Consider the following 59,093-nt stretch of genomic DNA (forward strand, 5'->3'; position numbering starts at 1 on the left):
GGAGAGCTTTTAGAAAACTACATATTTGCACCTGTGCCCCAGGAAAAATTGGAATGAACTTTTCTATGATTCCAAATCATGGATTGGGAAGAAAAGGAGTTAGGGGGACAGGCCCTGATGGTTGGTCTAGGGCACTTCATATTGACACAGAACCCAACTCAGTTCAATATTTTATCCTGTTACATTAACATTTTTCAAAATCTATTAATTACCAAGAAATACACATATGTTCTTCTTCTGTCCACACGCCTCTTCAGCCCCCACCAAAAACGAAAACAGAAACACATCAAAAAATGCACTTCTCAGGTTGCTGAAAATCTGCCATAGGAGCCAAGCCTGTTTCTGAAAGTTTCAACTCATCCAATCAGACAAAAGGCTGAGGAAAGGGGAGGCATTTATCAAGTTACAGGGAGGACTCCATCTGTTATCTTAGACCTTTGTTACCAAGTGACACAAGAGGAGATTGTCGAAGGCAGCATGAAAGAGTTTTATTTTACAGACTCTTAGTCCAAAGCTTCCAAATTAGAGAGAAGCAGCAGCAGAAAAGAAGTCAAGTAAGTATGATGAAGAAGTCTCCATATCCTGCCATTCTACTGACGAGAACCACCGTTGAGGGTGAAGGTGCCTCTGTGGCCGGGATCTGTCCGTTCAGCTTCTACAATAAATGCAGCCAAAGGGGCAGTCACTTCTCATCAGTCACTAAAGTCTCCTCTTTAGACCTCACTCTCACAAAAGCCATTTCTCGTCATGCCAAACCAACAAAAGAAAGTCATTTTTTGTATGGCTGGGGTGTTAAGCTTCGTGTGCGCCCTTGGAGTTGTGACAGCCCTGGGGACACCGTTGTGGATCAAAGCCACCTTCCTCTGCAAAACAGGGGCTCTGCTCGTCAATGCCTCTGGGCAGGAGCTGGACAAGTTCATGGGAGAAATGCAGTACGGGCTTTTCCACGGAGAGGGTGTGAGGCAGTGCGGGCTGGGAGCGAGGCCCTTTCGGTTCTCACGTAAGTAACAATTGCATTTGAATTATCTAATACTTTAGGTGCGCTCTCCCAATTGTTACAAGGAATTACTTTTAAGAAGGAATTATTTTTAAGAGCCTTGCCCTGTCTATTACAACGCCTCTTAAAACAGACGTGAACCATTTGAAATACCTAGGACTCTTGTGAGCAATTTCTTCTTCCTACTTTTTACTATTTTGTTCTTATTATTTCATTCTGTTTTTATTATGACAATATATAGTTAATGAGTTGGTATGGAATTAAGCTTTTTGAGAAGGTAAGCAATTAAATTCTCTTAAACATTAATATTTATGCTAGAAATTTTGTTATCTTTTTAAAGGGGGGGCAACTTGGACAAATAGAAAGCTGTAAGAGACGATCTTCTTTTTGTTCTTAAAACACAACAAAAAGATCAGTGTCATGGGCTCCTTAAGCAACTCTAACTTCTTTTCCACCTTGCTCATGACTTTGTACCCCATCTATCCCTCTTTTATCCCTGCTAGCACCTTTCCTGCTGCTAATATTTTTTTTTCTTTTTTCACCAATGTGAATCACTTGGCTTTTGGAATTTAAAGCGGATCTGCTATGCTAACTGGGAAAGAAACAGATGCCTATTTAGGATAGAAAATTTGCAACTGATTGACCTTCAAATCATGTAGAGAATATGAGATGGGTTTTCTGTTCGATTTTTGTGAGATGGAAGTGTTACCCACAGTATTTATAACCTGTTTATCTTAAGAAGAGAATTTTTAAAAAATTACCATGTGAATAGGCAACTCATTAAATGAAAATTAATAAGAAGGCATTTGTTATATCTCTCACAACACACATTCAGAAATTATTATTATTTCAAAAGGGCTGGTTTGGAACAATCTTATGAAGAAACAGCCAGTAAATTACTGCATAAATCACTCTTCAGGAAAGGAGGTTACCAAGTGAGGCATTTAAAATGAATTATTATTTTGCCTCGGTATTTTTTTTTCTCTAGCATAGGTAGAAAGCTAAATTAATTGAATTTATTATTAACATATGCAGTGTCTAATTAAATTTCAGTGCTGGCCTATTTATATTTCTGCAACATTCCTTCTATCTTCTTCGCAGTCACTGGACACCAGCTTTCACTCAACATAGGTTATTAGGTGATACGAATTGTCACAGGGCTCCAAAAAATCCTCAAGAATTAGTCTTTAGCTTTTCGGAAAATTATCATCCACTAGATTTGATGAAGTGAATACCAACTCTTTTCGCTGAATGGCTTCAGTTCATTAAGGTAATGGGGCTGTTAAAGTTGCTTAGCTGTCCTTGGGGGGAAAAAAGAACAAAGTAGATCACATGATTTGCAACTGTATTAAAAAATAAAAGAGGAAAAAAGATGAGTGGAATTAGGTAACTCTCATTCATTGACAGCTAAAAAGCGAGAGGAAAGCTTCTCACACATGAATTTAGACAAAAGCAGGGACCATACAGTGAGTTTTCTGGAGCCTTTGCATTTTGTACAGTGAAACAGAGATCAGCTTTACTCAAACCATAGGACAGGTTTCAAACGGTAGGTTTTGTGAACACTTACAAGACATGAAGCACGAAGCGTGTTTTGTCTTATTTAATCCTCACAAAGCCACATGCCTCAGCGGTTTGATGAATAGTTTTCATGGCCGTGTCCTCTGTTAGCTCTGTCTGTGCCGCCGCCGTTGTGCTAGTCAGGTGGCCTACCCTTTGCTTTTGTGCGGACTCATAGAGTCGTGGGGTTTAGACAATACCTTCACCTATGACAGAATTTCATTTGTCCTTGTGATACTTTGAACATTTCCCCCCACCCTCGTTAAGAAGATCTTACATTTGTTAGTCTGTTCTGTGGTGACAGCCTCTCTGTGTAACCTGTCTCTACCCCAGATGTGTTAAAACCTCATTAATTTCTTTTTTTTTTTAATGTATTTACTTTGAGAGAGAGAGAGAAAGAGAGAGAGAGAGAGAGGGTGAGCTGGGGAAGAAGGGAGGGAGGGAGGGGGAGAGAGAGAGAGAAAGGGGGAGAGAGAGAGGGAGAGAGAGAGAGAGAGAGAGAATGAATCCCAAGCAGGCTCCACACTGCCAGCATGGAGCCCGAGGTGGGGCTTGAACTCACAAACCATGAGACCATGACCTGAGCCAAAATCTAGAGTTGGATGCTTAACCGACTGAGCATCCAGGCACCCCAAAACCTCATTAACTTCAATGAGACCCTGCAAAGCATACCTACAGTATCACTTTTTCTGCCTAAGCTTAGAAGTATCTCTTTCAATGGAACACAAGAGAAAGTTAGGAAAAGTGAATACTGGATTCCCTAAAAAGCATAATGCTCATTAATTTTCTTAAATGTTTATTTATTTTGAGAGAGAGAGAAAGAGGGCAACAGCGGGGGTGGGCAGAGAGAGGGAGGGAGGGAGAGGGAGAGAGGGAGAGAGGGAGGGAGGGAGAGGGAGAGAGGGAGAGAGGGAGGGAGGGAGAGAGGGAGAGAGGGAGAGAGGGAGGGAGGGAGGGAGAGAGAGAGAGAGAGAGAGAGAGAGAGAATCCCAAACAGGCTCTGCACTGTCAGCACCGAGCCCGATAGGGCTCCATCTCATGAACCAGGAGATTATGACCTGAGCCTAAATCAAGAGTCCGTCGCTTAACCGACTGAGCCACCCAGGTGCCCTGCATAGTGCTTATTGAAACAAGCAGCCCTCTCAGTGATAAAAACTTCCTCACCAAATGCCTTTTGAACATCCTGCACTGAATTGACACTCCTGCTACAGGAAGGCTTCACGGTCCATATCTTCACGTTCAAAATGCTATCACCCTGTCAGTGATGTTCTAACAATGCATTCTTTTTTTTTTTTTTTTAATTTTTTTTTCAACGTTTATTTATTTTTGGGACAGAGAGAGACAGAGCATGAATGGGGGAGGGGCAGAGAGAGAGGGAGACACAGAATCGGAAGCAGGCTCCAGGCTCTGAGCCATCAGCCCAGAGCCTGATGCGGGGCTGGAACTCACGGACCGCGAGATCGTGACCTGGCTGAAGTCGGACGCTTAACCGACTGCGCCACCCAGGCGCCCCTAACAATGCATTCTTGAAGGAAGAGAGCCCTCAGATCATTCGCCTGAGAGAAAAGTGTAGTCCTGTTACTGTAAGAGAATGGGAGGCCTAACCCTGTTTTCTCAATAATGGCATCCTTCGAGCAAAACGTAGAGCCCCCAGAGAGTTCAGGGTAGATGATTCTTTCCTGTTTCTTCCAGAACCCAAGTTATGATTAGGGCACAACTCACTTCCCAGAACTTTTCCCTTTCTCATATTCCCCTTAGAAAAGTTATTAAGCAAACATTTGGATTGAAGAAACTTTCCAATGTAGGAGGAATGGAAAAGGCAGCTCGTCCAACTATCAATCGCTTCGTGACCCGGTTCTTCGCGCTGTGGAGGCAGCATCAGTTAATACAGATTTACATTTCGGTTCTGTGGGATTGCTAAATGCTACCTCGCTGACCAAACTTTTCATTTAGATCAGCACTGGTCAACAGAAATACAATGTAAGCCATAAACGCAGGCCACATATGTAATTTTAAATGTTCTAGTAGCCACACTAGAAAAAGGGAGTAAAGGAAACAAGTGAAGTGAATTGTGATGACATTTTTCTTTAACCCAAGAAACCCAGAATACTGTCATTTTAACATGCAGTCAACGTAAGAGATATTTTACTTTTTTGTGCTAAGTCCTTAAAATCTAGTGTATATTTTAACTTACAGCACGCCTCCATCCAAACTAGCCACATTTCAAGTGCTCACCAGCCATTTCAATGTGGCTAACAGCTATCACAACTGGACAGTGCAAACTCAGCTAGAGATTTACTCTGAGTAAATTGGGCGTTGACAGTGTCCATATTCTAAATGAATTTTTGCTTGGTTCTGCTGCACAAGTGTACGTGTTATTTTTATGGGCAGTGCCATGTGTCACTTTTAAAACCCAGATATATAGTGCAACATGAGGATAAGGAATGGAGCAGAAAAACCGTCAGGCAATGTTGTCATGTTTGTTCCTATTAAACGTTCCCTACTGACCACTCTATCTCTTTTAATTATAACAAGAATCTTCCCTGCCAGCATGCACAGTTATGCCGGGAAAACTTCTGCCTCGTTTACTCTGGCTGATTCTCATCCACTTATGGGTCAGCGCTTCATTTTCTAGAGGTCACTAGCATTCATACCTAGCACACAATTTCATTCATTATGATGAAGGGCTGTTTTCCTTTCAAGGAAACACAACCGGTGGGCTTAATTTTTCCTGATATGTCACCTGTAAAATTTTAATGATGATGTTTCAACTCGTACTGTAGCCATCAAGACAAAAACTGCCAGTTTTGAGCTTAGTATGTGCGGGTGGGTTTCTGTTTTGGTGCTTGGAAACAGTGTAGAGCATCATCAAAATAGGATACCCAAGAATCATATGGTATCAATCATTCCTAGATATGCTGATCTATTTATTTCCAAGATAGTTCAATGAGCTGGTAAAAACATATGGAATTTTTTTTTTTTTTTTGGAATGTGAAAAATAAGATCTCACCAATCATGGATCACAGATTGCAACTTTAGTCATACTTTTAAAAGCATTTTAATTGAGACCTTATGATTGAAAATGTGTTAAAAAGCTTAACAGATTTAACTTACTTCATATTTTTTTAAGTTTATTTATTTTGAGAGAGAGAAAGGCCACACAAGTGGGGGAGGGGCAGAGAGAAGGAGAGACAGAATCCCAAGCAGGCTCCGCACCATCAGCCCAGAGTTCGATGTGGGGCTTGACCTCATGAACTGTGAGATCATGACCTGAGCCGAGATCAAGAGTCAGATGCTTAACCAACTGTGCCACCCAGGCACCCCAAAAATCTCATGCTTTTTTTTTTTAAGTGGGCGTCATGCCCAGTACGGAGCCCAATGCAGGGCTTGAACTCAGGACCCTGAGACCATAACCTGAGCTGAGATCAAGAGCCAGACTCTTAACTGAGCCACCCAGGCACCACCCCCCACCCCTTCATATTTTTAGAAAGCAGAGTTTCTTTACCAAATGAGGCACATCACCCAGGTTACAGAGGGGATGCTGAAACTGCTTGTGTCGGCAAGCAGGTGGCTTCTCAAACCTACTATCTTGGGGTAGAAGAGTCGGGACTCAGTTTCTGCCACTGTTACGGAGCGTTGGCACTGTACCTTCATGGTTTCCTGCAAGTGTGGCTCCCCCACCTGGAAGGACCCAGGGGCCCCCCTCTTCACCATCCTGCACATCCCACATCTCTCCTATCACCCTGCCTGCCCACGGCAGAGCTGCCAAGGTCTTTGATGGTACCTCCTTCTAGTAACAGTGCCTACCCCCCCCCTTCCTTAACGGATGGTCTGGTGGGAGGGAAAGCTATGGAGTTCAGCGGGGAAGCCTACCTGGTAGGAGGGCAGAGGGAAGACAGCCATTTGTACCGTTTCGCCTAGCTTGCATGGGCCCTCCCGCCTTTTAGCTCAGGACCCTGTTGTCTAGTCTCATTCGCTCATTAAAACAGTCCAGCAAATAGACTTTTTGTTTTCCTCCCATTCAACAAAAGTGATTGTTAAGCAGCACTGGTACGAAGGGGGAAATCTTCAACTTCCCTCAGCTTAATAATGGTTTCCCGATTTGTCCTTCCCAGACCTTGATAGTCGCTCTATTCAAATCACCTTGGATTCTAAGTATTTGAGAAAGTGTATTTCTCTGCAAGGAGACCCTCAGCCCCCAGAAGGCAGGAGTTCTGTATCATTCATCCCGGAACTCCCTCAAGCAGGACCCACATGGTGCACGTCACAGAAAGGTGCTTAATAAATGCGCGGTAAACAGACATTATCGGGATTAACCTGGGTTTGTGGCAGGTCTGTGTCACTCACCAAGGATGGGATTTGGAGCACATCACATTTCATTGGTTTTCAGTTCTTGCATCTGTAAAATGGGAGGTGAAACCAGGTGATTTCTAACATCTCTTCTAGTTCAAACGCTTTATGATCTATATAATGAGGGGCTGGCTGTTCTCGACAAGGTCCTTCCGGCTTTAAAATTGCTTGACCCTTCTATTCTGTCGCTTGAAGCCTCCACTGACACATTGCAGTCACCATTGTCGGAAGCTGTGAGTTTTGTGTGCCTTTACTCTTTGGTCCTCAAATCTCATGATTTTTAAAGTATTCTGAAATACCTACCATTTATCAGGACCCAAATGAATTTTATTATCAAAGTGAATGCCCCTCTTCTTCCCGGTCAAAAGCTTTTACTTTTTGTGTAGAAAACTACGGGTTAATGAAGGAGAAAAAAAAAATGGAATGTTTTGGAATTCTAAAGAGGTGCGTTGCTGGGGTTGCAGCGAGCAGGGGCAGCCACAAACACCCAAACAGACTAGATGGGGTTATTGAGAAAGCAAAAGGGAAGTCAAAATACAGTGAGAGGCTGAACTCCTATTTCCTCCACTTTTCCCTTTCTCTATTTTTCCTAGAAACTTCTCTGCCATCCTCCCTGAAAAACTCGTCTTTCTTGCATTTGGTTTCATCAACTGATAATGGCAAGAAATTAGGAACGACCAGCGTGTTTCATACTCTCAGGGGATTCTTTACCCAAAGGAGGAACTGAAGCAGAAATCATCCTCCCAACTGGTGAGAAATATGGGAAGATGCTGTTGAGGAAAGGAACTTCTCTCCTTGCCTAGGCCAGGAAATGACCTTTTTCCAGGCAAAGACATAGAAAAGACTATTTACCAGGAAAAATCCCTCACAGAATTAGCCTCGTTTGAGGACCATAGTTTTGCACACATGCATGCATACAAGCGCATACACACACACACACACACACACACACACACACCCCTTCCTTTACTTTAAATTACTCTCTACTCTAATAGCCAGTAAAGTCATCACCTGGGCTCTCCTGAGCCATGAAGCAAAGGCTGACGGGGCTGCATCTGAAGCTCCGTGCAATAGGTCCCAGGTGGGGCTTCTGGAACTTAACCCTGGTGTGTGTGAACTTCACCTGTCGGAGCAGGACTCCAAATCATTTTTACAATTTGCTCCTGTGCTTTGTCTTTGACTAGCTGTGGGTATCTTCCCCAAGGAGGTTTGGACAACACAGAATTAAAAACACTTATTTCCGCTGCCCATTTACTGGGTGCCTGATAGGTGTCAGGCATTTTGCATATATCACCTTCACCCCTTTGGGACATGTTCTGATGCCATTCCCCCTTGAACAAAAATGGAAACTGTAAACTCAGAGAGGTCACAGGACTTCTCAAAGTCACAGATCTAGTAGGTAGCCAGCCTGAGACTGAAATTCAGATGCATGATAGATCGCGATCATTCTTCTGCCACGTCTGTCTCCTTACAACGTGCAAAAAGAACACAAAGCAAGGAAGAAAATCTAAGAGCAAACTTCAGTTTCACCATCCATTTCAACAATGACGTCGGGACATCACAAGAGCTAAATCTTGTATATCAATATGATGATGGTCCTTGGCCTAGCGACTTGGGCTCATTCACTGCCTCTTTATTTCACATTCCAGTGGCCCTAATGTCTCAGCCTCGATCTCTGACCTTTGGAAGGTAAAACAGTCAAGCCAAGTCTGTTTAATAATCTAGGTTGAGCGGGTCACATGCTTATGGCTAATCTTTGGGTTATGAAATTATATTACATTAATGTTGATAATTTATGTTGAAAGCAGAGTGAGCTGATTGCTCCTGTGGCTGGCTGACTTAAGATCATCGCCAACGAAACCCTTCATGGTATGATCTTCAGAATTACTTACTTGACCACAACAATTATTTCACCAAAATGGCAGGCTCTTTTCTTTTTTTAAATTTTTTTTTTCAACATTTATTTATTTTTGGGACAGAGAGAGACAGAGCATGAATGGGGGAGGGGCAGAGAGAGAGGGAGACACAGAATCGGAAACAGGCTCCAGGCTCTGAGCCATCAGCCCAGAGCCCGACGCGGGGCTCGAGCTCACGGACCGCGAGATCGTGACCTGGCTGAAGTCGGACGCTTAACCGACTGCGCCACCCAGGCGCCCCTGGCAGGCTCTTTTCTGAGGTGTCTTGAGTATTGAAAACAGAGGCAGAGATAAAAAAGAAAAGCAGGTGCATAGCATTTGGTTAACTTCAAAAACTGGTATTTTATTAGGAGCCAGTGGATTAGAATTAGAGCATAAATTAAAATCTCATTTTTAAAAAGTGAAAAATAAAAGCTCGTTTTTATCTCTGAAGTCGATCGGGGATTTCATAAAATTAAAGACTTTCTTTTTTTTTTTTTTTTTTTAACAAAACTTATTTAAATTAAACAATGACAAGTAAGTCTTTCACCCGGTCACGCCTGTAAACACCCAGACTGGTTGGGAGATGATACACTTTTATTACAGGTAGGATAGAGCTGACTAATAGCAAACTGTACCTGGCAGACTAATTTATGCAGGATTCGTATTTCGCTCCCTCTCAGCGTGTTATAATTGTAGCAAAGCCATTCTCAGGAGTTATTACCCCAACATAATCATACCCTGTGGATTAGGAGCAGTCAAATGGGTTCTGTTATCAGAGACACATATGCGCCAAAGCAGCTGTCGTCCCTCAGCCACCGTGGGTGATTAAGACTCACTGACGGGGCTGCCTCTGAATTGGGTTGAGTCAGGTAGATACACTTCAGCTGAGAGGAATTCAGGCGCGGTACTGAAAAGATGGCATATTAGACGGTTCTATCTTACCGTGAGGTCTCCTCCTCTTAAGTGCTGGGGTCACGGATTTCATTCTCCCTGACCACGGCAGCTGTCAGAAAGCAGCCTGGCTCAATACCTAGGCGTGAGCTTATGGGGGATATTAAAGGAGGCGAATGCACGGAGCGTATGTCAAGGAATGCCTTTTACTGGATTTTCATAATGACCGGCCGCAGATGGGCTGAGGCGAAAGTCAGATCAAGAGCATTTCCGGAAGAAGAAAGAAACCTTCTCTCTTACTCTCTTTCAAGAAAATGAATAGCTGAGCACCAAGGGGCCAAATACAATGGTTTTTACGCACCTTTTATGTGGAGGAGGACAAGTTGAGAAGGAAGACAGGACCTCTGAAGCTACCACATGGCTTTAATCTAGGAAGAGGTTGCTGCACCATGGCTGACATCATTATCAGAGCCTGCCTTCGTTCCCAGAGCTCCACAGATGGTGTTACCTTCATTCTGCACCCAGCCAGATAAAGGCGAAAAGGGTTGATGAAACCTAAGCCATCGGGTCAGTGATCCATAACCCTGGTTGCACCTTAGAATCACCTGCACCATAGAATCACCTAGGCTCCATCCTAGGCCAGTCGAAGCAGGATCTCGGGAGGGGGCGCCTGAGAAGTGGGATGGCTGAGAAGCTCCCTGGGAGATGCTGATGTGTAGCCAAGGCTGAGAACTACAGAGGTGGCCAGTGGCCAAGACAGGTGGAAGCAGGTGAGGCATCAGAAGTCCCCCAAATAAGGGAAGGACAAGACCTCCAGAAGGAGGGCAGGGAAGAGGAACAGCAGTGTTTAGCATTGCTTCCACACAGGTGGGAGGCTTTAGGATCCTTAGTTTCCACTCCTTCAGCTGTTTATTTCCATGAAGGGTCTCACAGTTGCCCTACACCTGCCTGGCCTCAGCGAGAATGTGAGATCTGATTAATGAGTTTGAGTAAGGAACAGCATACTTGGCTCTCAGCCCCAGAGGCTTCTCGTCTTTCTGAGTCTGCCCACCACTTACAGGAGCCTGTTTTCCACCTGATCAGGATAAGGGAACCTGCTCTGCCCTGGACTGGGAGGCTCTCAGGTGTCCAGCCCCACCTGTGACAAGGTGGGTGAGGCTGCCGAATTCAGCAGAACTTGGTGGAAGATCTAAGCCACATTCTCCAGCACTGTATCCAGAAAGAAAGCTAACATTCTGACCTTCACCTGCCTGTCTCTTGTGGAAGGGTTCTGCTCCTTCCAAAGAGACTATCAGGAGACTATCACCTCCTTAGAGATGTGCCATCGGCCCAAAAATCATTTTAGAGAAGTCATTACAGAGAATGTGCAAGAAATTGCACAAGGGAAATAGAAATGAGAATGAGAACAATATATCAGATGCTGAGGAAAGTGTGTGACAGGTACCAAATAAGTAATTAGCTATAAATCTAACGTTCCTGGATCATTTACAGGAATAGTCACCCACCTGGTCAGGGAGGGGGAGAAAAGTAAAAGTGTGGGCTACAAGATAGAAACTTTGCCTGAATTCCATGTGTTCAGGGGTTCCATGTCCATAGGGACCCCTATGGGGGAGGGGAATCGTCCGTCTCAATGTACAGTTAAGTGCTCTGACCACCCGTGAGCCCAAAATTCCCACCCACCCACAATGCCTGATCATGAGACTTGAAAGTGCAGACGCTCTCAAGACATTGGGTTCTTATATCCTCCACTCCTCTTCGTGGAAATATGACTGCCCTACCGTTCTCATCGTGTTAAAAAAATATTTAAGCGATTACTTAAAATCGACATAGAGCATCCACGTAAGTGATCTCACTTGTGTGTCTCAAAAGTTCTTTGACTTATTTCTGTCACTACTCACATTTACACAGAAGGGAGCCAAGGTATCCAGACGCCCACATGAGCAGTGAATGGCCAAATGAGACTAATCCTAAACTTTCCTAACTACAAAAGCTATGCTTTTTTCAACCTGCTATGTTACCTTTCAGTTAAGGCCTGGCTATTTGTCACTCTTCCCAGCAGCATCTCTGTCCTTCTTGCTTTGGTGTTGGATGATATTCTAACTAATCTTCTTGGTAATGCCTAAATATAGGTTTAGATTGGACTTACTAAATTCCTGTTCAAGACCTGTAGGATAAAAGATAGGACTGTCAGACTGGAATCAGTAATAGATATAAAGGAGAACAAAGTTTCAAGATAAAATATAACGGAGGAAACCAGCAGATAGAAATAAATTTTAAGGCAACTGAAATCAAAGCCATGCATTTAGAGACAGCAAATAAAACACGAATTAATGGTAATAAAGGAACATACTTAGCAATTGGTAAAAACAAATAGTTTTTTTATCTTATTCTTATTACTCTCCAATGATCTATTGAAAACAGCATGACTTTACATGTAAGACACAAATTCTCTGTAAGTTAGAGTCTATGCGCCCTCACCCCCACGCTGAGGAAAAAAAAAATCACTGGGGCCTATAATGTGCCTAAGCGTTCTTCTAGACTCTGCAGATATGAAGGAATGAGAGAGGGTACTTGTTCACAAACAATGAAGAATCTAGCAAGAGTGTTTTAAATAACTGGCAACGTATAAAAGTTGCACCAGTGCGTCAGTCAAGATGGACTGTTACGTTTCAACAAGTAAGTTCAAACATCACAGGTAAATCAGCAAAGATTGTTCTCTTGCTCAGAGAACATATTTGTCAGAGATCAGCTGTAGGTCCATTCCAGGGTGCAGCCACCATCTGGAATGCCACCAGTTGTTAGAAAGAATTGTGGAGACTCACACTGGCAAGTAAACCCTCTGACCCGTAACTGACACATGCCACTTCCACTTAGACTTTGTTGACAAAGGTTGTTACACAGCCACATCTAACTTCAAAGGGGCCGGGACGTGCAATCCTATCAAGAGCCCAGAATCGGGAAGAGCCAGAATTGTAGATGGTTGAATAGCACTAATTACTATCACAATTATTGTTTTTATTCACACAGCCCCAAGAAGTAGAATTATTCTTTGTCAGGGCAAGGCACAAGGAAACTGGAAGAAAGTTCTTAAGAGTTAGAGTTAGATTTCACTAAATGGCATGGAGGAAGCCATTCTGAGCAAAGGAATAGCGCGAGCCAAGGTATGAAGAGCCTATTGTGGTCAGAGTACAAAGGACGGGAGAGAAAGGAGAAGGAGGGTAAGGCTGGAGAGGAAGGCAGTGACCAGAATATGGAAGACTTTGCTCTACCAACGCAGTTCATTTGATCTCGAAGGCAGTGGGAAGCCACTTAACGGTGTTAAGCAGGTATGTGACAAGGTAGAAGATGGACTGGAAAAAAACCAAAAGAGAGGTGAAGAGGTCAGTCCACAGGCTCCTTCATCCAATATTTGGTGGCCCAAACCAAAGCATTATCAGAGGGCTGCAAGCGAGGGGAAATATTTCCAAAATAATCCGAAGCAAAAATCAACAGACCTTAGCGACATGAAACGAACCCCAGACTTCTGCAGGACAGAGAGCTGTAGCAAGTCACTGAGAAAAGAAACACAGAGGAGAAGATTTAGAGGGAATAGGGCACTATTTTTGGTCATGTTTAATGAGGTTCACTTATAGGCCAGCAACAAATGATGTCCATCATTTGCACAGATGTGGAGGTCATGGGAGCAGGTCTGGAGTAGGGGTAGAGAAGAAGGAATCAGCAGATTAGAGGTGGCAGTGGGATCTACAATGGAAAGAAAGATTTCCAGGGAGGGGAATCAAATGAGAAGGTGAATAAGAGTGGGTTTTAGAAAATACCAATACTTATGGGTAGAGAGGAGGGATTGGCAAGGCAGGCTGAGGAGGAGGGGCAGTGAACTGGAAAGGAAATGAGCAGAGGGGAAACCGAGAGGGGGGAGACTTTCAAAAGGAAGTAATGGTTAACAGTCCCAAACACCACACAGGTGCCAAACGAGAGGCAATTAAAATAGTCCTTTGAAATTTAATCTTTTTCTTTCTTTCTTTCTTGCTTTCTTGCTTTCTTTCTTTCAGAGAGAATGAGCGGGGGAGGGGCAGAGAGAGAGGGGAGATCTGAAGCGGGCTCCATGCTGACAGCACAGAGCCCAATGAAAGGCTGGAACTCATGAACCATGAGTCATGACCTGAGCCAAAGTTGGAAACTTAGCCACCCGGGTGCCTCAGTCCTTTGAATTTTAACACCACAAGGTCATGGGAGACCTTTCTAAAGCATTCCTGATAGAGTGGTGGGGAAGAGAGGTCCTTGTAAGAGCTGAGGAGGGAATGGGAGGCAAGGACTCAGAGAAGGGCTGCAGGCATACTTGCGTGCATGCCTGTGTGTGCACGAGCGTGTATGGGTGAGTCCACGAGTATGTTCACAACGGGAGAGGCTTGAACAAAGTGCTGAAGACAGACGGGAGAGGTAGGTAATGGATTGAGAAAGGACCCTGTGAGGTAGAAAAGGATGAGTCTGACAGCACAGGGAGAAGGCCAGGCCTTGGACAAGAGGAAGAAAATGTCAGTCAGAATGGAGGGAAGGTTGGGACCAAACCAAAGAAAACATGGCAATGGGGAACTGACAGGTGAGAGAATTGCCCTGATAGCCCCTGTTTTCTCTTTGGAATGGTAGAGTTCAATTCACTGGATGTTTTCAAGCCTTCTGTAAGCCAGGCACACAAACTGACAGAAACGGAGGCAGGGGGTGGGGGTGATAGGTGCTTAAGAGTGGGGGAAGGGATGGAATATCTGACAAGGGCCAGAAGGGGAAAAGACTGGAAAAGACTCTGCAGGATGGCCGGGGGAGGGGGGGAGCCCACAGATCAGAAGCCCAAGTTGCAATGGGGGTACAGAGTCAAGGGACATGGCTCAAAGAATAGACCCCCCCCCCACCAAATCATTGAGAGAGGGACAATTCCCCACAGAAAGCTCCCCTATGACTGTATTTTCACTGCAGATCCTCTGCTTAGGACTCGCTCAGCTCCGTTTTGTGATAGCAGACTGCACTAATGAGGGTATGACAGCCTTTCTCTGTTTGCTGAGCTAGCTATGCAGTGCAGATTTCCTTGCCGTCCCCCCACCCCATGACAGGTGCTTTCTATTCTGCTATTAGGACAGTGGCCTCAATGACTAGTATCTTCTAGCTCTCAGTTTCTGACTAGATAATCTTGTCAGAAATCTCTGCTTACAGAATCTCTGCTGCAGGGAAGAGAAACTGAGCTCTGAACCAGTAGTTTGACATGTATGTTACAAAACATAACTCACCTTCCTTAGGTTACCTTGGATCTATACATATACAGCATTCTTTTATTTTTATTATTTTTTTTAATATGAAATTTATTGTCAAATTGGTTTCCACACAACACCCGGTGCTCATCCCAACGGGTGCCCTCCTCAATGCCCATCACTCACCTTCCCCTCCCTCCCACCCCCCATCAACCCTCAGTTTGTTCTCGGTTTTTAAGAGTCTCTCATGGTTTGCCTCCTTCCCTCTCTGTAACTTTTCTTCCCCCCTCCCCTCCCCCATGGTCTTCTGTGAAGTTTGGGATACAGCATTCTTTTAGAAAGCACTCTGATCCAAGTCACTCCTTTCCTGGAAGTTCATCCAAAAAAGTTAGTGTTGCTCATCTTCCTCGCCCATAAAAGAAAGAAGAAGGAATGTGCTTGAAGGTGGCCATTACAGCCTCAGCTGGAATGCCGAAACCATGGACGATAACCTAACAGACAGCAGTGCATCAGCTTGATGGAAAATCCAAGTTGTTATCTGTATGATAGTTGTGAAGACAACACGTATGACATGGAAAACGCTTCTATTCTGAATAAGACGTACAGAATAGAACCTCAAAACTCCATTACGAGTATAACAACATAGGAAATAAGTATTAAGATGGGCAAAGATTTGAAACAACTAAAATAAAAGGGAAAACCTTGCTTTTGTATTGGTAGGACTGTGGGTGAGATTTTTATCTTAATCTCCATTTCATTGTTACAATGTTGTTCATTTATTTTCAAAAATTCCTCTATAAACAGTTGGACATTTGAATAGAAACACAGTGAGGAGCAAGTCCATCTTTTCCTAATCTCCCCACCCTGCTAATGAAAAAGAGCTTTGTCATGTTTAGGATTGAGATGAATTCTTTTTTTTTTTTTTAACATCTATTTATTTTTGAAACAGAGAGAGACAGAGCGTGAGTGGGGGAGGGGCAGAGAGGGAGACACAGAGTCTGAGGCAGGCTCCAGGTTCCGAGCTATCAGCACAGTGCCTGAGGCGGGGCTTGAACTCACAGACTGTGAGATCATGACCTGAGCTGAAGTCAGACGCCCAGCCAAGTGAACCACCCAGGAGCCCCTTGGATTGAGATGAATTCTTTTACAAATCTCAGACCTTAAACCTTGCTATTAAGCAGCCATCAGTTTCCATGTAACAGGTCAACAACCCCCAAATATGTTGAATTAAAATTTTTCTTTTAATAAAGAGATTTGAGATTCCATTCCAGTTACCAACCAGGTCTTTCAACTTCTTTAAAAAAAAAAAAAAAAGGTTCCTATCATCCCTCTTGTGATTATTCTATTTTATCTCCATTGCCCCAGATTCTCTCCCAAAACTCTCTCAATCCAGCTTCTATTACCACCAGTAGGTTACATCAAGGTCAACAGCGACTGCTAAACTCCACAGACAAATTCAAGTTCTTCTTTTTAAAAATTTTTTTTTAACTTTTATTATTGAGAGACAGAGCATGAGTGGGGGAGGGGCAGAGAGAGAGGGAGACACAAGATCCGAAGCAGGCTCCAGGCTTTGAGCTGTCGGCACAGAGCCTGACGCAGGGCTCGAACTCACAAACCACAAGATCATGACCCGAGCCGAAGCTTTACCAACTGAACCATCCAGGCGCCCCGACAAATTCAAGTTCTTAACCAGAAACTCCCATCACACTAGAAGCTGCTAACCCCCCTCTTCTTCTCCTCTAGCCCTGGGGTCACCAAATGGACTGTCTACTCCTCTTTTTTCCTTCCCTTTTTTTGCCTTTGTGGAAGTAACTCCCTTCAGTATAAACCACTGACTTCTGCCAAGAAACCCCAGACCCGCTAACCACATCAGACTCAATCCCTGCATCCTACTCCAAGCAAAAGGTATCCATCCAACATAAACATGTCTAACAGCTACATCATGCATTCTTAATGGCTGCTATATTCCCTGTAAGGGGATGAAAATTGGTTCTTGGGAGCAGGAAAAAAACTCTTACTCTTTAAGAAGTGTCTATGAAAATAATAAATATAAATAAAAAGTGTGTATGTGTATAAAGCAAATATATAAATATACTGAAATCAATACACAATATATCTGTGGTATTAAGATGTAATTGGGAAAGGGTGATTAGGAGAAATGTCTGAAAAGACTCCCGGGGTGAGGAGCAGTAATGAAAAAAAAAAAAAAGTTGAGAAATACTAATCTACACTGTGCCAGGCATTCTTAGGTGCTAGAATAGCAGTGAATAAAATAGACCAATGCACCTGCCCTTGTGTCAGGAGAGAAACAAACAAGTAAAAGTATAGACTTGGTCAGGTGGTGATAATTGCTAAGGGGAAAATTAAAAGTAAGGAAAGGAGGAGAGTTGGAAGGGGAGGTGACTGGGCAGGAGATGACAACTTTAAATATGGTGGTCAAAGAAGGCCCTCTGACAGAGCATCTAAGTAAAGACATGGAGGTGAGGGAGCAAGCCATGGGAATATCTAGGGGACTGTCCAGGCAGAGGGAGCAGTATGTGCAAAGGCCCTGCGGTAGAAGTGCTCTTGGCATGTTTGAAGTACAGTAATGAGTCCAGTGGCTAGGGCACACTCCTCAAGGGAATGGGTAGCAGATGAAGTCAGAGGTCTGGCAATGAGTCCAGCCACATAGGTTCTAGTAGGCTATCATAATGACTTGGCTTATCCTCTGAGAGCAGAATCCACTGGCAGTGTTTAAGCAGGGGATTGATATGAACCAATTCACTAAAAAAAATTTTCTTTTAATGTCTATTTAGTTTTGAGAGAGAGAGAGAGAGAGAGAGACAGACAGACAGACAGACAGCATGAGCAGGGGAGGGGCAGAGAGAGAGGGAGACACAGACTCTAAAGCATGCTCCAGGCTCTAAGCTGTCAGCGCAGCTCAAACCCTCAGACCACAAGATCATAACCTGAGTGGAAGTCAGGTGCTTAACTGACTGAGCCACCAGGTGTCCAGAACCAATTCACTTTTTTAAAGTAGGTTCCACGCCCAGCATGGAGTTCAACGCAGGGCTTGAACTCATGGCCCTGAGATCAAGACGTGAGCTGAGATCAAGAGTCAGACACTTAACCTACTGAACCACCCAGGTACTCCTGAACCAATTCATTTTTTTAAAGATCCCTCTGGCTCCTGGGTTGAGAGTGGATTGTAAGAAGGAGGGATGGAACCAGAGAGACCGGGTAGGAAGCCCTTGCAGCCATCCAAGTGAGAGATGATGCTGGCTTAGACCCGGTGGGGCAGTGGGAATAGAGAGAAGTGGTCAGATTCTGAAGGTAGTGCCCACAGGTTTTCGTGGTGGATGAAACATGAGAGTCAGAGAAGAATCAAGGATGATGCCAAGGAAGAGTGGAGCTTCCAGCCACTGAGATGAAGAAGGCTGAAGGAAGCAAGTGTGAGGACAGGAAAAGCACGGGTGCGGTTTGGGACACAATGAGACTCCTATTTAAGATCCCAGTCAAGATAGTCAATAGGAAGTTGGCTGGAAACTTCCAAGTGTGGGATTCAGGGGGAAAGTCTGGGCTGGAAATATCTGTTTGAGAGTGTTTCTAGTAAAAGCCATGCCACCGGATGGAGCACCAAGGAAGTGAGGGAAGAGGGAGAAGAGAAGAGGTACAAGAATGGAGTCATCCCCTGGATGACCCCAGGGATAAGGATGAACCAACATCGCAGATCCAGATAGCAGCCTGTGAGGTGGCAAAACCAGGAGAGTGTAGTGTCTGGGAGCCAGGGGAAGACAGCACTTCGAGGAGGAGGGAGGGAGCCACTGTGCCAAATGTAGACCAAGGAAGATGGGGACAAAGATTGACTATTGAGTTTGGCAGCTCGAAGCTCTCTTGGGAAATGCTATGTCAGTGCAGTGGGTTCAAGAGAAAAAGTGGAGAGAGGGAGTTGCTGCTGAGAATATAGCCAACTCCTGGAGAGGTTTTGCTTAAGGGAAATTAAAAAAAAAAAAAAGGAGTAATAGCTGGAGGGCTTGATTTTTTTTTTTTTTTTTTTTTTTTTTTTGAGAAAGGGAGCATGAGCGTGGGAGGGGCAGAGAGAGAGGGGGACAGAGGATCCAAAGCAGCTCCACACCGACAGCAGCCAGCCCGATGAGAGGCTCAAACTCACAAACCGGGATATCAAGATCTGAGCTGAAGTCGGACACTCAACCGACTGAGCCACCCAGGCGCCCCACGTGAGAGTTTTTTACGATGAGAAAATGACAGCATGTTTTTTGTGTGCCCAAGGGGCTGATCCAAAGAGAGGAGGAAATTGCGTGGCAGAGAGAGAAGAGAAATCCTCAGCAGTGTGCTTGAGGAGGTGAGAAGGGATGGCTATGAACAGTGGTCGAGCTGGCCTAGGGGCACAGCACGGAGAGCTTCTCCTGACCACCTACCTTGTGCTAGCTACTCCATACCCTGAGGTCATGGAGTCCTCACAGTTTTGAGAGAAAGGCAAAATGAGCCTTATTTTTCAGATAAGGAAATCAAGATTTAGAGACTTCACAGACCTAGAAAAGAAGCTGACATGTGAACCTCCTCTAATTTCCAATGCCTGGTCCCTTCCCAGGCTGCCCCACGGAACACCTTCATTTTGCAGAGAGAAACAGGGACTCTTTGACCTGCTCAAGGTCACATGGTGGATTGAACCTGGCGCTTGGCTCTTGGCCTGTGCTCCTTTTCTTCCCTTCTACTGAGCTCGTCCTCCTCCGTGCCAAACTGTCACCTTTGCTGAGGCCCTTGCTCACGTCTGGAATAGCCTACTCATTCCAGACCTTGCCTTCATGCTCTTTTTTAGTTCTCGGCAGGTTTATTGAGGTATAATTACGTACAGTAAAATTCATGCTTCTTAGGAGTACCGGCCTATGAATTTTGACTAATACATAAAGGCGCGTAAATACCACCACATTCAGGATATACAGCCTTCCATTACCCTCCAAATTACCCTTGTGCCCCACTTTGTGGTCAATCTCCTCTCTCACTGCCAACCTTGGGCAAAACCTGATCTGTGTGCTGTCCTTATCATCTTGCTGTTTCCAGAATGTCACGTGTATGGAATCATACAACATGCAGCCTTTTGAGTGTAGTTAATTTCAGTTAGCATAATGCATTTCAGATCCATCCGTGTTATTGTATGTAGCAATAGTCCATTCCTTTGTATTACTAAGAAGTATGCCATTCTGTGGACAGGCCAAAGCTTGTTTATCCACTCACCAGTTGATCGATATTTAAGATGTTTCCAATTTTTGGCAAATATGAATGACGCCACTATAAACATCTCCATACAGATTCTTGTGTAGACACATGCTTTTAATTCTCTTAGACAAATATCTAGAAATAGGATTGCTGGGTCATATGTTAAGTCTATGTTCAGCCTTTTAAGGACTGAAACTATTGGATATCCACATGCCAAAACAAACAAACAAACAAATTTAACCATGACCATATACAAAAAATAACTCAAAATGGATCACAAACTTAAATGTGAACCTAAAACTAAAAAATGTCTGGAAGAAAAACATAGGAGAAAATACTTGTGACCTTGCATGAGGCAAAGACTTCTTAGATTTGACATCCAAAACATGAGACATAAAAGAAAAACAATTGATAAACTAGAACTCATAAAAATCAGAACTGCTTTTCAAAAGGCACTGATAAGAGAATGAACAGACAAGCCACGTACTTAGAGAAAATATTTGTGAATTACTTATCTGATAAGGGGCTCGTATCCAGCATGCATAAAGAATTCTCAGAACTCAGTAATAAGAAACAATCCAATAAAAAATGCACAAAAGATATAAAGAGACACTTCACCAAAAAGAGATATACAGAAGGCAAATAAACTCACAGAATAATGCTCAATATCATTAGTCATTTGGAAAATGCTAAGTAAAACTACAATGAGGTAAACGACACACCTATTTAATGGCTACAGTTTTAAAAAGCTGCCAAGTGCCAGCAAGAAAGAAGGCTGGGACTCATACTTTGCTGGTGGGAAGGTTGTGAAATGACACAGCCACTCTGGACAACAATTGGCAGCTTTTACAAAGTTACACATACAGCATGAGGGGGTGGGGGCAGGTGGACTATAAAGGAGAAATGGGGAAGTTCTTGGAATGGTGAAATTGTTCTATATATTGATTGTGGTGGTGGTTACATGACAGAATGAGTTTATCAAAATTCACAGAAGTATACAGTGAAAGGGGAGAATTCTTTACTGTGTTAATTTTACTTTAATCTAAAAAATAGCAGGGGAGGGTTAAAAGCAAAGGCATAGATGCCCCTGTGTGACTGGGCTAGTTTACTTCTTTGTGCCTCAGGGTTTTTTGTTTTTTAAGTCTATACATTGAGAATAAAATGGCACCTTCCTTATGCTGTTGTAAGACTTAAATCTCCCTCATTTATGTTTTATGTTGTGACAATTTTAAGATTTAGATCTCTCATCTATTCTCCAATTTATTAATTTTTTTTCTTTTCAAATTAGTGCTTTTGCTCTTTTTCCCCATTAGCTCATTATTTATTTATTATTATTTTTAATTTATATCCAAGTTAGTTAGCATATAGTGCAACAATGATTTCAGGAGTAGATTCCTTAGTGCCCCTTACCCATTTAGCCCATCCCTCCTCCCACAACCCCTCCAGTAACCCTCAGTTTGTTCTCCATATTTATGAGTCTCTTCTGTTTTGTCCCCCTCCCTGTTTTTATATTATTTTTGCTTCCCTTCCCTTGTGTTCATCTGTTCTGTGTCTTAAAGTCCTCATATGAGTGAAGTCATATGATATTTGTCTTTCTCTGACTAATTTCGTTTAGCATAATGCCCTCTAGTTCCATCCACATAGTTGCAAATGGCAAGATTTCATTCTTTTTGACAGCTGAGTAATACTCCATTACATATATATATATATATATATATATATATATATATATATATACACACACACACACACACATATATATTGTATAAATATAATATATACACGCATATATATATATATATATATATATATATATATATACCACATTTTCTTTATCCATTCATCCATCTGTGGACATTTGGGCTCTTTCCTTACTTCACCTATTGTCGATAGTGCTGCTATAAACACTGGGGTGCGCGTATCCCTTTGAAACAGCACACCTGTATCCCTTGGATCAACGCCTAGTAGTGCAATTGCTGGGTCATAGGGTAGTTCTATTTTTAGTTTTTTGAGGCACTCCATACTGTTTTCAAGAGTGGCTGCCCCAGTTTGCATGCCCACCAGCAGGGCAAAAGAGATCCTCTTTCTCCGCATCCTCGCCAACGTCTGTTGGCAACATCTGTTGCCTGAGTTATGCTTCAATTTATGTTGTAAGAATTAAAACATTTAAGTTTCTAATTTATGCAATATAGGTAAAGTACCTGGAACATAGCAAATGCTATGTAACTTTTGGTTGTTGATTTTAGTCCTGTTGGTACTACTCATGTATTGCTCTTTGAGGAAGTTCGGTGATGAAATAACGGAGAAGAAGGGCACTTGGGGGCTGGGGTGGTCTGAAGATGGGGAGAGGCAGGCACATGGACTCGCGCACAGAGTGGAGGAAGTCCGTGAGAAGAGAACGAAGGACAAGGAGAGTGATTCTGAGTACAAGCCTGCAGTACTAATGTGGCATCAGCTGCGGGCTTTAATAAGTAACTCCCTTTCACTTGCAAAAGCTAATTAAGTAATTTCTGGAGGCCAGAAGTGACTTGGGCTGGATTTAATGACAGCCCCTCCACAGATCAAAACGTTCAAATCCTTTGTCTGTGTTACAATCCCAAACCTAAAAGGAAGGAAAGACCAAACATACCTACCTCCTAGATACACAGTATCCAATCTCGCTGAAGTGACACCTCCCGGTATTTATTTGAACGGTCTGCTCTCAGCTTCAGCCACGCAAAAGTCCTGTGAACATTTGTGTGAAATGGAACGATGTTACCAGAGTTCTGGCCGATTGTTACAGACTCAGGGAATTTTCATCAAAAACAGAAACCTGAGAAAATGTAAATAACTGTGTAACTTGCAGGGATTAGTGCCCTGCTGGGTGACTTTTCTCACAAGGGTGGAAATTGTAAGAGACTTCATAAGAATTAGAATGCTCCATGTGACAATTTATTTTAGCTCCTAGCTTTTCTTTCCAGGGGGCAAATCAGTGCAACTTCTTTCAGCCTTTGTTCCATTTGGGTCACAAGCCGCAATTTTCAGACAGCTTCACCTAGCTACCCTATCTGAGACAAGGAGGTTGCCACCTCGTTGAAAGGGTAGGTAGATGGAGGCAGATTTTTTGATAACTGCTAGTAAAAACCAAATCAACAGCTGATCGAGCTAAGCACAGCAGGTTGGATCGATTGTGCGGTCTCAGCAGTTGGAGGCTCAGGAGGGCAGGGCATCCGCAGAATAAGGCTAGCTGGTTCACTGTGTGCCCCTAGAACACAGGGCAGGGTGGACCAGCAGAACACCCGTGAACTTTAACATCCATATTGCCGCTACGCCACGCACATGAGGAATTGTTGTACTCTATCAACCTACTCACCCATATCGTTTCTAAATGATGATGACTTTCAAAGGTACAACCGCAACACCATTGACACAAACAACAAAATCAATGATAGTTACGTAATATTATCTAATACCCAGTCCGTGTTCAATTTTCTCCGGTTATCTCAAAAGTGACTTTTATAAAGTGTTTGTTCAAATCACAAACAATATCCATACATTGTATTTAGCAACAAGTCTCTGAAGTCTCCCTTAATCTAGAACAGTCCCAGGAGTTTTCTGTCTTTATCTATCTACTATTTAGGTTTTCACTGAATAGAAAAGGCTTCCCAAGAAGTAAAAAAGCAACAAATCCAAGAGTTTCATAATGAAATATCCCTTAGTCTGTTTCTCCAGAAGCAATGTTACCAGTTTCATGTGTAGCCTTCTAGAAATAGTGTGGATAAGCATGCCTGGCCCTGAAGCTACTGTAGCGTGGTGACTTACAGTGAGGACAAGAGTTTGAATCTCCACCACTTACTACGTATAAATCTTGGGTATGTTACCACACCCCTGAGCTCTAGTTTTCTCCTGTGGCAGGTGGGATGTTGAAAGAATTAAATCAGATAAGCACTTAAATTATTTGTTATTATATACAGTCCCCTTTGGCTTTTTCCCAAATGATAGAATGGTGCACACTTCTATTTGTTTGTTTTTTCCATCTAACATACTTTGATAATAACTCCATATCTGTTCTTTTTTAAATTGAGAGAGAGAGAGAGAGAGAGCATGTGCAAGCAGGGCAGGGGAAGAGGGAGAGAATCTCAAGCAGGTTCCACATTCAGCACAGAGCCCAATGCAGGGCTTGATGCCCTGAGCCAAAATCAAGAGTCGGACCCTCAACCAGCTGAGCCACCCAGGCACCCCCATACCTGTCCTTATAGATTCACATCATTGTTTGGACCATTTTCTTCCCTTGGCTTCTCTGCCATCCCATCCATGGATTTGTTCCTAAGTCACAAGCTCTCTTTCTCAGTCTCCTTGGCTGATTTCTCCTCTCTCCTGTGCAGGGAAATGTAGGGGAGCCCCAGGGCCCTCCCCTTCTCTAACTACAGTTTCTCTGCAGGTGATAGCCATTCCTCCGGTTTTAAATACCAGGGCGAGGCCGTGGAGGCCCCTAGTCATAAAATTTAAGGAGACATTCACTCTCAGGCTCATGAAAGTGCAGGGTTAGCCCCAGAGAGTGATTATCCCCTTAAATTGCATGCCCTAAGCACTTTGCTTCCTCCCCCTTGGTTCCACCTCCCTAAATACCTCCACCTTCTCCCCAGACCTCCAGACACATGAATCCTATTTGGCACCTCTAGTTGCATATTTTAAACAGGACTTCTGCCTTATTTCCCACTCCCATGCCCAAACCCACACCTTCTCCTTGTCTATGTCAGTTAATAGCATCACCATTTATTCCGCTGCTTATCCTTGAGTCCTTTCTTTCGACAAGTCCTATCTTCTATCTCCAAGATATACTCCAAATCTGATAACCTGTCACCACCCCCAGCTGCTATACCTTAGGCCAGCCTCCTGCCTCTTGCTGCTGCAAACACTCCCTGCCCTGGAGTCTCCCTGCCTCCACATTTGCCTTCTTTCCTCCCCCTACCCCCTTATACACACTAATCAGCAGCCAGAGTGACGTGAAGGAGATTGTGCCACTCTCCCATTTAACCCCTCTCCCCTCCCAGTGGCTTCCTAATGAATTTAGAATTAAAAGCCCACGCCTTACCATGGTCACATGGTCAGGAGACCAAGACCCAGAAGGTGCAACAATCTGATCCCAGCCTAGCAATCTCACTTCTGCCCCCTCTTGCTTGCCAGGTTCATTGCTGCCCCAGTGGTGTTCCTTCTCCCTGGAATGTTCTTCCCCAGATCTTATTATAGCCACTTCCTTCTCAGCATTCAGATGCCAGCTCAGGTATAACTCTGCTGACCACCCACACCCTTTCACTCAACCACTCAAAATTCTATTACCTTGTTTCATTTCTTTATAGCATTAGCACTACTATCTGAAAGTGTCTTATTGTTACCATTGCATAATAGCCTCCCAAAGCTCAGGGGCTTAAAACAAAAATTTATTAGTTCAGTTTGGCAGTGCTTGATTGGGTTGCAATTAAATAGCACCTGGGGCTGGAGTCATCTAGAGGTTTTTCTGGGTTGGATGTCCAAGACTCTTCCCTCCCATGTCTGGTGCTCCTCTGGGTCGCCTTTTTCTCTAGCAGAGTAACTTGGACTTCCTGCATAACAGCTCAAGCCTCCAAGAGAAAAAAAAAAAAAAAAAAGGAACGGCTGGTCTTCTTATACAGGCTAGGCCTGGAATTGGCACGCTGTAGTTCTGCCATATTCAGGTGGTCAAAGCAGTCATAGGCCAGCCCAGGTTCAAGGGAATTGAGGAATGAATTCTACCTCTTAAAGGAGAAGTGACATGTGCATTGAAGGAGAGAAGGAATTGATGGCGGCCATCTTTAGAGATAAGCTATCACATTTGTTTGTTCACTTGTTAATTATCTGTTTACTCCCATTAGGTTATAATCTCCATAAGACAATGGGGACCCTGCCTATCTTATTTTATGGCTCTCTTTCCAGCAGCCAGAACAATGCCTGGCACATACTAGGTGCCCAGTAAATAAATTAAGAAAGCACTTAATAAATGTTGGGGAAACTTAAATGGGCTGCACTAAACTTCCCCAGATTGGTCTCGCCAGGTTTGCTGATGCTGAGCATACTGATGCCACATCAGATAAGAGAAACCCTACATTTATAAAGTATTTCATTTCCTCTGCAAACAAGAAAAACTTGCCCTGAACACAACACAAAATCTAGAAATAGATTTGGCATGTTTTCTAAATGGAAAATATTTCTCGTATCACCAGAAATTATTTTCCCACAGCTTGTACTACATGAAAATATTGAAGTTGACTGAAAATACCCCATTTTTTAATCTTGGTGTGGACTAGAAACAATTTTTTCTTTTTTGGTAGTAAAAGAAATAGAAATACTTCCTGATGTTTGAACTCCCCCAGATATTCCCAAACCAAAAATGTCATTTCAAGATAGATTAAAAAAAAAAAAAATGTCTACTGAGAAATGTCATTAAAAGTTTGGTCATCAACATGCACAGTTTTTGGTTTTAAAGCCAGCACTTGTTTATTCAAATAATTACATATGACCAAGGGTAGAAAAAATTCCTTCAACTCTCCTCTTTGTTGGTCTCTACTGGTGAGTTCTAGAAAATAATCCTGTGTTTAAACCTTTTTCTAAATCCCTTGTAAATTAGTAAGTGAGAATGTATTCATCGGAAGGATTTTAGTGATTTTTGAGGTTAAAAAGAAGAAGGATTTAATTTTTGAAATTACATTTGCAGACTATCACTAATGAAAGTTCTTCTAATCTTTGTTTTATCTTTAGTTTTCCCAGATTTGCTCAAAGTGATCCCCTTGAGCATCCACGTCAACGTCATTCTCTTCTCCACGATCCTGGTTGTTTTAACCATGGTGGGAACGGCCTTCTTCATGTATAATGCTTTTGGCAAGCCCTTTGAAACCCTTCATGGCCCACTAGGGTTGTATCTTTTGAGCTTCATGTCAGGTGGGTACAAAATTCTCCTTCTGAAGACAAATGTGCCTTCCAGTGTGTCAAAAGACAGGTCTACCTAAATGTAGAGTTATAGTACATATAGATGGATGTCCACTGTAGTGTTATGTATGATTATGAAAGTAGAGAAAAATATAATTATCCAACAATGGGAAATTTGAGATACACATTATGATACTCTGTATGAATAAATGATGGTGACATTAAATCACATTTTGAAGATGTAATCAAAAGGATGCATGCTTGTAATCAAAAGTGAATAAAACAGTGTATAAGATTTTATAACTATATATAAATATGGACAATATATAGGAGTATGTATATATTGTACATATACTCTCTCTAGCCTCCATACAGATACACAGAAAGAGAGAGAGAGACCATTATATTTGCGGTAGTTACCTCTGAGCAGGGAAATTATGTGTGATTTTCACTTTCTCTCATGCCTTTTAATGCTTCCAAATGTTCAATAGTGTGTATTTATTTATTCACAATCAGAAAAACAGGAGCACCTGGGTGGCTCAGTTGGTTGAGTGTCTGACTCTTGATCTCAGCTCAGGTCTTGATCTCAGGTCATAATCAGAAAAATAAATACAAATCATGCAAAAGAAGTGAAGGGCCAGTGTTCTGCCCACATGAGTTGTAATATTCAAGCCTTTAGGTACTTTGTGTAGCCTAACGATGTATGTATCTGGGAAAAAAATAAACTCTAAACTCAGCAATCAGTTCATCAATAAACATGTCCTACTCAATAACCAAGGCAGATGGAAAAGAATACAAACTCAAGGTAGTGCCTCAGGGTGCTTAGGATATAGTTACAAGGAGAAGAGAAAGATGAGAAAATAAAAAATGTATACATAACTCGTATGTAGCGTTTCTATGGAAGGCCTCTCATTTCACCACATTTCAGACTTGCAAAAAGACGTAGTACTTTGTCATAGTCCCAGGAAGCATCCATAGTTCTGTTAATGATTCCATGTAGAGATGCGAGCTTACAACTCACACCAGCCAACAGTGGATTGAAAATCCCTGTTAGAGGGGTCCCTGGGTGGCTCAGTTGGTCAGGCATCTGACTTGATTTTGACTCAGGTCATGATCTCACGGTTTGGGAGTTCGAGCCCCACGTTGGGCTCTGTGCTGACAGGGCAGAGCCTGCCTGGGATTCTCTGTCTCCCTCTGTCTTCTGCTCATGCTCACTCTCTCTCTCTCTCAAAAATAAATAAATAGGGGTGTCTGGGTGGCTCAGTCGGTTGAGCGTTTGACTTCGGCTAAGGTCATGATCTCCCATTTTGCGGGTTCGAGTGCCTCATCGGGCTCTGTGCTGACAGCTCAGAGCCTGGAGCTTGCTTCAGATTCTGTCTCCCTTGCTCTCTGCCCCTCCCCCACTTGTGCTCTGTCTCTCTCTCTCTCTCTCTCTCTCTCTCTCTCTCTCTCTCTCTCAAAAATAAACATTTAAAAAAATAATAAGTAAATAAACATAAAAAAAATCCCCATTAGACTGTTTCCTTCCCTGACGTTGCCCTTTAACTGTCGGCAGGCCCCAAGCCCTTCTTTGTCTGGACACGGCTCCCTTCCCCTAGCACAAATCAACTCTGGCCACAAACCTGCAAAGCTCCTTCTCTATGAAGCAGAGCCTTGTGGTTAACAGGGGCTCAGTCACCTTGCAACAACACCCCAGCCTCTCTCCATCGGTACTTGAGCGCCCATCTCAGAGTCTTGCCTCATCCACATCTTGCTAATCAAATAATTCACTTAACCAGAGCAGTTCTCTCTCTTGTGGGGGTTCTGCTAATATTTTCCCCACGTCTTTCAACAGCAGATAGCACAGTTCTAAACTGTGCAGCAACAGTGACCCTAAGACGGCAGAGACCAATCTTTCTCATCCTGGCATCTCCAGCAAGGGCATCCAGCGTGAGGCTGTGCACACAGTAAACACTTCAGTACGTGTTTGTGGACTTGAAACATCAAACCCAGAAGGAGGTGTTAGCTGGGGCACTTAGTACCCGTTAGAGAAATCGGAATTCAAATGGATGGGATTAGCAGAGCAGGCCCACAGAGGCAGAGGAAAAGGGCCGGGGAGAGATGGGGTGAGATATGTAAAGGAAGGCTGAGGGCCTCGAGACCAGGGCAGAGGAGCAAGCACACAGGGGCAGGGTGGGGACAGAAAGACCGACAGAGTGATGTACTCTCACAGGTAGGGCCAGGTGAGAAGTGGATGTTGGCTTTACCTCCGTGCTCCCCCAGCATAACAAACCAAACTGGTAGATCTGGGTGGTGTGCTATTTTAGTGAAGGCCATTAACTCAATCAGAGGCTAGCCAGAAAACAGAACACGCGCTATTTTCCCGGAGGGAACATAATGTTCAGCAGTGGTTCTTAGAGTGGGGTCCCCTGACCAGGAGCCTTTCCTTACCTGGGAACTTGATAGAAAAGCAAATCCCCACCCCAGACCTGCTCCTGCACCGGGAACTCTGGAGGGGGAGGGGTGTGCCCAGCAATGTGTTCAACAAGCCTCTCAGGTGATTCTGCTGCAAGCTCTTGGGGACCAGGGCTGTCAGGGACTCATTGCACAGGTGTGAGAGGACCAGCAGCACAGAAAGGAGCCCCTGGGGTAACTCCGAGACGGCGCTCTCAGAAAGCAGCCGCCACTCCCAGGGCTTAAAGATCTGAAGAACAGTCTGGAGTTACCAGAACCTGGCGGCTTGAGAGAGGCCGGGGCGCTTGGTCTCAGCCCTCTGAGGAGATGAGAGTGTCGCGGGACACCCGCAGCCGCTCTGGGAGGGTCGAGGGGCCTGGGAAGTCCCCCAGTGCTCCGTCCCACTCGTGTCCCCTCCCCACAGCTGTCTGTTGACAGAGCATAACGGGAAGCAGCTGACAAGGCAGACTAGAGACGGGGGAGTCTTGACCCAGCATCACAAAGCAGAGAAAAGGCTCGTATGAAGCCCAGACACGGCAGCTTATTAACTGGCACAGCCATCTCGCACTCCAGCCTCTGAACGGAATTCAGAAGAGCAGCCCATTTGGAAGACAAATTATTTGACAGTTCTAACGGACGACCAAACTAACGGTATTTGAAAAGCGAGATGACTCCGAGAATGCAGCATTTAATCCAAGTCCCAGATCTTATCTCGGCCCTTGGCCAAGTCTGATGCGAAGAAAACCTGAGCACAGAAATATATGCGGGAACACACAGACCCTGCGCTTACATTATATCTTATTTATCTTTGAACTTGTTGCAAAAGCAGGCCCTCAATAAAGGTTTGTGGATGAGGGAAGGAAGAGACGGGGAGGAAGGGAAAGAAGGAGCTAGCTCCAGATCTGTCTCGCAGAAGGTAAAGGACAGGTGTTTTGCACATCGTCTGCTTTTTAAAGCCCTCAATCCGTATTTTTAAATAGCAAAACTTTCCATCACTTTTTAAAACAAAACACGTGTCAGGGTCAAACGGACTGATGGTTTGTGACCTTTGGGGGTAAACAGATCACTCTTGAATCGCAGACTACCTCATTCAGCTTCAATATACATACAGTAAGCAGAAGCCCCTGGAGTTTTGGAAATGCTTATCCGAAGTTATAATATTCATGGAGATCCCAGCTCTAAACCCTCATCGTGGAAGGATGGGGATTACGGTCTTATCACAAACACTCTAACTATGAGCCAACAGATAAACACACAAAGAGGGGACAGCCTGTGTTAGGAAGTCATTTTGTTCCTGTGTGAGTCACACTCCATTAAAAACCCCTCTGCTGGCCGGCAGTGGGGGGTGTGGGGAAGGGCAGCTCTTTTCCACTGAGTCTCCTCCCCTGTTTCTCTGCCCAGGCAGCCCTCCTCATAGCCAGCAGAGAAAATTCCTTCCTCCTCAGACCTCCTTTCCTTCTTCTCCCACTCAGCCCTGGGTTCCCCAAGATGCCCCCTTTCCTCATACCGATATCATTTGGATCTGTCTACTCCCTTGCTGGATGGGGACCCAAGGCTTGGCATCCTGAGGCATGAAGATACGGGAGAAGGAAGGAGAAGAGGTCTTCCTCCCACACTGCTGGGGTAGCGGAGCTATGAGCCTTTCCTCATATGTCCCAGTGCGCATGCCAGACCCTGGAGACAGAGAAGGAAAGAGAACAAACCTTTGGATTAGGCCACCAAAGGTTTCAGGCACCAGCGCTTGCTCACGCTATGGCCTGATAGCCTGTCGCCCTCTCTGACCAGATGCTCCTTCTACTACTTATGGCTTCCAGTTTGGTTCATCTTATTCCTCAGCCCTCTTCATGTAGCATCTCTGTCCACCATCACTGTTCATGAAACACAGGCAATGCAGCCCATGTGCTCTTTCTCATCTTGTCAGTTATAAACTGGATTTGAGAAACCATTCCCCAAGTTAGGATTTTAGTAATACCTCAATGGGTTCCCTTAGTTCATTTTGGGCAGTGATTCTCTTTCTGGACTATACATTAAAATCACTCGGAAAACTCCCTAAAAGTGCTGATGCCAGGCCCCGCGCTACACTAATTAAATTGGGGTCTCTGGGGGTGGGGCCTGGGTACAGGTGTTTTTATAAATCTCTCTCGGGTAATTCTAATGCGTGACCAGTGTTGAGAACCACTGATTTAGGTGCATACGTGTCCCTTATTTAACAAACCCTGACTGAATGCCCACTATGTGCCGGCCATCATAACAGGAACTGGTGATGCCACAACCAATCAGGTACACAAAGTCCTACTTTTGTGGAACCTACAGTCTAGCAGAAGAATCAAACAAAAGCGTACATAAGCAATTAGAGATGACACTCAATCCCGTAAGGCTGATCAACATGCTGCTATAATAGAGAATGGAAAGAAAGAAGGGATGGGGCTTTGATGCACTGGGCAGCAAGTAGTTCTAAGGATTCAAAGGAGCTGAGGACCCCTAGAGACTTTCCCAAGGAGAGGAGAAAGCACGCGTGAAGGCTCTAAGGAAAGAGGTCGGCTTGCTGTGGGAACTGAAAGAAGGCCCAGGTGGCTAGGGGTAAGTAATGAGGGGGAAATGAGAGAAAACAAAAAACAAAAAACAAAAAACACCAACATTATTATCAAGACCTGTTGATGGCAGTTAATGTCAGACCTCAAAAGTCAGCCAGGGTAAATCTTTCAGAATTGATTCTAATTACATTGAGAAACTTGTGAAAGAGTTTAAGGAGACATGAGGTTGCTGATTTACCTTTTAAGAAATGTCTGGTGAAAGACTAGGCTATATTGCCTTGGACATGGAGAGAGATGAATGGATTCTAAAAACATTTTGAAAGTAGATCCAAAAGTAAAGCCTTTTGCCGGTGGCTGAAGCAAGTCGACAGTGGTGGCATTTACCAAGACGAATAAGACAAGGGGAGGAATAGACTTAGAGTTCAGGGCAAGAAAGATGTGGAAGGAGGAGCCTAGCACTAGAAATCAATGTTCTATTTGGGGCATGTCAACTTTGAGACCCTAGGAGGTATGTGAGTAGAGATGGCAAGTAGCCAGTGGGATATATGAGTCTGGAGCTCAGAGAAGAGGTCTAGACAAAAGACATAAATTTAGGAGTTGTCAGGATATAGATATTATTTAAAGCAATGGAAATGGATGAGATCATCTGGGGAGAGAATGTAGATAGAGAAAAATTGGCCTAGGACCAATCCCCGAAGAACACCATCAGTTCACTTTTGGGTTGAGGAGGAGCGGCCAGCAAAGGACACTGACTAGGTGTGTCTAGAGGGGAGGAAGGAAAACCAGGAGGTCATGATGTCCCTGACGCTACAAGACAGGGGTGTTTCAAGAGTATTGCTGAACAGTGAGCTTTGTGAAAGCATAAATGGGAGAGTAAATGGGAGGGGAAGGCGGAATGGGGAAAACAGGGTTGAAAACACTTCCTCCAGGTTTCTAATACAGTGGGAGAGAGAGAGAGAGAAATGTACACAAATTAGGGAGGTAGAGAAAGAGAGGGAGCCAAAGAAGAAGCGTCTGGGCATGGAAGCGACTGGATCCACAGTTTCACACTAGGGCACTGATACATGAGTGTCTGCCTTTCTATACTGCATTCTAGAAGTTTCCCAGTTGATGGCATAGTCCCAGATCTGCAAGGAGAAGAGAAGAGGCCAGGTAGAAGACTTTCCATGGATCATGCATAGAACATTCTAGATAGTTCAGTGAATACTCTCTGAAGGTGATATGAGAGGTATTGGCTCAGGCCTTTTGGAGGTGGTGAAAACCTCCAAAATGTGGGCTTATTGCAAATTGTATTTATTACGTCTTCTCTTACACATAGTATCATGTTAGGAGTTATACCAAGCAAGGCAAACAAATACAATGGCTGCCTTCATTTAAAAGGGAGATGTTCCTGATACGGGCCTAATTAATTATGATAATTACAACTATGGCATGGAACATAAACAAGCACAGTCACACATGAAACACACAGACAGGAAAATAAAGAGCAGTACAAAAATAGATGAAGGCTTACATTACATATCAATTTCCATACTCCAAATATCCTGGCCTCTGTAATATGTCTAGGACATATTATTCTGTAACTGTGGTCAGAAACTCTCCGGGTCTTGTTTCCACTTCAGTCCTTATGGAGGAGCTGTTATCTAAAGTCTGAGAAGGGAGATACAGGGATATCCAGGCATCAAAGCCACCGAGCCTGAGCAAAGCTGAAGGACGGGATTGTGGTAGGAAAAGTCGGCAACGACAGTATTCTACTGGCTTCTCAGCATAGACTTTAGGAAGGAGGCCACAGAAGGAAAGAAGTAGTATTAGCCAGCCCGTGATGGCAAAGGACCAGAGATTCTGATTTGAGGTGCCGGTGGCAGCAGGGCTGTGACAGGATTGCACTCCAGGTTACTCATGTCGAGGGTGCTGGAAAAGGTTAATGCACTTTGCCCTGTACCCGGCCATGACCTCGTGCAAGGAGATGTTCAATCTTGTTCTATCACAAGCGCAAACAGACTCCCTTCCTATTCAGAACACGCAAGTGTGTCTTCCTTTCTGTTTGTTTTAGAGTCTCAGTGCAAGTCCTTGCTATGACCTCTAAAGCGCCACTTGATGCGCCTACCCCAGGACCCCGCCAGCCCCTGCCCCCACACGCGGCTCACCTCTTACTCCTCTCTGCATGGCTCTCTGCCTCTCTCTGCCCAAACCGCCCGGGTCCTCTGCGCACACTGTTCCCTTACCCCAAAATGCTCTTCCCTTCACTTACCTTTCTCATTCCTTGACTTTCTTCAAGAGGCACTAAAACATCATCTTCTCCCTGAGGCCTCCCTGGCCACCCCCTTCCCTGCTTTATTTTATTCCCCTTAGTGCAAATCACACTCTGATAAGTGCCAGAATGTCCTCGCTTATCTTGTTATTGCCTCTTCTCCACTGTCTCCACCACTGACAGCTCCATGAAGACAGGGATTTCTGTCGGCTCATCCAGGGCTGTATTCCCAGGGCCCAGAATGCTGCAGTAGGCACCCAACAAATATTTGTTGAATAAACGAATAGAGCAGAAGTAGCTCTGTGTATTTTCTGAAACAAAGAATATTCTCCTTTTCGGAGAGTCAGTTCAAATTAGAAAAAAGATCGTGTTTTTAGATCATTTCTTCTTTGCACAAATCACTGCTCTACTGACATGACATTTGTAAAACTTAAGTTAGATGTGGGTTCTTCAACTCTCCAGTACAGGAGATGAGGAGAAAAAGCTGAACCTAACTGGTGGTATTCTTTCATCCACACCTTCTCTTTGGAAACACGTGACCAAATTTCTCCCCATCAAGACCTCAAAATCTACTCTTAGGTATTAACTTGTTTTACTTGTCCTGCTGTCCCTTTTCTAGATAGCAGCCACTGGTCTCTACAGCAGGGTGAAGACAGAACCGCTTTCATTTGCGGAAGAAATTATTGCTGGAGACCTCACCTTTGATAACTGGCTTTCTACTGAGATTGCATAATTTCACAGAAAATTAGTACCTACACCTGCAAAGCTGTGGCTTTTCCACCTCCATTTATCATCTTTCAAGACTCCTTAAAGAAGGAAATTATCAATTTATCATTCTGCAGAGGCAATGGAATGCCTCTAGTATTTGTCATCTGTAAGAGAGCTTAAAGATGACGTGCTAGCTTTCTGGAAATGTTGGCCATTACTTTAAATGGAATTGAAATTCTAATTTATTATTTCCCACAATACAATCTTAGTGATAATAGGAGAATGTATCAGAGCTTTTTTTTTTTTTTTTTTTTTCACCTTTGAGGACACATTTCCCCTGAAGCCCACGGTACCCTGGACTCACAGAGATCCTGGCAGGCTGTTCTCACCCATCACGGCATAGTCACCCTCACGATCAGCCAGGGACGAAGAGGCAGCTCTCTTGTTGGCCGTGACCTTTGCTCCCTATATTGTAAGGACTGGAGGAGAGAGGCGTCCAGCTCCGCAGTCCCAGAGAGCTGCCAGAGACAGTCATGAGTGTGCAATGTCTAGCACATTACAAATGTTTGTTAATTGACTGGTAATTCATTGTGTGACAGCTCTATAACTCAGCTATCCTTTTCAGTCAGGGATTAACTCAGTAATCAGTCATTAAAGGGGGAAATAAATATTACAGTACCAGCCAGATGGCAGGGCAATCAAACACATAAAGGAAAATGGCTGGTCTCTGGGTAAGACGCATGACAGCAAAACGTGGGTCCTGTGCCTGGTTATGTCCCAAATTCTAGCTGGAGCACGTCTTGGCAGGCTTTCTTACATCTAATGTACTCGAACCTTCCTCATGAGCAGGAGCGGTGTTGGTCAGACAAACACGTGAGGCATCTGTCCAAAGGGCCCCGGCTGAGTTTGGACTCCTGGGGAACATGGATAGCTGGGAAAAGGAAGAAGGAAGCACGCAGGCCTGATCCTAACATTTGTGAGGCCTTGAGCAAGACTATTAATGACAGTCCACATACCACATGTCTGAACATTTGAAAGTCATAAGCTAATAAACTATTCAATGAGACATGCTCTATCCGTCTGCCTTGACAACATCTCCCCATAAGGACCTGGAAGGCCACATTCACATTTAAAATTCTGGACCTGAATGCGGTGACAGAGAAGAGCTGGCCCCTGTCTGTCCACTTCCCTCCTCTTGCTTGGTTCTATCCATACTGCAAAGGGCCCCACGTATACACTCTACTGTGTATCTGAGCTCTGACTGCACCCTCACAGTAGCTGTTCCTTGACCATCTTCAGGCCTCAGGGCTGTGCAACACCAGCCACAAAGTCTGCCCTTAGAGCGACTGCTCCAAAGAAGACAGATACCCATGCAGCCCTGGAAATGCACTCAGGGCCATTCGGGGAGAAAGTCCCAGGTCCCAGGAGCATGAGCTAGAATATGGGTGAGGGACTCAAGATGGGCTCATCCCATTGACCCGCACCGGAGGGTCTCTTTCTAGAAGAGAGAGAGCAGCACCCTCTAAATGTGGGACCCAGAGCAAGGAGCCCCCTTGCTGGGGACTAAGGGCCATATTGGAAAAGTGCTAAGCCCTATTCCCACCATCACCCCCTTCCCTTACACACCTCTCCCCGTGTGCCTGGCATCCAGGCCACAAAGAGAAGATACGTTTCATGTGTATCTTTTGGTCCATAGGTTGTAGTTATCCTTGGTCCCACATCTCTTTTAGAGCCATGGACAGAGAGAAGCAAAGATACCCTAACATCACAGTAAGTTGTTTCCCTTCACATCTCTTCACAGTCACAGGGTTGGCAAAAATTCAAGTGAGGTTATTGTGCTCCGACTCTGAAATGACAAAGTTGACCCCATGGTCAACTCCAGAATCCAGAACAGAATCTCAGACCATCCTCTCAACTACTGGACCATGCGCTCTGTTTTGGGAGCTTGCACGCTTGGATGACTAGCTATGGTGAAAGGCTGCGAGTCTTAAGATACCCCAAGCAACCTTTACTTCAGGAATTTGAAATGCAGTCTCACTATGATGCTGTCTCCCTAACAAAGTAATACCTCTAAAATATTTAACAACTCGAAAAGGAAACCTAGCTTGAATTTTCCTTTCAAGCAGGAAGGAAATAACAGTGTTTCGCTTCTGTCTGAAATTCACCATCTCCTCAGACAAAGAAAGTTCTTCTGGTAAAAGCAATGGCATTTTCTCCACAATTTTCAAATGAAAGATAAAGAGAAAACAGCATTGCAGCCTTTTTGTTGGATCTAACAAGAAAGGAATAATACGATTTTGCCAGGGGAGAGCTCTGGTTTTAAGCTCCGAATACAAAAATAGGCTGACGAATTTTACAAAGGAATACTCTCAACTACTGCGCTGAGGCTGGTGAGAAGTGAAGTTTCAAGAGAACTGCATCATTTGATTATTTGGGGGTATATTACGATGATGATCAAGCGGATGGGTCAGCCCTATGCAAAATTCTAAAATGAAAGAAATGGGATAGGTCCTTCCCTGCCCTTCACCTCTTACTCCCACAAGATCCTGTCTCTACCTCGATCCCAATGCAAACCCGACCTTTAGAAAAGGAATGGGGGCCATCATTTGCATTATAGCTCCTCATGGCCAGACCACTCCCCACACCGGTCCAGCCTCCCTTTGCTCAGCTAACTTTTCCTACAGCTACTTCCAAGGAACCTTCCATGATGCTGCCCACCCTCTCAGTAATAGCCACCTGTACCTCCCTTGCTATTACACTCACTGAAATCGGTTTACAATTGTCTTATGTGTGTTCCCTACCCTATTCTATTCTCTGTTAGAGCAGAAACCATATGTATTTTCTTTAACGTTTACATATCCACCATTATCCCTGAGCTTGGCACATAGCACGCCGAGTGGAATCAATGAATGAGTGAATTAATGAATGGGTACTGAAGCCAGTATATTGCTGCTCCCAGGGTATCTGAATAAACTTTAACTGAAGGGCAAAAAGCACTTACCCATTCTAAAGGAGTCATAAACCTAATGGGAGAGTATTTGGAGGAACAAGAGCCTGTACTATATTCTTTTGGGGGGCTTATCTGAAACAGTCAGGGTTTTTTGGGGTGGGGGGGTGGGGGGGGTAAGGGATTGTGGCAAGGACTTGCAAGATGAAAAGAGTACATAAAAAGCGTAGGAATAGCTACTGATTAGTAAGCATTTATGTGTATCAATTCTAATGACAAGTGCTAATTGTGCATCATCTCCATTATTCACATTTTAGAGATGAGAAAATTGAGACTTGGAGATTAAAATTGCCTAATTTCACAGAGTAAGTGGAGGAATCAGGGTCCGAATCCAAACTGGTTTGACCCAAGTTAGAAGACCATCTCAGCAAGTCTCCTATTAACTCGACCCCCCACTGAGGTGGCCCGGGATGCAACACTAGCTGTGGAAGGCCTGGGCACCTTGCTATCCACTTACCACCTGCTTCTGTCCTCTGTGCCACCCACCCATCTGGGGGTCTCCCATTCTCCATCTTCAGGGAGAGGGCCTCTCAGAACTTCTAGGCACCACTCAGTATGGAGTGCCCCTGTCCTGCAAGGAGATCACCCACACCACAGCTTTAAGATTAGATTAGGCTACCAATGAGTAGTACATGAGGGAAAAATAATAATAGTGGATTAAACAAAATAGATATTTATTTTTCTTCCACATAAAAACCTAGAGTTTGAAGTCTAGGGTTGGCCTGGTAGCTCCAGGTGTCTGAAATCCATACTCCTCCATTCTTGTTTTTCTATAGTACATGGCTTCCATTCTATAGTACATGGCCACCTGGTCCAAAATGTCTGCTGGAGCTCCAGCCATTGCATCCATATTTCAGCTACAGGAAGGAGGAAGGGGGAGAAGACAGGGCAGCCATCTGATACATGCATACTTCAAGGAAACTTTCCTGCCCTCACCCCGCCCCTCTCAACCAAAGAGTGAGGCCTTTATTCAAGGCAGCCACACACACCCAGGTAAAAATCCCGAGTTTTGTTAGACACAAGGAGAACAGATACTGTTGCCTCAATGCTTTATGTATGGCTCCCTTTGCTCAGGGACTCCTCTGGGCAGCCGTGGCCAGGTGGGAGCTGGAGGAGAGAGGAGCCCTTCTGAGGGAGAGGTCATGGAACTCTTCTGAAGGAAGCCCTAGGCCCTTTCATAAGGGGGCTGCATGGCTGGAATTTTTTCTGCATGGTCTGTGAAGTACAGAGAAATTTGTTCTCTTAAAGTCACATCACAGCAGTGGCTGCTTTGTAGCCGGATCCCACCATTGTGCTTTGAAGGTGCCCAGCCAGCCATTCAGCCCACTCATCACACAGAGAGGAACATCTCCCAGTCTTCGTGACATCAGCTAGATTCTACCCTCCCCACCTCCACCAAATCTTCTTTGCTCACGGACATAACTCAGGCCCCCCGCCCATCACTTGGAGAATCAGGCTCATGATTACAAATGTGAAATGCTATATTTTTGGAGAAGGATGCCAACGAGGGTGATGGTAAAGGCTTTCTTTAGTTTCCACACTGACCCTCTTCCCTGCCCCTTACAATCGGGAAATATTTGTGACAACACATTGTTTGCTCCTTCTGTTGCAGGCTCCTGTGGCTGTCTTGTCATGATACTGTTTGCCTCTGAAGTGAAAATCCACCACCTCTCAGAAAAAATCGCAAATGATAAAGAAGGGACTTACGCCTACAAAACGCAAAGTGAAAAATACACCGCTTCGTTCTGGGTTGTTTTCATTTGCTTTTTTGTTCATTTTTTGAATGGGCTCTTAATACGACTTGCTGGATTTCAGTTTCCTTTTGCAAAATCTAAAGACACGGAGACGACCAATGTAGCTGCAGATCTAATGTACTGAAAGGCAACTATTCCTGTGATCTGACAAGTAAGGGAGTCGACTTGCTCTGGTCACTTGGAAATGGTTAATTTTGTCCATCCTTTCAGATGCACAAATGAAAGCATCCAAGCCCTCCGTGGCAATGTTTACAAATGAGGTACTAAGGATACAGGCTCAGTAAGGGGAGCAGAAGGAAGGTTTGAGAAGGTTGTTTTACTTCATGGGAACTGCGTGCTTAAAGCTCTTGACTAGAAGGGACAAATTGTTACCCTATGTACGCATCAAAGTGTAAAATGCCTGCTCCATCAGGAAGGAATGAAAAGGCGTGGGGACTATGTTTTAATACAAACAAATACGATTTCTGATACATCCACACATTTGTTGCCAGAGATGCCAGGAAATAAAGCTGGAATGGCTTTCCTAAAATGATAGTGCACTAAGTGAGCATTGATGAAAAGTATCCACATGCTTTTTTTTTTTTTTTAAGTTCATTTAAAGCACAGTCTTATTATCCATGCTGTTGGTCAAAATTTGCAAACCTCTAAATGGAAAAAAAAAAAAAGGCGGGTGGGGAAACACAGTACTTTAAACAGACATACTTGCTGGGACCACTGACGAATCATGCAAAATGACTCTTCTTAGTAAACTTAATGCAAATGACTCACTGGGGCTGTTGTTTCTAACTTTAGTGTCTTTAAGCACTAATTCCCACTTATGAAAATTACATTACATTCTGGGATTGTGATGGTATCACTACATCTCGGTTTTGGGCCTGGCTGTCACAAAGCATGACCCAAGCCCATTTTCTTTTTCCTGAATTACCCATGAAATTGACCTGCAGCTGACCAAAGACCGCAAGTGAGTCCAAACAGACACTTCCTCTGTCCCTGACCTGCTGCCCTCAAGAAAGCGCTCAGGAAGAAGCAGAGAATGACAGAGAATACACCACCAGGCCCCTCGCCACTGGGTACTTAGCCGCCATACAAGAGGTTCTGAAAGTGCTCACTTAAAAAAAAAATACTTTTTCCCTTTTGGAACAATTTACAAGAAACAAATGACTACTTATATCCCTGATAAGTAACTTGCTGTGTTGGTGATCCGTGGCCCATAGGCTGACATCAGAATACACCTTTACTTTCCAGATGCCTGTCCCCACGCCTTCATTCAGGAAATACACCCGGAGAATTTCTAGAAGACCACAAGTCAGTCTGGCAATGAAAGGATGTTAATTCTAGCTCAGGCTAGTGGAGTCCAGTGCTGGAAGTCTTCACGCAACAGTTAAACACAGAAGCCTCCGTAGCTGGGAGGGGGCAGGAAGGCCCAAGGACCTTCCCCACGCGGTAATTGGCCTGAGATCCTGGAAAGCCAGGCCCCCACATTCTCATTTGACCTCTCTCTCTTCTCAGAGGTTTGAAAAACTTCTAACACCACGCTTTCTTCAGGAAACAAGTCCCCAGTTGTTCTCTCTTCTGTAAAAAGAGAAAAGTCGGAGCAGCGGCTGAAAATCTAATGAGAACCTAATAGGCGAACTAACAATGGTCCCCGGATGGGAAGTTGAGGCAGGGCTGCTGGTCCCTGCAAATCGTGCCACACACAAAAATAAAGCAAGATATAATCTGGGCCCTCAGAAGAGTGCGCTTACATTGTGTCCCTTTCTTCTCTCCGATGAAATGTGTGGTTCCAGTGGCCTGTGACCCTTAGAAGAGGGATCTGGCCAGGACTCCTTTTGTGGCTCCCTCTATGGGGATCAAAGGCGCCGAAGAGTGACACTCATTATGCTGTGTCCGACCTCCCTCCCCAGGTGGCAGCCAGCATCCTCACATTCTCTCAGGGATGCGGGGCCCCCTGCTGGCTCTAGGGCTGCAAACACAGTTCCACGGTCTGTTGGTCGGTTTCCTTTCCACTTGTCTGCAGCCGCCCTCATCAGCTCGGAGAATACCCAGGCTCATCACGCCAGGGTGGGGGTGGGGGTGGGGGTGGGGGTGGGGGGAGGAACGGGGAGGAGCTATGAAAGCCGTCCCAAGTCGTTCGGGGTACCCCCTGCAGTGAACGTGCAAGACACGTTCACTGCCATAGGAGGAAGCTTCGGGACTAAACAAGTGCAGACAGGGCGGGCTACAGGAGGAGGAGGGCGCCTCACCTCTGTGCGCTTTCCACAAAGGTCTTTTGCTCTCATGGCCCCATCTGCTCCCTCAGAACAGCTGCTCTCAAGTCACTTCACAAGCATTCAGGGCGGATCAATCTGGCTGGTGGCTCACACATTACACAATCTTAGGGCGATTCCTCTCCTCTCCCTCTGCCCGTGTTTTTAGGGAGAGCCTGGTGGGGGGCTGCCCCCTCCCAACTCTGGTGGAGGGACAGTATCAGGGTTCGCGGGGGCAGTATCAGGGTGCACCAGCTTCGAGGGAAGCGCGAGTTGCCATTAGAACGGATATGGTCCGGACCATTTACTGATGGAAACCTGAGTAAGAGGCAAGGGAGAGACTCTGGGGGCCGGAAATCAGGGTGCTTTAACCTCTCTCTCAATTGTCCCCAACTTCTCCCCTTCCAGCAAGATCCAGTACAGGTAAAAGTGTGGTTGTTACAGAAATGCTTCGTCAAGGCCAGTCCCAAGCCATCGGCCTGGTTTTTCTAACTCCCTTGCTGTCCCCCATCCTTCTATTTAGATGTTTGGAGCCTGCACTGTGTGGGTGCTCAGTGTTTGATCTGGTGGCATACCAGTTCTCAACCCCTTTCAACATGGCAGTCGTTTCTGGATCAGGGGTGATGGCTGGTTCAGCAGATAAGGCGCCTCCTCCAAGTGGCAAGGGACAAAGCAATGCTGGTCAGTTTAGAGAAACAGGTACCTGCTCCTTGAAACTAGAGAGAGAAAGACTCGGCAGGCGTGGGGCCCTGGCTTCTGGGATGAAGTTTCCCCTCAGGAAACACCTTCTTGCTCCTAAAAGTGCTACTGTAAATTTAATAAGTGTATGCTCTGATTTACAGACTTCGTGACCATCCCTCCCCAACCCCCCCACCTGCACCCCCACCGCCACTCTCCCTTAGATAACATCTAAGTGTACATCTACAGGTACGTCTATAGTGTCCCGCCCAGAGCTGGGACTCACCAACCTATTCGGAAAGACTGAATGAGTCCGAGGCTGAGCGGACGACCTAAGTTAGAAATCTCCAGAGAGCGTTGCCTACGGAGCCTATCCGACAGTATTCGGCAGTGGTTGTAGAGACCCCGTGGGAATAGCCGTGCTGTGGTGAAAACCACCCGACAATTAAAAGGCAAGTGTCTCAAAGGATTATGTCTCTTTGCTAGAATCTTGGTGTAAGGGGCCTCGATCTGCTCTGAAAGTGACCAGAACGGTAGATGTGTCCTTCCGCTGCGGGCCATGAGTCTAATTCTGGAGGAGAGTGAGACCCGGGGGGCTCCCACTAGCCTCTGTCCCCTCTGTCCTCCAGTTGGCGCAGTAAGCAGGTGCACCAAGCGGTGGCCTGGGCGTCTCAAGTAATTCGGGCACCAGCCCTATGGGAACATGCAGTCTCGGTGCCCACAGGCGGCTCACCCCACACTTGCCACGTCCCCGGGTTCCGATTTGTCACTAACTGTACCTATGCAAAAAAGGGTCTCCTATCTACTTCGCAGGTATGGATTCCAGGATGCCACAGCTCACTAATTTGCACTTAAGCCACTATCCTTCCATTTAGCCGAGTAGAATGAAGGATGGTGTCGGTTGCACATCCCAGGCCAGAAGCCCCTAGAGAAGCGGGCGTGTACACTTCGTTCCCATCCCACAGGTGCTCTTTTCGTCCCACTCCTTTGCTGTCACTCTTTCGCCCTGATTCCCTGTGGCAGACAAATGCTACGTGTCCTCCCCCACATTCTTCGTAGGCACACAGCCGAACCACATTTCCCAGCCCACTTTGCGGTTGCGGTCAAGTAAGTGAGTCTGGACGGATAGGGTATAGGCTGAAGTGACTCATGCCACTTTCAATCCTGGCACTGAAGAACATCCTACACCATCCTCCAGCTGTGTCCTTGCCCGGTGCTGTAGCCTCGGGGGTCATGGGATCCAGGCAGTGAGCCTACAAAACAGAGGCAGGCTTCAGGACCTGTACCAGAGTGTGACAAGACTGGTAAAGAAACTTCCTATAAAGCCACTGAGTTCGGATGGTTATTCGTTGCTGCAGCCTAGCTCACCTTGGCCAGGCCACCAAGGCTCTCTTTTCTAGCAAAGCTCTTCTGCTTCAAGCCAATGAAACATTCTCCAGGCCTCTTCATTGGTAGCCTGGGGTCAGGAGCACCCTCCACCACCACCACTAGGTCCTGTCTGGCCACTATCCTTTGTGAAGCTGTGACCCTGTGGCCATATTACCCACCACCAGCTGAAATGAAGACTTGAGAGTGAATTTTCTGCATAAATATCTAAAGAGGAAATGAACACTTTGCTTATGCCGATATCCTTCAGGATTCTTTCCAAACAATGATTAATAAACCCTTTTTCAATCATTCAAAACCATTTTTATCTCACATCTACAATGGATCTAGCTGTCTATGAGGCACTGAGGATTGTGGGGAGGAAATGTAAAAAGAATGAGAAAAAAACATTAAAAAAAATCCTTTGTTGAGAGAAGAATATCCATGAACACTCTCTATCCTTATTTTCTTTTCAAAGCTTCAATTTATTATTAAAGACAGAGTTTTAAGTTTGCCAGTAAAAAAAAAAAAACCCCAAGTAGTCCAATGATATCCCTTAACTACATTAATTACCAAAATTCAACAATTATCCTAGAGTTTCAATCTCCACAAAATGGTAAACAACTGCATACCTAATCAAAGAATGCCAGGGACCCTTGGGTGGCTCGGTCGGTTAAGTGTCCAACTTCAGCTCGGGTCATGATCTCACAGTTTGTGAGTTCGAGCCGCACATCGGGCTCTCCTCTGTCAGTGCAGAGCCTGCTTCAGATCCAATGTCTCCCTCTCTCTCTCTGCCCCTGCCCCCCACTAGTGCTCTCTTTCTCGTTCTTTCTCTCTCTCTCAAAAATAAACATTAAAAAAAACGAACGCCAAGTGAAGTTCTTTAATGTATCTGAAAGAGCTGAGAGGGCAGTTCTGTCACTGTGCGCATTTGGAGCTGTTATGTGGGTGATGGTTAGTCCGGCAGCCATTTTCCCTTCCACACCACTACTTCCCCTCGCTCTCCCCCTCCTGAGGGGTCAGGGTATTTGGAGGAAGGACAGTCCACAGTTCTGGGTCAGACAAAGCCTTAGTGAAGTCTTGGAGCCCAGAATAGTGTCCGTCCTGCAGGTCGGTTGGCAGGAGACCTCCTCCTGGCTGTCATCTTGGGCTTCACCTGAGAAGCAACGAGGATGACAAGTAGGCACCAACTCAGTTTCCCCAATGTTCTCTGGTGCTGGAAGAAGACTCCAGCACAGATTCTAGATTTAATCTAGGAGGATCTCCTCTCTCCCTCCCACCCATTCCCAACCCTAGGAACTTTCTAGCTAGTTTGGAAACAAAAGCAGACATATTCCACAAGAATGTCTCAGACTCTATTTCCCCATCTGAACTAGTGACTCTTGAACTTAGCATCACCCTTGAAGTTCACCATAGTCACTCCCTTTCCCCAAAGCTTATGTGCTTAGATTGGGCAGAGGTCTCTGGAGTACAGATGAAGAAATGAAGTGAGCACAGGGGAGCAGAAAAACACACCAGACAGAAACAGTGAAATATCCCTCCACACATATCAGCACTAAACCGGAAGCTCTTTGCTTCAGATTTTTTTTTTTTTACTTTGTATCAAACTTCATGGCTGCCCCCCCAATATTTCCTTGGGGCATGGCTGCCCCTCCAATATTGCTATTTCCTTTTTCAAATACATAAATATATAAAATATAAAATATATTTATGCTATATCCCCTAATCCTCTATCCTGTACATCAAAGGAAAGAAAATCTTCCTAGTTTACTTAGTATCTTGATCAGGGAGCATTTAATATGAGAAACAAAAATCACCTAAAACATCTTTTTTTTCCTAATGTTTTATTTATTTTTGAAAGAGAGAGAAAGAGAGAGAGACAGAGTGTGAATGGGGGAGGAGCAGAGAGAGAGGAAGACACAGAATCTGAAGCAGCTCCAGGCTCCGAGCTGTCAACAGAGCCCGATGCAGGGCTCGAACTCATGAACTGTGAGATCATGACCTGAGCCAAAGTTGGATGCTTAACTGCCTGAGTACCACCCCCCCCACCCAGGTGCCCTGCCACTTAAAACATCTTAAGCAAAAAGCAAGAGAGTGAGAGCAAGAGTGCATGGGGTGGGGGCGGGGGGGGGGCGGGAAGAGAGAGAGAGACAGAGTCAGAATGGTGCAGTCCAGCCTCTCGATCCCCTCTCTCGGTCAGATGCCCACCCATGCTCTGCACAGCTGAAATGAGGGAGGGATGAGTCACAGCCGCCATGGACACGTATGTGTGCACATGTGCGTGTATCAGGGGAGTTCTAACAGAAGAACGTGTGAGTTTGGCTGGTACCCGAAAACTACCCGCCATGATTGGTTATGTGATTCTGTATCCTATATATTAATCTTTACTCCTACGAGTCCTTTACTCTAGTTTCTTGCTTTATGAGTGACCATCATTTCTAACCCATTTTACTGTTTTCTAAAATCAGAGGCAGACACTGAGATACACTGAAAGAAACACACGGAGGCCCAGCTTAACTTTTTCTGTGTATCTCATGCACAGACATCCAGTTGACTGAACAATACTTCCTTAAAAACAAACAAACAAAAAAAACACTTGATAATTTTTACTGACGAGGTAAAGTAGTTTCATTTCTAGATTTAGTCATCCTATCAAACACAACAGAATGTTTCCATCCTTCCTCCCTTCACGGATGCCTAAGGCCAAACCCATACACATATAAGGAGCCGTATAAGCAAAATGGCTTGAGCTGAGATATTCTGATTATGTTTACAAACACACATTTCTCTGCAAGGAGCTAAAGTCAAACCTTCTTATCTCCATCCCACCTTGCTTCCAGCTATTCTGGGAATCACATTAAAGTTCTTTATCTCATGAAACACGTGCAAGATCGATAGCCACACCTTTCCCGCGTGTCTAATATCTGCTGAACAAAACTGCGGGGACTGACTTACCGCGGGCATCCTTGCCCCTAGCTATTGCCTGGAGATGGAATATGAACTCACAAAGACTCAGCCATTCAATCCAAGGTGGCAGCTCTCCCAGTCTCCTCTGAGTCGTGTTTTGCTTGTTACCTTAGTCCCATAGCTCAGCCACAGAGTACCCTGTTTGGGAAAGATTCTCAGAGAGAAGTTTCTTTCTGGTCTTTATTAGGATTCATGATGCTTCCTCCAAAGAACTGAGGATGTTTACTTGTTTCAATGGTATCATCACCCACTGCAGGTTAGTCACTGGAAAGCCTAAAGCTACATCTGTGGCTCATTTGGTGCTGTTTCTGGGATTTCAAGGGTGCATGCCTCATAACTAGCCTTGTTCCTGCTGGGTTTGGGGTTCCAATGCTTTTAAAATTTTCCAAAGTTATTTACCGATCTCTTCCACTTCCATTTGAATCTGGATGAGTTTTATACTACTTTATAAGTTGCTTTAAGTTTTTAGAACAAGGCACATACATTTTACAAATTCAAGACTTTTTATCATCCTAGGACTACAAGGCTATGAAGGAGAGATGTAAATAAATATAATCCCATCCTCAACATGCTTTCACCTTAAATCAATTCTGTGTTGTCCACTGCTAAATCCTCGGTCCCTAGAATAACCACCGTTGATGTGCACTAAGCAATTGATAAATATTTGTTGAATGACTGTGGCCAATTTTCAATCCCTCTTTCTGCTCCAGAAAGCTGACTGCTTCTAATCTTTGCTGATGTCCCTAAACGGAGTCCCCCTTCCTACCATCATGCATATACGCTTCTTGGTTTCGGTCTAATCATAAATCTAACAGGGTCTTCACTCCATGTTGAAGGGGGTGATGCTTTTGAGACACAAGGTCTATTGTACTGCCATACCTTCCCCATCTCTTGCCAGCAGCTGCCCACAACACGCAAGAGAAGAAGCTGATGTCCGTTCTAACGAGTGAATCAAATGATTCATAAGCTAATGATTACGTTTTGGCCCTGTGCCCCATAGGAAAGAGAAGCACAGGGCATGGTCCCTGTGCTTAGAACTTAAACCCGTTTTCAATAATCGCAGAAGGTATGCTGCTGCTAAAATACAGATCATTTTCTGAGTAAGTGAATGCAAGTTGAACCAGTTACTGAAGGTGAAGAGAGACTTGGTTCAGGCCCAAACTTCTATTCTCACCAGTTCTGCCACAGCAGAGCATGCCTAATTTTCCTGACCTTTGTGGGCTTATCTGAAACTAATCTAAACGTCCTTGGACTTCCCCCAGTAGATTAACATAAATATAATCATACTAGATTTAATTTCCAAATCTTGATGGCTTTTTTTAAATGTTTATTTATTTTCGAGAGAGTGCAAGTGGGGGAGGGGCAGAGAGCGGGGGACAGAAGAGCTGAAGTGGGCTTTGTGCTGACAGCAGTGAGCCCCATAAGGGGCTCAAACTCACGAACCCCCCCCCCCCACCCCCAGCCGAAGTTGAACGCTCAACTAACTGAGCCACGCAGGTGCTCCTTTATGGCTGTTAATAGTCAGCCCCCTGCCAAATAAAGAACCAAGGCCCTCTCTCTCACATCCCTCCCGTTTCATTCTGGGGGCGTCTAAGTCCTACTGTTTCCTCAGAAACAAGTCTGTCTACACCAAGACAGCTCACAGCCTAGCTGCCTCCAAGGCCTCCAAGCAAAGGGATTGTTCCATGAAGGGTACTCTGCAACCCTAAGGATCCAGAGTGCACTCAGGTCTGTAACAGACTGGGGGTGGGGGGGGGTGGGGGGGAGAAGAGCCCCTCGTCAACCCTGTGACACACTTCGTCATCTGTTCCCCTGGCCAGCCTTTTTTGTGTCTGGGAGCTCACGTATCTTCCAAAAAATCTTAAAGGCAGACCCACAGGCTGAGTATGACACAAAAATGCCACACACATGGCTGCATCCTTTCCTGTCGCAACCCCCTTTTCTCTCCTCTCCAGACACCTCGCTATAAAGTTTTCTTCTCCAACTCAAAAGGAGAAGCCTCGTGCGCATCAGCTCTCGTCAAAGTCGTACCCATGCGTCCAGAACACGCCTGCACCCCCCCCCCCCCCGCCATGTGCTATAGAGTCAGGATTCAATCCACAGCTGGAGTATTCGCTACATGAAAGATGATCCCCCTGAAAGATCTCTAGGATCCCTCACAACTAAATCAGCTGAAGACTCAAGGGAATCTGGCTCTTCTTTTTTTTTTTTTTTTAATGTTTTTTTCAACGTTTATTTATTTTTTTTGGGACAGAGAGAGACAGAGCATGAACGGGGGAGGGGCAGAGAGAGAGGGAGACACAGAATAGGAAACAGGCTCCAGGCTCCGAGCCATCAGCCCAGAGCCTGACGCGGGGCTCGAACTCACGCACCGCGAGATCGTGACCTGGCTGAAGTCGGACGCCCAACCGACTGCGCCACCCGGGCACCCCGGAATCCGGCTCTTCTTGAGGGCACGGTACTGCCAGGCCGGGCAGCACACATCATTGCAAGCACCACTTGGGGGGCACAAGGGTGAGCGGAGGGTACCAGGGCCTGCCATAACCCGGTGGCCCCACCTCGTGGTCATTTGGGAGTCTGTTCTGTGCAGGGTTCCTCCACACAGACCACAGAAACAAGCAGGTGGACAGTCAGTGATTTAAGCCGTTGGTATTCCTTGTTCATCCAGTCTTCGAGGTTTCTTCTTCCCTTGTGTTCCTTCTTCCTTTCTGTTAGTACTACTTGCCATTTTTCTTTAAAAGGCTCACTTTGGAAACAGTAAGTTTCTGTGTAGGGCACCTTGGGGGCTTTCCAAATCTGTTCCCTGCTCAGAAAGTTTAAAGCTGTCTCTTCAGCACCTTGTGAACTGTAAACACCCCAGATTCCCAGTCAAATTAATCACTGCCTTGAGCCGAGGTTTCATTCACCCGCTGAAGGGAGGGAGGATCGTGTCGGTTTAGCAAGCTGAGGTAAGAGCGCGAGAAGGCAACCACAATGCTGATTAGATGCACCGTGTGGCTGTGGTTTGGGGGTGCACAGTGTCCCTCGGAGGCCAGCTGCACATGGGCGGCGTGGAGGAAGCAAGCCCTGACCCTGGTGAAGGGCCGCGCGTGCTGGCAGTTTCACCGGCCGGTCACCGAAGGGAAAGGACAAAGTTGGATTTCTACAACAGAAGAACCACCTGCAGGGGCCGTTGAGGAGGGATAGACACAGAGATCGGTCAACTTGCAACAAGACCATTTTGCAGAAACTCACCCAGGAGGAGAGAGGCTGACACAGATAGTGGAGGATGCAGAACTGTTTATGAGGCAAAGTAGTTGGGATTCAGCATTTGGCCAAATGTGAGGAGTGGGGAACTGGCTGTCACTGCCGTGTTCAGAGTTGAGTTCAGTCTCTTTCCCTTTCTGCAATAGCTTGAAGAAACTCTCCTGTCATTGGGTGAAAGTCTGTTCTATTGTACCTCAGACAAGCCACCTGAATGTCAGGAGGTGGGTGAGGGGTGAGAGGCCAGAATGCAGGACTAGAGCCTCAGAGGTGGGGCCCACAGGTCAGTGGGGGCAGTGGGAGAAGCCACAAGGAGGTCTAGATGCCTGAGGGGTGCCTCAAAGGGAAGCCGAAATCACCCAGTAAATACATGAGGAGTCAGGTCACCTGTCTTCAAACGCAGGATAGCTGATCTTGCTTGTGGTCACACAGTGTGGCACGGATGTGTGCAAGTGTGGGGGTGCACACATGTGCACATGCACACACAGTCTGATCTTAAGGAGAAGTGGAGAGGGTTCAAAGATCTTCCCTTTCTCCAGAAAGTTCCACCCTCTTCTCTTTTCTGATACATAAAATCCCTTTATTGGGGTGTGTGTATGTGTGTGTGTGTGTGTGTGTGTGCATGTATATGTGTGTGTGTGTGTGTGTGTATAATATACTTAATAAATAAATAAACTTAAATATATATATATATGTTTATTTATCTATTATTTGGAGAGAGAGAAAGAGTATGCACAGCAGGGGAGGGACAGAGATAAGGAGACAGAGAATCCCAAGCAGGGTCCTGACCATCAGCATAGAGCCAGATGTGGGGCTCGAACTCATGAATGGTGAGGTCCTGACCTGAGCCGAAATCAAGAGTCGGACGCTTCACCTACTGAGCCACCCGGGAGCCTCAGGGAAAAATATATTTTACTATGTAATTAGAATTAAGGATGACATGGTCCCTCTAGGGGAGGTGTATATCCAAAACCTCTTCATGTTTTTACAGCGTCAGTGATAGCTGTTGGAGCCTTTTCTAAATGGCTGATTTTGACTGGGGGAAAAGCATGACCCCAGGAAGAACCACAACTGACCTTTGACTTTGTGAGAGGGTGAAAGGGCACAGATTTTTAAGATGAGGGTGCCAAATGTTAAATTTTGCCAGATTTCCCAATAATCAAAATGCTTAGCTAAGAAGAGAAACCACTGTAACAAATGTAAGCAAAGAAGTGAAATGTATTGAAGAAATAAGGTATCTCCCCGAGTACAAAGGCTTGCTGACTTCCAGGGCTCAGAGAAGACTCCGGGACCTGAGGGACTGTGGAAAGTCCCTACACACCTCGACCACTAACTATCACCATCACCTGACCCTTGAGTCCAAATGCATGTTTCCAAAGGAAGCAATCAAGCCTATTCAGGACAAGATTCTGCATCAGGATCACCCAGCTGTGACTGGGATGTGTCATGTGCGACATATGGCCCCTAGAGGCTCCCTCTGTGAGAAGGTCGGTGAGATCAGATTCAGGGAAAGTACAGTGCACAAGGGTTCCCTCCATCCATTACTTTCCAGTAATGTGGCTTCTTCTTTATTAAAGCCCAGGCACTTCCTCATGACGCTTCACATCCTCAGTCATCACAGAAGGGAGGCTAGGCAAGGGTTCTTTCTTGTGACGCAATGATGCTTTCTTCCATGTGAGGAAGATGAGGCTCACAAAGCTGAGGAGACCTACCCAAGGTTACATACGGACTAAATAACGGAGGCAGGACTAAAAACCCATGCCTCCTCAACTACAACACCAAATATGTGCCTGTGGGCGTGGGTGTGGGTGTTGGGGGGTGGCAGCAGGGGAGATGAGTGACTGCACGGATAGGAATGCATGAACAACGGGAGGGTGGGTGTCTGGATCAGAACCACCAGACCTGAAGGAATGTGGTCACATGGATTCCCACACCAAGCTGTTTCCAAGAAGATAGGGAGGAAAAGGGAAGAGAAGCCAGAATGCAGATGGAGGTGAGGGAAAGGCAAAACATTAAACTCAGATCCGGAGGGAGACTCCTGGAGTCCGCATACAAACATAAATGTAAACATAAGCAGCCATGGCAGAAGCTAGTCACTGTGCCCCAACAGCTATTCTGCCCTAACCGTGTAGTAAAAACATTCCTAGGAGAATGAATGGTTGCCCAGCTAAGGACTGTATTTCCAAACTCCCTTCCAATTAATGGCCACATGATTCTGGCCTGTGGAAGAGAAGCAGAAGTGACACAGGGCAAAATCTGTGTCATCCCCTTAAAGGGCATGTCCTTTACCTTTCTCCCTCTCCCACACCCTGGAATGCAGAGTCAACGGCAGGAGGCGAAGCAGCCATCTTGAACTATGAGGTGCAAGCCAAGCATGAGAATGGCAGAGCCACACAACAGAAGTAACTGTGGCCTGAGGCCCAGGTGCCTGATGATTGAGAAGCCACTAGACTAATCACGGAGAACCCAGATTTATTTTCAGGTCCAAGAAATAATTTTACAACAATTATATTGAAGAAATAATAAAATGCCATGTATCATGCATAGTATCATAGTAGGCACCTGGTACATGGTAAATGTTTCCATGATGGATGCATAGGCTTAAAAAAAAAAGTTGGGGGCGCCTGGGTGGTTCGGTCGGTTAAGCGTCCGACTTCGGCTCAGGTCATGATCTTGCAGTCCGTGAGTTCGAGCCCCGCGTCAGGCTCTGTGCTGACTGCTCAGAACCTGGGGCCTGCTTCGGATTCTGTGTCCCCCTCTCTCTCTGCTTCTCCCCTGTTCATGCTCTGTCTCTCTCTGTCTCAAAAATAAATAAATGTTAAAAAAAATTTTTTTTAATTAAAAAAAATTTTTAAAAAGTTGATTTGACTAGGAAATTAGTGGTAATTTCTATGTCTTCTTTATTTATCTAGTTTAAACTTTCAAATGATCATATATCAATAAAACGTTTATTAATAAAATGTATTCCATTAATTGAAATTTTTAAATGCTTGGAACTTTTAACACAACCATTTCTCCCCAAGGAGTTTTTTTCTCATAGGAAAGTTTGCTTCGAAGTATTTCTATTACAAATTACAGCTACAATGGCTGTAATTATATACTTTTGGCACTTGTATGAGATTTTTCATAAACGAAATTCCTTTTAGGTACAAATTTTTGATCACTGGTTATAAACATTAAATATTTTAAACTTTTGGGGCGCCTGGGTGGCGCAGTCGGTTAAGCGTCCGACTTCAGCCAGGTCACGATCTCGCCGTCCGGGAGTTCGAGCCCCGCGTCGGGCTCTGGGCTGATGGATCAGAGCCTGGAGCCTGTTTCCGATACTGTGTCTCCCTCTCTCTCTGCCCCTCCCCCGTTCATGCTCTGTCTCTCTCTGTCCCAAAAATAAATAAACGTTGAAAAAAAAAATTAAAAAAAAAAATATTTTAAACTTTTATTATAGAAAATTTCAAATAGATCCATGATTAGAGAATGTAATATAATGAATCCCTATGAACCTATTATACATTTTCAGCTACTGACTCCTGACCATTTTTTTTTTTAATCTATACGCCCTCACCCACTTTCAACCCTCCCCAACTGGATTGAGGCAAATTTCAGACATCACATCATTTCATTCATAAACATTTTGGTACAGATCTCAGGATAAGTACTCTTAAAAAAAAAATGATAATACCATTATCACACCTAAAAAAATCAACAATTCTTTATTATTTTTAAACATGCAGTGTTTAATTTCTCCAATATCTCATAAGTGTTTTTTGCAGGATCCAGATAAAATCCATAGACTGCAATCAGTTGATGTCTTTAATGTATCAGTTACCTGGAGTTTTATGGAAAAGACCCTTGAGCTTCTGGTTCATTTAAGCCACAATTATATGGGTTCTCTGTCACATCAGGGACATCTTAGAAGCCCATCTCTTCACTAGGCCTGTAGGAGTCTTTGTCCAGAACCACTATAGGTCTCAACTCCCAGGACAAACCTGTGACTCCTTACCCTGGTCCCCAGACCTGGACCAATGCCGAGTGAGGGCAGGGCCAGAGGCCAGCGCCCCATCCTGTCTTGGGCCAAGATGTTTCTAGTTTTTTCAGGGCACCCATTATCTAGGGCAATGAATCAGGATTCATTGAAAGTGCCAGATTTCCTGTAAGAGCAGCCCAGGCGTGGTTCACCTGAAGCCTGGAGTTCCCTTCCCAGGATAAGGGGGAGCTGTGCTAAGAATTAGTCAATTTGTAAAATGGAGCTACAGGGACCTAGGAGACAACCTAGCTCAGGGGTCAGCAAACTTCTTCTGTAAAAAAACAGATAGTAATTACTTTAGGCTTTGCAGTCTTCATGGACTCTGCCGAAACCATTCAATTCTGCTACTGAGTGTGAAAGCAATCACAGAGGGCAGGTAAACAAGTAAGTGTGTTTGTGTTCTGATAAAACTTTATTTGTGGCTACAAATTTGAAAATCATTATTTTCATGAAATAGTTTTGTGTATCATTACATATTACATCTCACAACTATATGTTATATTATACTATGATACCATATGTCTTGTTTCATGAAATATTATTCTGTTCATTTGTTTTCACCCATTTAAAAATGTAAAACCACACTCTTAGCTTACAAGCCACACATAAACAGACAGCAGACCAGGTTTGTTGGCCAGTGGGCCATAATTTGCCAATCCCTGACCCAGCCGACCTTCCCATCTCTTTTACTGGGACTTCAACTGAAGACCAGAGAGATGAATGGATTCACCCAAGTCACACAGCATGCTGTTGACAGAGGCCAAATTAGAACCCGAGCTTTCGTCTCTTAAAAGGCACAAAAGAGTTGAATAATATGCACGAATAGTATCCTCAAGAACCATTTGAAAGGCCAAAGACAGGGAACCAGAGCTTACATTCAATGCCATATGGATACGTAATGACAACAGCTAGCCTGACAGCAGTGCCCGTCTCCTAGTAACCACAGCCTCTCTGATGAAAGATTGCTCTGACTTGTTATTTATAACTTATTTCCCAATAGGGAGGGTGAGTGATTTGTTTATATTTAGTTACAAGAGCCAAGGAAATCCTGATCTGCCATCTTCGGATAGACACAAACCTTATAGCCACAGCTGCCAGGAGATGGGTGAAAGCAAAGAAAACTGCAATGCACAGTGTTGTCCCTGTTACCAACAACAAGGGTCACATATAGCAATTACTGACTGCCTGACACAAATAACAGATGGTGTGAGGGGAGACGGGGAGGGAAGGGATGCGTTCCTATTTATACTCTACGGAGGCAGTCATTATGAAAAACCTTTCTGCACCTTGCTCATTACTCGGAGCATCTGTTAATTTTGCCTGGCTTTTGATTTCGTTAGCATTGCTTTGCTTCTGGTTCCTGGAATCACATTCCTGAGAATCAATTCTGCTGTCTCTGACGGGGTTTTCTTGGTTCCATAGAAAACTGAATCATCCCAAGTCCAGGGAAAGAGTACAAAGTATCACCAAACCCCAAATAGCCTATAAATAAAGAGGGCGCATGGACCTGAGTCAAGAGATTCTGGGTGGCATTGTGTAGAATTGACAAGTCGGAGAAGGTAAGCACTGAAGGGGTTATCAGGCGATTATCTAGTGTTGTCCATCATCTTATTTTGCCTCCTCAGGCCCAGGGAGGGGTAGTGACTTCCATAAGATCACACAGCAGATTCAGCAAAGCCATATATCATTATTCGCTGTTCCATGACCTTTCTGACCCTGAGCAGCCTCTAAAACAAGACAGAAAATATCTCAAAGCAGGCAAGTGTGAAACACCAACAAGATCAATTGATGTGGAACCTCTACTTCCACAAATATAAACAGACAATTGTGTGTCATTGCACAATCGTAGGAAAGTAGGTGAAAAGTTATGTTTGTTAAAGAATGAGGAAAACAAGGGGCACCTGAGTGGCTTAGTCGGTTAGTCATTCAACTTGGGCTCAGGTCATGATACCATGGTTCATGAGTTTGAGCCCTGCATTGGGCTCTGTGCTGATAACTTGGAGCCTGCTTCAGATTCTGTGTCTCCCTCTCTCTCTGCCCTTCCCCTGCTCGCACTCTGTTCTTTCTCTCAAAACTAAATAAACATTAAAAAATAAATTTAAAAAAAAATGAGGAAAACAATAATCCATCTCATTTGTGTGGTGTTTTTCAGTTAACAGAGATCTCTCCTCCCCCTGAGTTTTGTAACAACTCTAGCCAGGTGGCCAGAGGTACTAGAAATTGGCAGCAATCGGCCCCATGGGAAGAGAAATGGCCCAAAGTATTAAATACTTGCTATGTGGTGCTATTCTAAATGCTTCTTAGGTATTAATTAATGAATCCTCATCATGAATCAGTGAGATAGTTAATATTGTACCTATTTTACAAGAGTAGAAACTGAGCACATAGGTGAAATGATTGACCCAAGATCACTGCCAGCATGTACATGTAGTGGACACACCCTAGCATGACCCTCTCCCCCCTTACAGATGTACTGTCCCTCCCTTGAGTGTTGGTGGGAACTATGACTTATTTATCAATGGGACATGGGATAAAAAAAAGGCCATAACATAATGATATAGGGATCAGTTCTCCAAGAAAACAAAAATAGTTCTTATGCACCTAACAACAGAACATCAAACACTAATAGAACTGTAAGGAGAAATAGATGAATCCACTATCATAGTTGGGAATTTCAATACCTCTTTCTCAGAAATGAAAGGATCTAGTAAGCATAAAATCAGTGAGGACATAGTTGAACTCAACAGCACCATCAATGAACTGGATATAATTAATATCTATAGACTGCTTCATCCAACAATAGCAGAACGCACATTCTTCTCAAGCTCATATGGAACATTCACCAAGATAGGCCACATTCTGGGCAATAAAACACTCCTGCCCAGTTAACTGGCTGACCTCTCAGAGTTGTTACAAAACTTAACAAATTTAAAAGAATAAAAATCAGGGGCACCTGGTTAGTTCAGTCAGTTAAGCATCCGATTTTCTCTCAGGTCATGATCTCATGGCTCATGAGCTCGAGCCCCACATCGGGCTCTCAGCTCTCAGCACAGAGCCTGCTTTGGGTCCTCTGTCTCCCTTTCTCTCTGCCCCTCCCTGCGCCCCTTCAAATAAATAAACATTTGAAAAAGAAAAATTATACAATGTCTGCTCACAGACCACAATGAAATTAAACTAGAAATCAGTAACAGAAAGATAGCTGGAAAATCCCCAAATATGTGGAGATTAAACAATGCACTTCTAAATAACATATGAATCAAAGAAGAGTTTTTCAGGGATGCCAGTTGGTTGAGCGTCCAACTTCAGCTCAGGTCCTGATCTCACGTTCATGGGTTTGAGCCCCCATCAGGCTCTCTGCTGACAGCTCAGAGCCTTGAGCCTCTTCATATTCTGTGTTTCCCTCTCTCCCTGCCCCTCCCCTGATCACACTCTGTCTCTCTCTGTCTCTCAAAAAATAAAATAAAATGTTTAAAAATTTTTTTAAAAAAGAAATCTCAAGAGAAAGAAAAATATTTTGAGCTAAATGAAAATGAAATGTAACTTACATGTGGGATGCGGCAAAAGCAATGCTTAGAGGGAAATTTATAGCACTAAATATACATATATCAGAAAACAAGGAAGACCTAAAATCAATAATCCAAGTTTCCACCTTAGGGAATTAGAAGAAGAAGAGCAAGTTAAATTTAAAGTAAGGAGAAAAAACTAAATAATAAGAATTAGAGCAGTTGAAAACAGGAAATCAATAAGGGAAAAAAAATCAATGAAACCAAAAACTGGTTCTTTGAAAAGATCAATAAAAGCAATAAATCTCTAGCCAGGCTAACTAAGAAAAAGGGAGGACACAATGGCTGATATTAGAAATAAAAGAGGCGACATTACTACAGATCTCATGGACATTAAGAGGATAATAAAGGAAGACCATGAACAACTCTATGCTCACAAATTTGATAATCTAGATGAAATGGACCAATTCCTTGGAAGATACAACCTGCCAAAACTCACAAGAAGAAATACAATATGAATAAGCCAACAGAATATGGCAAAGGTGATGGGCTACCATCTCCATGATTATGTTACCTTATACAGCAAAGGTGAAAGGATTTTGCAGGTGTAATTAATGTCCCTAATCAGTTTGACTTTGAGTTAACCAAAAGGGAGATTATCCTGGGTGGGCTGAACCTAGTCAAGTGAGTTCTTTTTAAGGAAGCTGGGACTTTCCCCAGAATCAGAGACTTGAAGCAGCAGAGACTCCCTTTTTCTGCTTGTCTGGAAGAAACTAGTTCTATAATCACAAGGAAATGGGTTCTGCCACAACTATATGAACTTAGAAGAGGATCCTGAACCTCATGGGAACTGGAGGTCACCTTGATTGCACCTTTGTGAGACCCTGAGTAGAGCACCCGTTCATGCCATGATGGGGCTCCTGATGCATAGAAACTATGAAATAATAAATGAGTGCTGTTTTAAGCTGCTAAATCTATGCTCATCTGTTAGTCAGTAATAGAAAACTAATATAGTAAAGAAGCAAAAATTCCTACCCAAGCAGCCTGACTCCAGGATATGTACTTTAAATGCTGGTTGCCAAGTTGTTTTTGACACCAGGTGAAAGGTTTTTTTTCCCCCGACACCAACCAGTTCTCCAATTCTCCAACTAGGTGAACTAGGTGTCCAATTATAATGAACTCAATTCTGATATTAACTAACTAGAGTTCAAATCTGTGGGTTGAAGGGCTCAGTTCCACAAAAATGTTTTCAGTTCAGGCTCCAGTCACAAGTGTCAGATCATTCTGATTAACTGGCTATAACCAGGGCTTCTCA

At 44.5% G+C, this 59,093-nt stretch overlaps 1 protein-coding gene across 1 annotated transcript; it reads left to right on the forward strand.

Annotated features, from left to right (window-relative positions):
* The first annotated feature begins 626 nt into the window (after window positions 1–626).
* On the forward strand, window positions 627–40,448 carry CLRN1 (clarin 1). Its single transcript, XM_043595130.1, has 3 exons — window positions 627–1,000; window positions 26,901–27,080; window positions 39,614–40,448. Exons 1-3 carry the CDS (start codon window positions 748–750, stop codon window positions 39,877–39,879), a joined length of 699 nt encoding a protein of 232 aa, XP_043451065.1. The 5' UTR covers window positions 627–747; the 3' UTR covers window positions 39,880–40,448.
* The last annotated feature ends 18,645 nt before the right edge of the window (window positions 40,449–59,093 follow it).

Source organism: Prionailurus bengalensis, chromosome C2 (genome assembly GCF_016509475.1).
Source record: "Prionailurus bengalensis isolate Pbe53 chromosome C2, Fcat_Pben_1.1_paternal_pri, whole genome shotgun sequence".
Taxonomy (NCBI): domain Eukaryota; kingdom Metazoa; phylum Chordata; class Mammalia; order Carnivora; family Felidae; genus Prionailurus; species Prionailurus bengalensis.

Excerpts from the sequence above, each read along its gene's own strand:
- CLRN1 (XM_043595130.1), top strand. The coding sequence starts at position 748 with ATGCCAAACCAACAAAAGAAAGTCATTTTTTGTATGGCTGGGGTGTTA. Across the intron at positions 1,001-26,900 it reads GAGGCCCTTTCGGTTCTCAC|TTTTCCCAGATTTGCTCAAA; the intron begins GTAAGTAACAAT and ends TTTTATCTTTAG. Across the intron at positions 27,081-39,613 it reads TCTTTTGAGCTTCATGTCAG|GCTCCTGTGGCTGTCTTGTC; the intron begins GTGGGTACAAAA and ends CTTCTGTTGCAG.